Genomic DNA, 72,089 nt, shown 5'->3' with positions numbered 1-72,089 from the left:
ACTCAATTCTCCTAGGGAGGTGTTTACTTGCTCCCAATAGTTTTGTGGAGGAAAGTGCATCCCTTGAGGCATCTCAGGGATCTCTTGATGAGAGGGGTCTCTTGTGTACTCCATCCTTTTCTTGGTGATGGGCTTGTCCTCATCAATGGGGGTATCTCCCTCTATGTCAACTCCAACTGAATAACAAAGGTGACAAATGAGGTGAGGAAAGGCTAATCTTGCCAAAGTGGAGGTCTTGTCCGCCACCTTGTAGAGTTCTTGGGCTATAACCTCATGAACCTCTATTTCTTCTCCAATCATGATGCTATGGATCATGATGGCCCGGTCTATGGTAACTTCGGACCGGTTGCTAGTGGGAATGATTGAGCGTTGTATGAACTCTAACCATCCTCTAGCCACGGGTTTGAGGTCATGCCTTCTCAATTGAACCGGCTTTCCTCTTGAATCTTGCTTCCATTGTGCGCCCTCTTCACATATGGTTGTGAGGACTTGGTCCAACCTTTGATCAAAGTTGACCCTTCTAGTGTAAGGATGCTCATCTCCTTGCATCATAGGCAAGTTGAACGCCACCCTCACACTCTCCGGACTAAAATCCAAGTATTTCCCCCGAACCATAGTGAGATAATTCTTTGGATTCGGGTTCACACTTTGGTCATGGTTCTTGGTGATCCATGCATTGGCATAGAACTCTTGAACCATCAAGATTCCGACTTGTTGAATGGGGTTGGTGAGTACTTCCCAACCTCTTCTTCGGATCTCATGGCGGATCTCCGGATATTCACCCTTTTTGAGTGAAAAGGGGACCTCGGGGATCACCTTCTTCAAGGCCACAACTTCATAGAAGTGGACTTGATGCACCCTTGAGAGGAATCTATCCATCTCCCATGACTCGGAGGTGGAAGCTTTTGCCTTCCCTTTCCTCTTTTAGAGGTTTCTCCGGCCTTGGATGCCATAATGGTTATGAAAAAGCAATGCTTTTACCACACCAAACTTAAAATGTTTGCTCGTCCTCGAGCAAAAGAAGAAAGAAGAGAGTAGAAGAAGAAGAAATGAGGAAGAGGGAGATGGTAGTGTGTTCGGCCAAGAAGGGTAAGAAAGGGTGTTTAGGTTGTGTGAAAATGAAGAGTTGAAGAAGGGTATTTATAGGAGAGAGGGGGGGTAATGGTTCGGCCATGGAGGGTGGGTTTGGGAGGGAAAGTGGTTTGAATTTGAAGGGTGAGGTTGGTAGGGATTTATGAAGGATGGATGTGAGTGGTGAAGAGAAAGATGGGATTTGATGGGTGAAGGGTTTTTGGGGAAGAGGTATTGAGGTGATTGGTGAATGGGGGAAGAAGAGAGAGAGTGATGGTGGGGTCCTGTGGGGTCCACAGATCCTGTGGTGTCAAGAAAAAGTCATCCCTGCACCAAATGTTGCTCAAAATCACGTTTTGAGCTATTTCTGGCGTTAAATGCCGGGCTGGTGCCCATTCCTGGCGTTTAACGCCAGGTTGTTGCCCTTTACTGGCGTTTAACGCCAGTCTGGTGCCCCTTTCTGGCGTTAAACGCCCAGAATGGTGCCAGACTGGGCGTTAAATGCCCAACAGCTAGCATTACTGGCGTTTGAACGCCAGCTTCTTCTCCTCCAGGGTGTGCTGTTTTTCTTCCTGTTTTTCATTCTGTTTTTGCTTTTTTCATTGTTTTTGTGACTTCTTATGATCATCAACCTACAAAAAAGATAAAATAACAAAAGAAAATAGTTAACCATAAAACATTGGGTTGCCTCCCAACAAGCGCTTCTTTAATGTCATTAGCTTGACAGAGGACTCTCATGGAGCCTCAGAAATACTCAGAACCGTGTTGGAACCTCCCAACACCAAACTTAGAGTTTGAATGTGGGGGTTCAACACCAAACTTAGAGTTTGGTTGTGGCCTCCCAACACCAAACTTAGAGTTTGACTGTGGGGGCTCTGCTTGGCTCTATTTTGAGAGAAGCTCTTCATGCTTCCTCTCCATGATGATAGAGGGATGTCCTTGGGCCTTAAATACCAAAGATTCTTCATTCACTTGAATGATCAACTCTCCTCTATCAACATCAATCACAGCCTTTGCTGTGGCTAGGAAGGGTCTGCCAAGGATGATGGATTCATCCATGCACTTCCCAGTCTCTAGGACTATGAAATCAGTAGGGATGTAATGGTCCTCAATCTTCACCAAAACATTCTCTACAAGTCCATGAGCTTGTTTTCTTGAATTGTCTGCCATCTCTAATGAGATTCTTGCAGCTTGCACCTCAAGGATCCCTAATTTCTCCATTACAGAGAGGGGCATGAGGTTTACACTTGACCCTAAGTCACACAAGGCCTTCTTGAAGGTCATGGTGCCTATGGTACAAGGTATAGAAAACTTCCCAGGATCCTGCCTCTTTTGAGGCAGTTTCTGCCTAGACAAGTCATCCAGTTCTTTGGTGAGCAAGGGAGGTTCGTCCTCCCAAGTCTCATTTCCAAATAACTTGTCAGTCAGTTTCTTGATTGCTCCAAGGTATTTAGCAACTTGCTCTTCAGTGACATACTCATCCTCTTCAGAGGAAGAATACTCATCAGAGCTCATGAATGGCAGAAGCAAGTCCAATGGAATCTCTATGGTCTCATTTTGAGCCTCAGATTCCCATTGTTCCTCATTGAGGAACTCAGAGGAGATTGGTGTACGCCCATTGGGGTCTTCCTCAATGGCGTCCAACTCCTCTCTTTCCTCTCCATGTTCGGCCATGTCTATGGCTTTGCACTCTCCTTTAGGATTTTCTTCTGTATTACTTGGGAGAGTGCTAGGAGGGAGTTCAGTAATTTTCTTGCTCAGCTGTCCCACTTGTCCTTCCAAATTTCTGATGGAGGACCTTGTTTCATTCATGAAACTTTGAGTGGTTTTGATTAGATCAGAGACCATTGTTGCTAAGTCAGAAGTACTCTGCTTAGAACTCTCTGTCTGTTGCTGAGAAGATGATGGAAAAGGCTTGCCATTGCTAAACCTGTTTCTTCCACCATTATTGTTATTGAAACCTTGTTGAGGTCTCTCTTGATTCTTCCATGAGAGATTTGGGTGATTTCTCCATGAAGAATTATAGGTGTTTCCATAGGGTTCTCCTAGGTAATTCACCTCTTCCATGGAAGGGTTCTCAGGATCATAAGCTTCTTCCTTAGATGAAGCATCCTTAGTACTGTTTGGTGCATTTTGCATTCCAGACAGACTCTGAGAAATCAAATTGACTTGTTGAGTCAATATTTTGTTCTGAGCCAATATGGCATTCAGAGTATCAATCTCAAGAACTCCTTTCTTCTGACTAGTCCCATTGTTCACAGGATTCTTTTCAGAAGTGTACATGAATTGGTTATTTGCAACCATTTCAATCAATTCTTGAGCTTCTGCAGGCGTCTTCTTCAGATGAAGAGATCCTCCAGCAGAGCTATCCAAAGACATCTTGGATAGTTCAGAGAGACCATCATAGAAAATACCTATGATGCTCCATTCAGAAAGCATGTCTGAAGGACATCTTCTGATTAATTGTTTGTATCTTTCCCAAGCTTCATAGAGGGATTCTCCATCCTTCTGTCTAAAGGTTTGGACTTCCACTCTAAGCTTACTCCATCTTTGTGGTGGAAAGAACTTTGCCAAAAAGGCATTGACTAGCTTTTCCAAGAGTCCAGGCTTTCTTTAGGTTGAGAGTCCAACCATATTCTAGCTCTGTCTCTTACAGCAAAAGGGAATAGCATCAGTCTATAGACCTCAGGGTTAACCCCATTAGTCTTGACTGTGTCACAGATTTGCAAGAATTCAGCTAAAAACTGATGAGGATCTTCCATTGGAAGTCCATGGAACTTGCAATTCTGTTGCATTAGAGAAACTAATGAGGCTTAAGCTCAAAGTTGTTTGCTCCAATGGCAGGGATAGAGATGCTTCTCCCATAGAAATCAGGAGTAGGTGCAGTAAAGTCACCCAGCACCTTTCTTGCATTGTTGGCATTGTTGTTGTTTTCGGCTGCCATGTGTTCTTCTTCCTTGAAGAATTCGGTCAGGTCCTCTAAAGAGAGTTGTGCCTTGGCTTCTCTTAGCTTTCTCTTCAGGTTCTCTCGGGTTCAGGGTCAGCTTCAACAAGAATGCCTTTGTCTCTGCTCCTGCTCATATGAAAGAGAAGAGAAAAGAAAATGTGGAATCCTCTATGTCACAGTATAGAGATTCCTTGAAATGTCAGAGGAAAAGAGAAATAGAAGAAGAAGGAGAAGAAGAATTCGAACTTTAGTTAGATAAGGTTCGAATTGTGCATTTAGAAGGAGTAGTACTCCATAAATAAAAGGATGTGGGAAGGAGGGAAGGAAATTTTCGAAAATTCAATTAAAAGATTTTGAAAACATTTTGAAAATTTGATTGATAATTTTCGAAAATTCATAGTGAAAAGAAATCAAGTGATTTTTGAAAAAGATTTTGAAATTAGAAATTAAAAAGATTTGATTGAAAACTATTTTGAAAAGGATGTGGTTAAAAAGATTTAATTGAAAAGTTATGGTTTTAAAAAGATGTGATTGAGAAGATATGATTTGAAAACAATTTTAAAAGATATGATTTGAAAACAATTTGAAAAGATATGATTTTAAAAATTAATGACTTGCCTAACAAGAAAAGATATGATTCAAACATAAAACCTTCCTCAACAGAAAAGGCAAAAAATGTTCAATCAAATCATTAATTGTTAGTAAGTATCTTTGAAAAAGGAAAGAAATTGATTTTGAAAACATTTGATTGAAAAGATATGATTTGAAAAAGATTTGATTTTGAAAAACTTTGAAAACTTGAAAAAAATTGATTTTGAAAACAAAATCTTCCCCCTAGCACCATCCTGGCGTTAAACGCCCAGAATGGTATACATTCTGGCGTTTAACGCCCAAAATGCTACCTCTTTGGGCGTTAAACGCCCAACCAGGTGCCCTGGCTGGCGTTTAAACGCCAGTCTGCCTTCTTCACTGGGCATTTTTGAATGCTCAGCTTTTTCTGTATAATTCCTCTGCAGTATGTTTTGAATCTTCAATTCTTTGTATCATTGACTTGAAAAGACACAAATTAAAAATATTTTTGGATTTTTAATAATCAAAATGCAACAAGAATCAAATAACAATGCATGCAAGACACCAAACTTAGCAGTTTGTGTACTACTGACACTATATGAGACACAGAAACACTCAAGCCAAAAGAATTCAAAGATCAAAACAAAGAACTATATGCATGAATTCGAAAAATATAACAAAAACATGCATTTGACACCAAACTTAAGATGAGACACTAGACTAAAGCAAGAAACATCAAATATTTTTTGTTTTTTTTTTTTTTGATTTTGCAAAATTTTTTTTGGGTTTTTCGAAAATTAAGTGGGAAAAGGCATCAAAATCCTTGATGAGAATTCCAGGAATCAGTGCAATGCTAGTCTAAGACTCCGGTCCAGGAATTAGACATGGCTTCACAGCCAGCCAAGCTTTCAAGGAAAGCTTCGGTCCAAAACACTAGACATGACCAAAGGTCAGCCAAATCTTAGCAGATCACTGCTCCAAGAGCAAAATTGATGAGAATCAACAAGCTCTTGTGGTGATAAGTTGAAACCTCGATCCAATCAGATTAGACATGGCTTCTCAGCCAGCCAGATTTCAACAAATCATCATGAAACTCTAGAATTCATCTTCAAGAATTTCAAAAAAAATAAATACCTAATCTAAGCAACAAGATGAACCGTCAGTTGTCCAAACTAGAACAATCCCAGGCATTGTTACCAAAAGCTTGCTCAAAACTTGAACAATCCCCGGCAACGGCGCCAAAAACTTGGTGCGCGAAATTGTGAACAATACTTTTTCACAACTCTCATAATCCCCGGTAATGGCTCCAAAAACGTGGTAGCTCAATACCATGGCATTACACAACTTCGCACAACTAACCAGCAAGTGCACTGGGTCGTCCAAGTAATACCTTACGTGAGTAAGGGTCGATCCCACGGAGATTGTTAGCATTGAAGCAAGCTATGGTCATCTTGTAAATCTTAGTCAGGCAAACTCAAATGTATATGATGATGAACGAAAATAACATAGAAGATAAAGATAGTGATACTTATGTATATCATTGGTGTAAGAGCTTCAGACAAGTGTATGAAGATGCCTTCCCTTCCGTCTCTCTGCTTTCCTACTGCCTTCATCCAATCCTTCTTACTCCTTTCCATGGCAAGCTCGTGTAGGGTTTCACTGTTGTCAGCAGCTACCTCCCATCCGCGCAGTGAAAGCTAATGCACGCACTCTGTCACAGTGCTGCCAATCACCGGTTTGGTTCCCTCCCCTACCGGAATAGAATCACTCTTTTGCGTCTGTCACTAACGCCCAGTAGGTTACAGGTTTGAAGCACGTCACAGTCATTCAATCATTGAATCCTACTCAGAATACCACAGACAAGGTTAGACCTTCCGGATTCTCTTGAATGCTGCCATCAGTTCTTGCCTATACCACGAAGACTCTGATCTCACGGAATGGTTGGCTCGTTTGTCAGGCGAGCACTCGGTTGTCAGGCGATCAACCATGCATCGTGCAATCAGGAATCCAAGAGATATTCACTAAGCCTCATATGCTTGTAGAACAAGAATGGTTGTCAGTCACCTTGTTCATGGGTGAGAATGGTGATGGGCGTCAATCATCACCTTCATCATGTTGAAGAACAAGTGATATCTTGGATAAAGAACAAGCGGAATTGAATGGAAGAACAATAGTAATTGCATTAATACTCGAGGTACAGCAGAGCTCCACACCTTAATCTATGGTGTGTAGAAACTCCACCGTTGAAAATACATAAGCACAGGGTCTAGGCATGGCCGAATGGCCAGTCTCCCAAAGGTCTAAGATAGCATAAAACAGAGATAGCTACCAAAAGTCCTAGATGTTCGCCCCCTAATACAATCGTAAAAGGTCCTACTTATAGAGAACTAGTACATAGATGAGTAAATGACATAAAAATCCACTTCCGGGCCCACTTGGTGTGTGTTTGGGCTGAGCAATGAAGAAATTTTGTGTAGAGACTCTCCTTGGAGTTAAATGCCAGCTTTAGTGCCAGTTTGGGCGTTTAACTCCCAATTAGGTGCCAGTTCCGGCGTTTAACGCTGGAATTTCTTGAGGTGACTTTGAACGCCGGTTTGGGCCATCAAATCTTGGGCAAAGTATGGACTATTATATATTGCTGGAAAGCCCAGGATGTCTACTTTCCAACGCCGTTGAGAGCGCGCCAATTGGGCCTCTGTAGCTCCAGAAAATCCACTTTGAGTGTAGGGAGGTCAGAATCCAACAGCATCTGCAGTCCTTTTGAGTCTCTGGATCAGATTTTTGCTCAGGTCCCTCAATTTCAGCCAGAAAATACCTGAAATCACAGAAAAACACACAAACTCATAGTAAAATCCAGAAAAGTAAATTTTAACTAAAAACTAATAAAAATATACTAAAAACTAACTAGATCTTACTAAAAATATACTAAAAATAATGCCAAAAAGTGTACAAATTATCCGCTCATCAGTATTTTATTGATGATCTGCATATGTTAAGAACTTAAAGTAAAATGAAAAAGCTATTTGAAACTGGGATACCTACTCCGGTTTTAGTTAGCTAGAATGCCTTTGCTGTACAGTAGAGTTCATTTTCATTCTTACTTTATTTCTTTGAACATCTCTGTGTGGAAAGCTAAATATTATAACCGTCTCTATCATATTCACATATTTTAACTGTCTTTTTTTGGTTAATTTTTTGTGGTAGCTTCGATGTAAGGAATTTTTTTCATAGCATCGATTAGAAAATACTTGAGTTATCAAATTAGTGAAAACTTTGAGGAGTTAATTGATAGAACATATGTCAGATATGAATTTTCAGAGACATTTTGATATGACATGTTCTGTACTTATTGGGCGCTATATAGGGTTTAGGGTTTAATTATTAAGTTAATATGAAAGAGCATATTATTGATGTAATAGAATCAGTTGAGAAATTAATCAAATGAGAGTTCAAGAAAGCAATTCTAGACCTTCTGCAGTTTCATATTCACCAATAATAGACCTTTTACAGTTTGGTGCTGCCTTTGTCGTTGGAGTCGATATAGATTCAGAAGCAATTGCATCAGCATCTGAAAATGCTACTCTGAATAACATCAGACTAGACAAACTGCAACTGCATTTGATTGCAAGCCAAACTTCTTCATCCTGCAGGGATGACTGGCCATTTAGAGTTGTCGAAGGAGAAAATGCTTTCGAGGTAGACAGAGTCACTCACAAGGATAAATATGATGTGGTCATCGCAAACATACTTTTAAATCCTCTGTTAAATCTTGCTGATCAAATTATCTTTTCTGCAAAGCCTGGAGCAATTATAGGTCTCTCTAGAATCTTAAGTGAACAGGTAGTTTAAATGTTCAATTAATTCTCATTATCAATTTTCTTTATTCGGAATGCAGCTATCTCTTTGCTGCCAAATGCAGATTCTATTGGTGGAACTGCTTCAAATCATATTCTCCTCCTAAATTCATCTTTTTTGGTCCTTATGCAGGTCCAGAACTTATTACAAAAATATTCACTATTCTTAGAAGGCATAGAAGTGTCGAAAATGGATGACTGGGCCTGTGTGAGTGGCAGAAAATGAAAGAATATAGATATATGCTTATTCGTTGCTGTAGATGCTTGGTTTAGAGGTTTAACTTTTCTCATCCAATCATTCTTTGCTGTTTTAATACCACCCAGAATGTTTTACAAGAAGCAGCATGTTGATGATATACTAGGAATTATAGTTGATGATCAATACATTTTGTTTATGTTTTGAATTATATTGACTTGCTTGTTTATAGTACTTTTCTTTTAGTTTGATAATACGATGAATTTGTTTATTTTTTGAAATATTATAAATATTCGAATACAAATTAGATAAAAATTTGTATTAAATTAATATTTATTTTGTATGAAAATAATTTTATTTTGTAATTAGAAAAATAAAAAAAATTCTATTTTACCTCACTGATGGATTTACAGATGGATTTTCTTTCTATAATCAGAGTGTGAGATAATTTTTCAAAGTTCAAATTACAAACATAAAATCTGTTGAAAAATTTGTCTGTAATTACAGACAGAAAATCTGTCTGAAAATCCGTCTGTAATTACAGACGAAAAATCCATCGAAAAGTTCGCCGCCTTCGAGAAATAGATGGAGAATTTACAGAGGGAAAATCCGTCGGTAATTTTCCGACTGAAAAAATTCGTCGGTAAATAATTTCAGATGGGGTTTTTACAGAGGGACAAAATCCGTCAGTAATTTCGTCGGTAACCAAAAATCCGTCTGTAATAAAGACTAAATCTATCTATAAATCTGTCTGTATTAATCTATTTTCTAGTTGTATTTAAATCTTTATTTCTTTTTCTTTCTTCTTCCCCCCACCCCCCCAAGTAATATCAATACTATTTGTCATTGAATGATTAATCATGTTATTAACAATCAAATCCATTTATAATTACTCAACTAATCTTTTTATTCAATATTAATTAAATATTGTTTAATATTTTTTTAGATTACTCTTAATTCTAGGTTTTTCTAGTATACATCGATTTAGTTAAAAATAATAGATAAAAAAATGGTTGGTGTACATTTTATAAAATAATAGATAATTTTTTTCAAATGTTCTTAATTAAAATCATCTTTAATTCATGTTATTAGAACTATTTATTTATTTATTATTTTTGCGCTACCTTGTATATTATAAATTAAACTAAGTGGTCATAAATATCTTTAAAAGATACCTTAAATATGCTATAAGAGTGATACAAAAATTTCTTCCAACTAGGAAATTGACTATCTATCCACTATAAGGGAGGTGGGAAATAGCCACTGTTATTTTCGCATTTTACGACGGTTTTGTTTTTTTTAATCTATTTTATCTTTTGTTTTTGTTATCTTTGTAACCTAAAGAGATATAATTAATTGAATTGCTTTTATAAATTTATTAATACAAGTAAATATCAAATTTTTAAAAATGTTATTTAATTTGTATATAGTTGCACTATAAGAAAAAATAATATTTGTAACAAAAAAATTGTTACAAAAAATCAAAATTTTGAAACAAAAAGATTTTGTAACAAAAAAAGAGGGCCGTTGCAGTATGTTCCGTTACAAAAAGTTTTTGTAACAAAAAATGAAACTGTTACAATTCAAAGTGAGATTTTGTAACAAATTTTTTTGATACAAAAAATCAGAAGTCGTTACAAAAGTAGTAACAATATTTGACCTTTAAAATATTTTTCGTAACAATTTAAACTTTTGTGTCATAATGTTTTGTTACAAAATACTACTTATTTTTGTAACATTTTTTATTCTTAGTTACAAAAAAAGAAAATTCATTTTAAAACATTTAATTAAATAATTGATATATCAATTAATTTTCTAAACGCGCTGACTTAACATTTGTATAATATATAATCATATAGATAATTAGAATATCTTACATGTCATTAAGATTCTTTTACAATAAAATAAGTTCTACAAATTCAACTAAACACAACTTTTTCCTAACATAAAATTGTATCATATCAGATTTATAATTCTTGAATCTTCTAGCATAATTTAGTCAATATAAAGTCTAGTATATTGGCATCAATTTTGTAACCCTGCAAAAATGAGCAATGAAAACCAAAATTAAAAAACCACATATAACACTATCTTCATCAGAGTAAAAATTAAATTAGAACTTACAATTTAAAATTAACTAATTCTTTAAGAATCTATTCTCAAAATTTAAAACTAGCCAATCAAGAATGCAAATTATTAAAAATTGACAATTCAGTATATAAACTTGGCCTAATTAATCCTATGAAGAATTCATTAAATTTACATAAGTATCAATTGTCAAACAATCACTACAAAGCACAATTTTCACCAAAGTCCTCATAACAAATATACTTGACTTTTGGAAATAGTTTAGCACAGCAAGAATGGAAAAATAAAACCGAATTAACCAAAATTGATAATGAGTAAAAAATGCCAACTGATTACAATGAATATTAAGCTTATATAGAAGGAGACTATTGATAATAAAGCTAAAGGCTTCCTAGCCAACTTATAACAAACTGAATAACAACTTGACAGCTAAGCCACACTATCTTGAACTTTCTTGACAGCTAAGCCACACTAATCCAGAGAGTATTAAGCATCTTTCATTTAGACACTACTAAAGCATGATATATTAACAATCTGGTACCTTTAATGTTCTTCGCTTTTTGAGTTGACAATCTAGAACTGTAAGCATAAAGGATGTTACCAAAATCTGCAAACCATAAAACTAAAGAAAATTATATACAAGACAGCAGAATGACTGATACAAGTAAGATAACAAAAAGAAAATTTAGCAGTTATTCTTAAGAGGTTTATCAATTAAAAGATGGTCATATTTGCCTTAGAAATCTACATTAAGAAATTAAGAATAAGTATACGATATGCTTAACCATTCATTGCCGATTGTTATAATTAGCTTGTAATATATTCAAAAGTTACATTATCCAAAGATTCAACTTTGCAAATCTATGAGCAATTATGAAAATTTTTTACACGTCAATTATAAGCTTCATAGTTCATAGAAAGGAGAAATCAAAGGCTTCCTAATTTGACCAAGTAATGACATCAAAAGTGATTAAAAGCAAGTTTATAAGACTAACCAAACAAAATATCACAAAGAAAAAATCAAGCTACGGGACATCTTCAAGAGAACTGCACCATTTTAGAAACGAGTAGATAAAGGACATTATCAAAATCTGTTGACTCAAATATCTCAAAAAAATTTTGGTGAGTTGAATATTTGCCAAAGAGGTTGGTGATTCCTTTCCCATGATCATTTTTTTTTACAATTGACTCTCCAACCAAAATCTGCACAAAAATAACATTTTGGCACATTAATATTATATGACACAATTACTTGCAAACATATTGGTTACAAAAGATTGAATTAAAAATACTTCTTATGTATATTTTAAATTTGCAATACTTATAGTTTTAACACTAGCTTCTTGCAAATACGCAATATTATTTGGTGTGAAAAGACTAGATTCTACTACCATATGAAGAAGCCATAAAACCATTAGCAGGGTATTTTCAAAATCAGATAACAACTTTCATATAACTATAATTAACAAAGAGAAGGCTACTTACAATTATGTTTCTCTTGCAGTTTGTTGCTTGTTAAATTAAAATAATGTATACATATTTTTGCATGACCTAAAAATAGAATAATAAAAAAATTATACTATATTATCTAAATTATATTCCCTTCATTGAGTCAAGCACACAATTACAGAATCCTAATGAAGCTCCAATCTCTTAATCTTTAGTTCTTTAACATAAAAGCAAATAAGCACACACACAAATAAGCGTTCAGCCATAAACCAAAGAAATCCACAAACACCTCATAATCTATTCAATTAATCCATTATCCAAAACATAATCTATGCAGTACCAATCCGAAATGCTCTCATATTTGAAACAAACCTCCCACCTCGATTAACTGATCCCAGGAATTAAATGTGACAATCCCACTTAGTTTGAACTTATAGCAGCAGCGGCAATTCCAACGCAATCCAGAATGGCGGCAGCGGCACCAACTCTGACTATGCCTGCAGGAGCAACGATTTCAACAATTCCAACATAACAATACTAAAATAGATCAGAGATGCTCACTAATGAAATCAAAATAAGAATGTAGAGATAAACAAACTATAGCAGAATTAAGAGTAGAACATTACAGGTTTATGAATTATGGAATTAGAATCAGAAAAAGGGGTGACGTTGTTGGTGGCAGCTTTAATGGTGGAAAACCTAAAATAGAAAATGCAGCGGCAAGCCCAAATGGAACAGAGGTGAAGTTGGAGGAATATGATGGTGATGGCGGCTCCAGTAGTGGTTTCCAGCAATGGTGGCATTCCAAGATGAACTGACGATGACGATAGGGCCTTCGGCGGTGGCGGCGACGACGCTTGGTGGTAGCAGCAGTGGCAGAGGCCCCATCGTCACCCTTCGCTCGCGATTTCTCTCCCTCTCCATCGTCACCCTTGGCAGAGTTGACAACGCTGGTGCCGAGGTGGAAGCAACGGCTGGGCGGCGGTCAGGGTGGAAGCAACGGCGACGCTCACAGCCCTTCCCGCACGATCTCTCCCTCTCCTCGCGTTCGCGTTCAACCTCTCCCTCACGAGTGCTGCCTCTCTCCCCTCTGGATCTGGCGATAGCGACGGCACGGTGAGCCTCTCCTCCTTCCGCTTTTCTTTTTCCTCTTCTTCTTCCTCGCGGTGCTTGGCCTCCTTCTGTCTTCTCTGATTTTTTCTTCTTCATGTGTATAGCGTATTTGTGTGTGAGAGGAAGTAGTTCAGAAAGTGGAGGGGTTACTGCAGTGTGCGTGTGTGTTGGGTAAAAAAGATTAGGTAAAATTAGGGTTAAAAATTGAGAATTCAGAGTTTGGGTAGAATATTAATTTAAAATTAAATTTAAGTTAATATAATTAATTTTAAGAATGTTATTTATTTTTTTATTTTATAAGTTATTTTTAATTAAATATTTTAATTTAGAATTAGAGATAAATAAATAATTTTTTTAGTCTACAATATTAATTAAAATTTTTAATTATTAAATTTAAATTATATAAAATTTTTATTATTTTCAAATACTATAATTTTAAATCTCTATATGAAAATACTCAATTATTTAAAAAAATTTATAAATTTAATGGATTTTAAACTCAAATTATCATAAAATTTAATTTAATTTTTTTTTAAAAAATATAATATTTTTATAAGAATATAAAATAATATTTATAATTTTTAAAAATTAATAAATACATACACTATGTAAAAAAGTTTTAATTTTTGAAACAAAATAAAATTATTTTGAAAAAAAAATATACACAACTTTTTTTATTCCTAAAGTGTTTAACTTTTTGAAAAAAAATTATTATAAAATATACTTATATTTTGTGACAAATAATTAACTTGTTACGAACAATATTAAATTTTGGGACAAATTAAATTTTTGTTACAAAATAATTTGAGTTTTTGAAACAAAAAGTTGTTTTGTTACAAAACAATTAGAGTTATTGAAAAAAAAATATTTTGTTACAAAATATTTTGAATTTTTACAACTTGTTTTTTTTTTGTTACAAAATATTACAATATTTTGTAACAAAACAACATATCGTTACAAAAACTAACATAATTTGTAACAAAATAAAACAGGTTGTTACAAAATATTATCATGTTTTATAACAACTTGTTTTCTTTGTTACAAAATATTATTCTTTTGTAACAATCACTAATTATTATTAGAAAATACTATTTTTTGTATCAATTTTAAATTTGATACAAATTTTTTGTTACAAATGTTCCATTTTCTTGTAGTGTTGTAAGTCAAATAAATTTGTAGATAAATTATTATAATCACAGCATGCATTGCATGAATAATATAAATATTTTTATACCTTGGACGCAAATGCAACATTCACTGATATAGTTAAGAAAACAGATAGTGTACTGATGATAGACTCATAAACAGTCAATTGGAGAGTCTTAAATTCCAAAGAACTTGTTCTAGCCCTTGTGAGCATGGTGGGTGTTGATCAAGAAGAGCTGAAAGCAGATGTTGAATGAAAAAAGAGAACAACTTCAATAATTGATATAAGTTTGTGAGATGAGATGGTTGATATAGGAGCTGAGGAGGTTACATTGATATATGAGGTAAGAGATTGATTAGGAGCCACATCTAAGAAAAAGTTGGTATGGTGTACAGAACAAGAGAGGTTGTGATTAATAATCTAGAAATAAAAATAGTTTCGTTAAAAACTTTTCTAGAAATAAAAATTTTACAATCTTTTCTTAAACATTTATATCTTTTATATTCACAACCAAACCAATTAAGATGCAAGGTTGTAATTAATAATCTAATTTATGTTAGTTGTAGGGTGATGCAGCGAAAATTGGTGAATTAAAAATTATTAAAATGTGTACGTTGCAAGTATAGTTATTAACTCACCGGAAATCCACTTATCAATTTAGAAATATGTCACAGAAATTCAAATTTTAAATACTGGGAGTATGAATCCCAGGTCGTCTCCCAACGAGTTGCAGAAAGGTGTGCTATTTTATTAATCAGATGTTTTCAAAAAGGTTTGAGTTGAATAATAGGAAATTAAATTGATGAATTTGAATAATGTAAATAAAAGCCTTGACTGGGAGTTGATTAGTTGGAATCCCTATTATAGTTGGAATGCTCTCAAGATTAATTGATAATTAAAAGTTATTCTGTTTTGTTATCCTTTACTAGGCAAAGGAAAATCAAACAGGTTGGAATGCTATGTCTGTTCACAAATTGCAACCCACTTAATTAAAAGGGATTGGTGTTAGTGACTAGAAGGCAATCCAACAGTAAACCCAATTACAATCTTTCTTTCAAGCTTTCCAACTCAATTGGTTCCTTTCAATCAACTCCCCATCAAGTTAGGAAACTACTCGCTCATTGTGAATGCAAAATTCATAACATATGAGAAGAAACTAAAGAAAGACATTGTAAATAGAAATAAAAAATAATCCAATTAAAATAAGAATAATCCTTATATTGAATAAATCCTAATAATATTCCAATGGTAAAATTAACAAAGCAAAGGACATGGAAGAGTAAAGCCAAGTAAAGAAAACGAACTAGAATGACGAAGTCTTGATGAGGTAATGACTCTTCTCAATATCCCAATGCAAAAGTAGTAGAAAAATAATATCCTAAGAGTACCAATTGTGTAGAGAGAAAACCTAGAGGAGGAGTAAAACTAGATCTAAAAACTCAAAACTGTGTAGAATGAATGTTGTTCTTCGTTTCTGCATGTTCTCTGGCTCTAGTCTGCTGTTCTGGGCCGAGAACTGGGTCAAAACAGGGCCCAAAATCGCCCACAGCGAAATCTGCAGATTATGCAGATCGCGCATGTCACGCGATCGCGTCGTCCACGCGGACGCGTTATTCGCGTTTTTCTATGCCACGCGTTCGCGTCGTCCACGCCTCCGCGTCACTTGTGCTTTTCCTTTCTGCGCGGTCGCGTGAGCCATGCGGCCGCGTCACCGCGATTTCTCCTCTTCCGCGCGAACGCGTGAGCCATGCGGCCGCGTCACTTCTCGCTGGTTGTCTCCTCAATTTCTTGTGTTCCTTCCATTTTTGCTAGCTTCCCTTCCAATCTCCAACTCATCCATGCCCTATAAAGCCTGAAACACTTAACACACAGATCATGGCATCGAATGGGATAAAGGAGAACTAAAATGCATAATAAAAAGTCTCTAGGAAGCAGTTTTCAACCATGTAATAATTCCAGGAAGGAAATATAAATGCATGCTAAATTAATGAATAAGTGGGTAAGGATCATGATAAAACCATATAATTATACACAATATAAACCATAAAATAGTGGTTTATCATAGGGATCAGAGGAAGACGAGGAATACAAAAAATCTAAAAACTATAAGTAAACATATCAAGGTAGTGGATGAAAAAATATTTCAAAGGGAGATTTCTTAGCTGTGGTGATAGAAGATTTCGCGATCGGATTGATAAGATACATAGTGTTCCGTTTATTTATAAGCATGAAACACTTAGATATACATAGATACAAAAAAATTAAAATCATATTTGACAGACGAGACATGGCTATAACATGACTATAATGATTGTGTTTTGAAATATTGAATTAATGTATTTTATGTTCTTCTTAATACAAAGAACATAAAGACACTACTAAGAGATATAACTTATTTTTCTATCAGTGAGGTGTAAAACCCGGTCAAACCGTAATTAATTAATAATAAATTAAATAGGATCGAATATGGTTAGAAAATTTAACAATCGGAAACTAATATTTTAAATATGATATTTGGACTCAGTGAGTTTTTCTGAGTCGGAAAACCTCATTTTCTGTGTAAAAACGTGCATTGGAAATTTGACCGGCAGTATCAGTTGTGATCTGTCCGATGCTGTGGCTGAGAAAATTAATTAGAAGTGAATAATTTTAAGAAATAAGAATTTATAATTTGGGAAGATAGAAATATTTAAAATGCGATTTAAAACTCTAATCTTAAAGGTTTTGGCCCAAAATTGGGCCAACGAACAAAAATAAGTGAACCGGGCCTAAGTGGGTCGAAGACCCAACATATATAAACATTAGTTATGAGCATTTCAACTTATTTACCCTAAAGGAAGAGGGTAGGGGCGCAGCTGTGGAGAAGAGAGAAGAGAGAAGAAAACCTAATCCAAGTTCCAACTTTAAATCACCATAACTTCAAATTATGCAGATAATAATTCTAGTTAATTGGGATAAATTGTGGCTATGAACTTTGATGGTTCTGAAATGGATGAGGAAATGATCGTTGATGTGTAATTGGATGTAGATGATGAGTGAGTACAAGTCGTCATGTTTGAGAGATGAGTACTATGATATTTGGCCATGGTGACCTTGAATTTGGATTGAGATTTATAATGATTGGTTTTGAAGAAAGAATTTGAAAACCATTAAATTAAAATGCTGATGTTGTACTAAGATTGGTTTGAAAGAACCCGTGACGGGTGGTAAACTCCATTTTTTAGGGGAGGTGCTGTCGAAATTTTTCCAAGATTTTGATGGAGTGTTGGTTATGATTTTGAAAATGATTTTTTATTTGAGTCACTTTAACAAAAGAGATGTGTTTCAAATGCTTTTATAAATTATTAAAGGAAATCAGATTCTTATTATTTTGTTAACTTGTCATTTCAAACTCATTTCATTTTTAAAAACAAAGAGAGTTTTGATTAATTAGTCAAAGACTTTAAATACCAGAAAGTTATATAGAAATTCGAGGGTTTGGTAATAAGAAAGTAAGTCTGGAGGTTTAAGCTTGGAGTTGAGCTGTGATTAGTGGTAATTTGCATGGCAGAGAGAGAGGATAGTGATGGAGTATGATTAAGGTATAGTGATGATTTTTGGTTGATTATAGTGGTGGTGATATTATGGATGACATGATTTGAGATTTAATAAGATGTGAGTTGATGAGACGATAAAAGTAAGGAAAGAGGCTGTTGGTCGACGTTGGTCGAAGGATCGAAATCCTCGAAGATAAAGGAATCAGAGCGCAACACGGAAGCGCACAGAGTAAAAAGACCTTGGAACTACTATGCGTTAGATATAAAGGCAGACTACGCTCACGTACTCGTCGTGGCGGATGGAATTTTTGAGAGCGAAAATTTCTATTAGGGGGATAGAATGTAAAACCCAATCCAACCGTAATTAATTAAATAGGAGCGAATATGATTAGAAAATTTAACAATCGGAATTTGATAATTTAAATATGATATTTGGACTCAGTGAGTTTTTCTGAGTCGGAAAACCTAGTTTTCTACGTAAAAACGCGCATTGGAAATTTGATCGGGAATATCGGCTGCGATCTATCCGGTGCTGTGGTTGAGAAAACTAATTAGAAGTGAATAATTTTAAGAAATAAGAATTTATAATTTGGGAAGATAGAACTATTTAAAATGTGATTTAAAACTCTAATCTTAAAGGTTTTGGCACAAAATTTGGCCAACAGACAAAAATAAGTGAACCGGGTCCAAGTGGGCCCAAGACCTAACATATATAAACATTAGTTATGAGTATTTCATCTCATTTACCATAAAGGAAGAGGGTAGGGGGCAGCTTTGGAGAAGAGAGAAGAGAGGAGAAAACCTAATCCAAGTTCCAACTTCAAATCACCATAACTTTTGATTCAGAACTCTGATTGACGAGTTGTTTACAGCCACACGTCGATCTTCTAATTCTCTACGATTCTATCTAAGTTTTGTTGTGAGTATCCTACTGTCCTCTGTCCAGTTATCATTTTTCTCTTTAAATTCGAATTTGGTTTGGGTTTTGAGAAAATCTTGTGATTTTGGTTGTTTAGGAGTGCTCTAGTATGAGCCATGGGTGATATTTATCACAAACATCAATGGGTTTAAGATAAAAAACCCTCCAACCCTTGTGATTTATCATTTTCATAAACTCTAGGTTGATGTATATATGTGAAATTGGTTATGTTAGTGTATTTGGTGATTTTGGTGCACAATGGGGAGGTTGGTGTTGCTTGTGGAGCTTAGTGAGGCTTGGAGTTAAGGGTTGGTGGAGACTTCCAAAGAAGAGACTAAATTATTTTGGCTACAAAAGGTACGGTTTAAGTTTTATTTAAGTACCATGTGGTGTGATGAGAATTCCTAGGCTAGATGCCCCTAGGATTAAGTTTGAATTGTGTAAATGGTTATTGCTAATATGTATAGTTGATATGTAATGTAAATTAATGATTGGGTTGAGAATTGTGTGAATTGTATGTTTGGTGTGTTGAGAATTTGATAAATTGGATAATGAGTATTGGTTTGTGGAATATACTTTTAAATTTGAATTTGGGCTGGAGGCCGTGAATTTCGGGCCGGAGGCCAGAAAGACGTAAGAAAGGTAAGTTGATGTGTGTATTGTGTGATTATATAAGAGATTGGATGGATTTTTGATATTGAATGTATGAATAATTGGTTTGGTTATTGAACAATAAAGTTCGAGGAAATTAAGGTGTGAAATTTGATAGTTTTGGGTGAAATTGTATAGAGGAGGTAGGTTTGGTTTAGTTGAGTGCAATTATGTGGTTGGGTTGTGGTCATTTGGATGAGTGGAAATGAATTTGGCTTGTGAACATTAGAAAAATTGGTGATTTCTATGTTTGGGTAAAAATTGATTTTTAACCAACTTTGACGGTCCGTAACTCGGTCTGCGATGTTCGGAATCTTTGAAAAATGGATTTTTATGAAAGTTTATTCAAAGATCTTTCCAACGGTTCAGAAATGGTTGAAAAAGAAATTTTGTAGAAGAAGTTATGTGTGTTGGAAGTTTGAGGTTTAAAAGTGTAATTCTACAGCTTTTTAACTTAGTAAAAATTTTGGAAAATCGTGCGCATGGCCGACGCGTGCGCATGGCCGACGCGTATGCGTTGCTGCACTGATGCGAATGCCCCATAGAAAATTCCGAGAGTTAGGCGGGTACTGTGCTGGTTTTGTGCGAGGAGCACAAAGCGCACCCACGCGTACGTGTGGCTGACGCATACGCCTCGCTCTGCTTTTTTTACTACCACACATGTGCGTAGGCGACGCGTACGCGTCACGTTGTTTCATGGCTTCGACGCGTGCGCATGGGCGACACACACACGTGACCCTGTTTTCAGCAAAAGTTGGTTTTTGAGTTTTAAAGCCGAACTTCAAACTTCTAAGCCTCCATTTTCATCCTCTAGGTCCTAAATCTTTATAGAATTCCTAGTAATGAAAAGATGCTAGGACATGTGGTAACCTGTGGATGAAGTAAAGTAAGAATCAGTGATGAATGATGAGTAATGATGATTGTATGAGTTGCTGAGGATGCTGGTGAAAGTGTTGTATATGTTATGAGCCGAATGGCTGTGACAAACATTGAAATATGGCTGAGTATGTAAATGTATATGATTAATGATTAAATGATTATGATTGATTGAGGAAGCTTGAACATGTGGTAAGTATGCCGGAGATGCATATATGATTAATGAATGTGGTAAATGAATAATGATGGAGAGTGTTGAGTGTAACGTGTGATCACGGGGAGAAGGTAGTGGCGTTGTCCACTTGCTCCGGGTATGAGATGGGAAGGAGGATTATGATAAATGAGTTTAATTATGGAGTTTTGAATAAATGTGTATCTGTGATACCTGGGTAGTAGCAAGGGTCGTGGTTCGTCCCGCTTGCTCCGGGTCATTGTCTGAGAGTTGATAATAATGAAGGGTGATTATGAATAAATGTGTATTTGTGATACCTGGGTAGTAGTAAGGGTGGTGGTTCGTTCCGCTTGCTCTAGGTTAATGTTTGAGATCTGGTAACAATGATGATTGATTTTAAACTGAATGAATGTACGTTTTGAGATCCTGGGCAGTAGCAAGGGTTGTGGTTTGTCCCACTTACTCCAGATCAGAGATTGTTACGCTTGGGTAGTAGCGGCAGTAGTGGTGAATCCACTCGCTCCAGGTTGAGCTTTTAAACACCCGCCTGGGTAGTAGCTACAGTAGTGGTTATTCCACTGGCTCTGGGTTGAGCAGGTAGTAACAAGGGGGTTGTAGCTCAAACCTACTTGCTCCGCGATGGGTGTTTCTGTCCATGGTTAGCTACCAGGATGTGTCGGGTTGGCTATATAACCAACAAATGATATCATCAGTCATAGGGCAGGCATACATCATTTGCATATATTTGAATTGTTTGGGTTTGCCTATTTGTTTTGGATTGCTATATCATATATGTTATGTTACCTGATTATGTGCTACTTGTTCTACTTGTACTTTAATTGTGTATTACTCGTCTGTATTGCTTGTGTTTGTACAACTGAAAGGTCCCTCATGCTGGTGTCGGTGGACGCTGAGGGCTGCGCTTGATGAGATGAGTTGATGATGTAATTGAATAACGACGATGACTATTGAATGAGATAATTTGAGCTCCCTGGGTAGACGCAGTGAAGTGATTTCACTAGCTCCATGTGAGGATATGATGTATTGATATAGCATTGCTGAGACAGAACAACTGGTGATGGTTTTGTTTATGATTCTGATTTTGATTCGTTGGAGAGTTAGAAAGTTGGGAAGCATGAGGAAGTTGAATTAGATTTAGCATTCCCTTATGACAGTTGCCTGTTTATGGATTAGCGAGAACATAGGGTGAATATTTGGTGAAAGGAAGTTTAGGATGCTTAGTGAGTTTTTATTGCAGTGCATTATATTTATTTCGCACTTTTACCGTACTGGCACTACAAGAAAAATACTCATTCAGCCACACTTTTTTTAAGCTACATTTGAAAAGCGTAGCCTATTCATAGAATAGGCTACGCTTTTCTCAGTGTTGCCTGTTTTTTAGAGAAAAGGAAACACAATTCTGGCATCATTTAAAAAGTGTAGCCTTAGATATTATAGAAATCACTTATAAAGCGTAGCCGTATGTTAATATCTATGGGTACACTTTTATATCAAAGAGAGCGCTTTTTAAGAGTAGCCTATTTATTAAGTTTTGGATGCGCTTCAAAAGTGTTGCCTAATATATCTAAGTGAAATGTCCAATAACACTTAGTAAATTTTTTGAATTTTTCCCAAATGATACATGCGTACAAACACTTAGCCAAATCAGAAAACATAACCCTTAGCCACTGAAAACATAACACTCGATCATCACTACCCTTAGCTTTTCAATTCTTCGCGCCACTCATCACCCCCAAATCAGAGAAAGGGATCGCCATCACTAGTCAACACTCACCACTCACCACTCACCATCTCCACCAGTCACTCATATTCGTCACTCATCACTCACCACGCCATCACTAGTCTTCATCGTCGCTTCTGTTCGCTGCGCTCTCACATTAGGTAAAATTTTCCCCCCTTTTCGTATCCATTCAGCCTCACTCACGCACTCTCATCCTCCCTCAACTCACACACACGAAAGAGAAAAAATCAGAAAAGGGGAGCACAGGAAGAAGAAGAGAAGAAGAGAGGAGAGGGGAAGGAAGGAAAGAAACGACGACGCCGCATATGGCTCCACCGCTGTCGAGCGCCAGTGAAAGAGAGCTCGAGGGAGAGAGAAAACGCGATGGAGGAGAGAAGAAAGGGGTGCTTGGTCGCCGCTGAAACTCCACCGCCATTGCTAGGGCTTCTTCCACCGCTATCATCTCCTCAAGATTCAGATTTCCTTCTTCTCTTGCATCAATTTCTCGTTCCACGCTATCATCTCCTCTCTCCCCGCTTTTCAGATCCTCATTAAATTTCTCATCATCTCGTTCTTCTCGCCATCATATCGTGGTCAAAGCCACCGATGACTCTTCCAACCTATCCGGTGATGATCCTTTTCGATCTTTCCCGTGGTTCCAATCCGACTCTGGTAATCTTTCCTTCTTTTTCCTGAAATTTCATTCAAGTAGCTGGATTTTTCTTTCACTAATTGTTGTAATTGAAGTTCATTTCAATTGCGGAATTTGATTCTGCAGCGCTAGTTGTGATTGTGCAAGTTGTGAAACATATTTTTGTATATATAATATTCAAATGTGTGTGCTTTTTTAGAATATTTGAGCTGAAATCTTGAAAATTAAAATTAGTTTTTGTTGAAATGAAATGGTGGAGCTTTTGCTTCTTCTTTTCGATGTTTATGTGCTCTAAGTTATGGTTATTTTGTTTCTTCAAGGCCTAGTGATTTTGCTGCTTTAGTTGAGTTAGGTATTCTTCAAGTATAATTTATAAACTTTCAGAGGATTTTTAGGTTATTGAAGGGTGCAGTGCTTTTTGGATTCATGGCATTTGGTACTTTTTAAGTTTTAATTGATCGATAACTGAGATTGCCTTCATCAGAGTAAGAAACAGAAGGCAGCAAAGAGAGGGAGAGAGAGAGCAGAACCAAGACGGAAAGAAGGAGAGACAGGACAAGTTCCTCCACTTCTTCTTCTACTTATATGAGTGCTTGCTTCATCTGGGTCATCACAGACACACACAAATAGAAGAAAGAAAAGAATGAAACGGAGTTGAGGGAGAAGGGAGGAGTGACCGAAACTTCAATTTTGTGTGGCTAGGATTTTTAATTCAAGGAAGAAGCACAAACAGAATTTTGAACTTCAAAAGAGGTAAGGGTTTGAGTGTTTAGAAGGATATGTTTGTGACTGATTGATGGTGCTGTTGGTGAATTGTAGGTTTGATAATGTTATTTGGGGTTTTAAGTTGCTATGTGCAGAATTTACTTGAAGGCTAAAGGCCATGTTTTATGATTGAATTAGTTGGTAGTATAAGTTGTTGTGCTTGAGATGGGTTCTGTTATAACTAAACCCAGTTGGATGATGATGAATGATGATTTATTATGTGAATGAATGATAGAAAGTACATGTGAAAATTCTGTTTTTAACATGATGCAGAAAAATGAATGTTCACTTGTGTATAAGCACTTGAAAACTTGGAAAATATTGACTCTGGATTTTTGGGACTGCGCTAATCACTCTAGCAACTTTGGTTAGTCACAAGAAAGTTGGAATTATGGTTTTAGGGGAGTTTTTGGCTTAAATATAAGATTTGGTATGTGAGGTTGTTGGAATTACTTGATGCAGAATTTCTGCATATTTGGCAGTGACTTAAAATAAATTCTGGTAATAGTCCAGACCACCTTTTTGGATAAAATTATTTTTCTGTAAAACTCAGGTGTGTCTTGAATGTGCCATAAAAATTTCAAGGGATTTGGCCAAGTGGTTTAAAAGATATGAATTTTTGAAAACAGTAGCTGCTGCAGAATTTTTCTGGTTTTCTGGTTCTGCAACATTGATTTCAAACCACTGGAACTTTTGTTTTACGTAACATTTTAAGTTGCCACCAAAGGGGTTTTGAAGATCTGCATCTTCACTTTAATTGAGTACAAATTTCATGTTCATATCTATTTTGTAGACTTAATTAAGTCACTTGGAAGCTGGGTTGCTTGCTGGAAATTCTAAACTGATTTATGAAAACAGGGCATTACTTCCAATGGAGAATTAATTAATCAAATGAAGTGATATGAACTTAAAACTTGTTTGTTTTGAAACTTAGGAAAGTTGAGTGTAATCTACCCAAAATTTAGAAGCAGCGGATTAGAATTGAAATTATTATGGATTTTATAAAAACGCTGCTGCTTGCTGTTTTTCTGAATCTTTACAAGTGCAGTAGCAGAATTTTAAAACCTTGTATAAAATTCAATTCTGGTCCAAATGTAGTAAAATATAATTCAAAGTAAAGGTTAGGATCTCTAGAGTTACTTTGATAAGAGAGATAGTCCGTGCGTAGGCTTTCACAACATAAAAACCACATAACAAGACAGCAAGGTGCTGTTCCTACAAACCTAGAATAACAGTCTCGGTTTTTCCTCAATAGCTGGAGATAGACTGCCCAGAAAAATATGATTTCTAGACCTTTAGAAACTTGAGTTTAATACGAACATGTGGACATGAAATTTGTGTGAGTCCGAGTCCGTTTGTGATATTAATCTTTAGATAGAAAACCGGTCGCCAAAAGGGTATTAGGCTAAACAAGCTAAGAAATGAATAAGAATGTACGATAGATGGTATTCATTTGGATTGTTACAGGTGTAATTTATTTGCTAAGTACTATATTGCTAATTTGTTTCAATGATTTCTCAGAAATTCAATGGGTTCATGAGGATAGAATTACATTGTTCACCGCTGATGGACTGGTGCAGATTGGAGGCTCCATCACCCCTCGCCATGTTAGCTCTTCAGATGTATGATTTTATTATGCAATTTCATTAACCATGCTTGTTGGTGTTGGGGTTTTAACTTTTTAGGATTTATCTTGGATTTATCTTGGCTTTAAAGAGAGAAGACCTAATACAAAATTTACGAAATCGCTTAGGAGTTATTTGATTTGGTTATGACTTATGAAAACACTTTGTTGTTGAATAGCTTAATATAAACTGGTTTTCTTTTGTGGTATAGGTAGTACCGAAGACTATTGAAAAAGATAGGATGCTGCTCAAGTAATGGCTCAGGTTGAGGACTTGTGTTTTCTTCACTTTGCATCGATCTGTAGAATTTTTCTTCTACAAAATTCCTCAGCTGATTAAGAATATATAGTTATTTTGTTTACTGACATGATGGTGTTTGTGTTGTTGTAGTTAGTATGGAAGGACTTGGACTCGGAGGAGGGACAGATGTCCGAAACTGGGGCAGGTAGAATGATAAAACCGATTGTGCTCTTTTGTGTCTAATGAATTTCCATATGAACTGCTTCTTTCCTTGTTTTGCAGCCTGGTTTATCAGGCTATTTCAATAGCAAATAATGCATGCTGGGCTATTGGAGAACTTGCAGTTAAGGTATGTTAATGTTATGTGCTACATTCTGATTAAATTTTGTAGAATTGTATTGTGGCTGGAATCTAATTGGCTTAGTCAGAGTTATGTGCATAATGTAGTTTTAAACTGTTAGTTTCAAAAGCCAATTAGGACAAATGGTTCTGCTCTTTGTGATTGCTATTTGACTGTTATCTTTTAATTTTCCACTTATATATTTTTGTCTTATGAAATTTTTTTGTCTAAAACAACACTTGTTGGCACAATTGACAATAAATGTATGAATTTAACTAAATTTAACTAAATTCCAATGGATATATATGTGTGTATATATATTAATGTGAAGTTGAGCGTACATATTAGGAGGTTAATAAAAAGAGTAGTAGGTTTGGTAAGTGGTGCACGAAATTGCAATAACACTTTTGCAATCCCGCACAACTAACCAGCAAGTGCACTGGGTCGTCCAAGTAATACCTTGCGTGAGCAAGGGTCGATCCCACGGAGATTGTCGGCTTGAAGCAAGCTATGGTTATTTTGTAAATCTTAGTCAGGATATCAGAAATTATCAGGATTGATTGTAAAAAGCAAAAGAACATGTAATGGTTACTTGTACTGCAGTAATGGAGAATGGGTTGAGGTTTGGAGATGCTCCATCTTCTGAATCTCTGCTTTCCTACTGTCTTCTTCATCAAACACGCCTGTCTCCTTCCATGGCAAGCTCGTGTAGGGTCTCACTGTTGTCAGCAGCTACCTCCCATCCGCGCAGTGAAAGCTAATGCAAAGCACTCTGTCACAGTGCCACCAATCACCGGTTTGGTTCCCTCCCCTACCGGAATAGAATCACTCTTTTGCGTCTGTCACTAACGCCCAGTAGGTTACAGGTTTGAAGCACATCACAGTCATTCAATCATTGAATCCTACTCAGAATACCACAGACAAGGTTTAGACCTTCCGGATTCTCTTGAATGCTGCCATCAGGTCCTGCCTATACCACGAAGATTCCGATTAAAGAACCCAAGAGATAACTACTCAATCTAAGATAGAACAGAGGTGGTTGTCAGGCATATGTTCATAGTTGAGAATGATGATGATTGTCACGGATCATCACATTCATCCGGATTAAGAACAAGTGTTATCTTAGAACGGAAGCAAGCATGATTGAATAAGAAACAGTAGTAATTGCATTAATCCATCAAGACACAGCAGAGCTCCTCACCCCCAACCATGGGGTTTAGAGGCTCATACTGTGGAAGAAACGTGTACAAAATGTTATGAGGTCATAAGGTTCTGATTACAATGTCAAAAGGTCCTATAAGTAGTAAACTAGTATCCTAAGGTTTACAGAAATGAGTAAATGACAGAAAAATCCACTTCCGGGCCCACTTGGTGTGTGCTTGGGCTGAGCATTGAAGCTTTTATGTGTAGAGACATTTTCTGGAGTTAAACGCCAGTTCTCATGCCAGTTTGGGCGTTTAACTCCAACTTTTAATCCAGTTCCGGCGTTTAACGCTGGAATTTCTGAGGCCGGATTGCTACGCGGATTTGGGCCATCAAATCTTGGACAAAGTATGGACTATTATATATTGCTGGAAAGCCCAAGATGTCTACTTTCTAATGCCGTTGAGAGCGCGCCAATTGGGCTTCTGTAGCTCCAGAAAATCCACTTCGAGTGCAGGGAGGTCAGAATCCAACAGCATCTGCAGTCCTTTTCAGTCTCTGGATCAGATTTTTGCTCAGGACCCTCAATTTCAGTCAGAAAATACCTGAAATCACAGAAAAACACACAAACTCATAGTAAAGTCCAGAAAAGTGAATTTTAGTTAAAAACTAATAAAAATATACTAAAAACTAACTAAAAGATACTAAAAACATACTAAAAACAATGCCAAAAAGCATACAAATTATCCGCTCATCACAACACCAAACTTAAATTGTTGCTTGTCCCCAAGCAACTGAGAATCAAAATAGGATAAAAAGAAGAGAATATACTATAGACTGCAAAATATCAAAGAAACATAGCTCCAATTAGATGAGCGGAACTAGTTGCTTTTTGCCTCCGAACAGTTTTGGCATCTCACTCTATCCTTTGAAGTTCAGAATGATTGGCATCTATAAGAACTCAGAACTCAGATAGTGTTATTGATTCTCCTAGTTAAGTATATTGATTCTTGAACATAGCTAATGTATGAGTCTTGGCTGTGGCCCAAAGCACTCTGTCTTCCAGTATTACCACCGGATACATACATGCCACAGACACATAATTGGGTGAACCTTCTTAGATTGTGACTCAGCTTTGCTAAAGTCCCCAATTAGAGGTGTCCAGGGTTCTTAAGCACACTCTTGTTGCCTTGGATCACAACTTTATTTCCTTCTTTTTTTTTTTTCTTTTCTTTTTCTTTTTTTCTTCTTTCTCTTTTTTTTTCGAAATATATATATTTTTTTTTTCACTGCTTTTCTTGCTTCAAGAATCAATTTGATGATTTTTCAGATCCTCAATAACAGTTCTCTTTCTCCTCATTCTTTTAAGAGCCAACAATTTTAACATTCTTAAAACAACAAATTCACAAGACATATGCACTGTTCAAGCATTCATTCAGAAAACAAAAAGTATTGCCACCACATCAAACTAATTCAACTAGTTTCAGAGATAAATTTCGGAATCCTGTACTTCTTGTTCTTTTGTGATTAAAGCATTTTTCTTTTAAGAGAGGTGATGGATTCATAGGACATTCATAGCTTTAAGGCATAAACTTTATTAATTTTATTAATTAAGAACAAGACTCCAATATAGATGTAAGATGAGACTAAAAATAAAGGAAAAAGGATAATAATAAAAACGAAAAAAAAAACAGAGGCTCCTAATGATAGAGGTTTTCACAGAGTTAGGACTCAACAACCTTGATTTTGAGAAGTGGATGCTCCCCCAGCTTGAGAGGAGAGCTTTTGGCGCTTCAGTTCCTTGATATCACGCCCCTGCTTCTCTTGTTCCTTCAGCAATTTGCAGATCATGCAGTTCTGATTCTGCTGTTCTTCCTTCAGTTGCTCCATAGTCTCTTGCAGCTTGTTGATGGATGCTTCTAGGCTGGCCCAGTAGCCAATTTCAGGGAATTCAGGGAGGAACTCACGCGTCCTCCTCTTGATAGAGTTGTCTTGCACTTGTCCTTCCATTGACTTCTTGGTGATTGGATGTTCAATGGGTATGAACTCATCTACTCCCATTTTTACCCCAGCCTCTTTGCAGAGCAAGGAGATTAAGCTTGGGTAGGCCAATTTGGCTTCAGTGGAATTCTTATTTGCAATTGTGTAGATCTCACAAGCAATCACATGATGCACCTCCACTGCTTTTCCAAGCATAATACAGTGAATCATCACTGCTCTCTTGATGGTGACCTCAGAACGGTTGCTAGTGGGCAATATGGAACGCCCAATAAAGTCTAGCCAACCTCTTGCAATTGGCTTGAGGTCTCCCCTCTTGAGTTGGTTTGGGACACCCTTAGAATTGGTTATCCACTTAGTTCCAGGGAGGCATATGTCCTCTAGAACTTGATCCAACCCCTTATCTACTCTCACCATCCTCCTATTGAAGGAATCAGGATCATCTTGTAGTTGAGGTAACTTGAAGATTTCTCTTATTTTGTCCAGATGGAAGTACATAACTTTCCCTCTGACCATGGTTCTGTGGGTAGGAAAAGCGGTTCCAGTCATTCTTTGCTTATCTGTGAGCCACAGATTTGAGTAGAATTCCTGAACCATGTTCCTTCCAACCTTTGTCTCAGGATTGGTCAGAACTTCCCAACCTCTGTTTCGAATTTGCTCTTGGATCTCCGGATATTCATCTTCTTTCAGATCAAATTTAACTTCCGGGATCACTGACCTCAGTCCCATTATTTTGTGATAATGGTCCTCATGTTCTTTGGTTAAGAACTTCTCTTCATTCCAAAGATTCTTTGGATTGGTCTCTTTCCTTCCTCTTGAGTTGGTTTGTTTTCCCTTGGGAGCCATGATATTGATGAATCTTGGCTTAATGATCACGGAAAAGCACACCAAACTTAGAGGTTTTGCTTGTCCTCAAGCAAAAAGAAAAGAAATAAGAGAAGAGAGAGAGAGAGGGAGAGAAAATTCGAATGGTGTGAGGAAGGAGGGGTGAGGAACGTTCATTTATAGAGTGGGGGGAGGAGAATTTCGAAAACAAAAGAGAGATTTGAAAGGAAATTTGAAAAGATATGAAAGATTTTTGAGAAAAGGCTGAGTTTTTGAAGAAGATTTGGGATTATTTTGAAATAGATTTGAAAAATTGTTTTGATTTTTGAAGATTTGAAAGTGAATAATGAATGATTGAAGTGTGATTTTGTAGAAAAGTATGGGTGAGAAAAGGAAAGTTTGAAAAAATCTGAGTTGAAAACAAAAATGTGGTCCCCCCACCAAGCTGGCGTTAAACGCCCAGAATGGCACCCATTCTGGCGTTTAACGCCCATTTGTTGCCCCTTTTGGGCGTTTAACGCCCAGCCAGGTACCCTGGCTGGCGTTAAACGCCAGAAAACCTTCCTCACTGGGCGTTTTTCTGAACGCCCAGTGATGCTGCACACCTGGCGTTAAACGCCCAGAATGGTGCCCATTCTGGCGTTTAACGCCCAGAATGGTACCATTGCTGGCGTTAAACGCCCAGAATGGTGCCCATTCTGGCGTTTAACGCCCAAAATGCCCCTTACTGGCGTTTTTTCGCCAGTAAGCTCATTTTCTCTGCTTTTTGAGCTGAATCCTTCTGTAACTCTGTGAATTCCTTCATTTTTGATACTTGCCTCTGTAAGAACTAATCATACAACTTCCTAATGACTGGGTTGCCTCCCAGCAAGCGCTTCTTTACTGTCTTTAGCTGGACTTTCACTGAGAATCACTCAAGTCTCAGTTCTGAGCATTCCTGCTCAAAATTTCCTTCAAGATAGTGTTTGATCCTCTGTCCATTAACAATGAACTTACTGTCAGAATCAATATCCTGAAGCTCAACATACCCATATGGTGACACTTTTGTAATCACATATGGACCCCTCCAACGGGATTTGAGTTTTCCTGGAAACAGTCTGAGCCTAGAGTTGAAGAGGAGAACTTTTTGTCCTGGCTCAAAGACTCTGGTTGACAATCTCTTGTCATGCCACTTCTTTGCCTTTTCCTTATAGATCTTAGCATTTTCAAAGGCATTGAGTCTGAACTCTTCTAGCTCATTTAGCTGGAGCAATCTTTTTCACCAGCTAACTGTGCATCCATGTTTAGGAATCTGGTTGCCCAGTAGGCTTTATGTTCCAGTTCCACAGGCAAATGACAGGCCTTTCCATACACCAATTGGTATGGGGAGGTCCCTATAGGAGTCTTGAATGCTGTTCTGTATGCCCACAGAGCATCATCCAAGCTCTTTGCCCAATCCTTTCTTCGGGACATCACAGTCCGTTCCAGGATTCTTTTTAGCTCTCTGTTAGAGACTTCAGCTTGCCCATTTGTCTGTGGATGATACGGAGTTGCCACTTTATGGCTGATTCCATATCTAACCATAGCAGAGTATAGCTGTTTATTGCAGAAATGAGTACCCCCATCACTGATTAGTACTCTAGGGACGCCAAACCTGCTGAAAATGTTTTTCTGGAGGAATTTCAGCACGGTTTTGGTATCATTAGTGGGTGTAGCAATTGCTTCTACCCACTTAGATACATAGTCCACTGCCACCAGAATGTAAGTGTTTGAGTATGATGGTGGGAATGGCCCCATGAAGTCAATTCCCCATACATCAAACAGCTCTATCTCTAATATCCCTTGTTGAGGCATGGCGTATCCATGAGGCAGGTTACCAGCTCTTTGGCAACTGTCACAGTTACGCACAAACTCTCGGGAATCTTTATAGAGAGTAGGCCAGTAGAAGCCGCACTGGAGAACTTTAGTGGCTGTTCGCTCACTTCCAAAGTGTCCTCCATACTGTGATCCATGGCAGTGCCATAGGATCCTTCGTGCTTCCTCTCTGGGTATACACCTGCGGATCACTCCGTCAGCACATCTCTTAAAGAGATATGGTTCATCCCAAAGGTAGTACTTGGCATCTGAAATTAGTTTCTTTCTTTGCACATAACTGTACTCCTTGGGTATGAACCTCACAGCTTTATAATTTGCAATGTCTGCAAACCATGGAGCTTCCTGAATGGCAAAGAGTTGCTCATCTGGGAAGGTCTCAGAGATCTCAGTAGAAGGGAGGGACGCCCCAGCTACTGGCTCTATTCTGGACAGATGATCTGCCACTTGGTTCTCTGTCCCTTTTCTGTCTCTTATTTCTATATCAAACTCTTGCAGAAGCAACACCCATCTGATAAGCCTGGGTTTTGAATCCTGCTTTGTGAGTAAGTATTTAAGAGCAGCATGGTCAGTGTACACAATCACTTTGGATCCCACTAGGTAGGATCTAAACTTGTCAATGGCATAAACCACTGCAAGTAATTCTTTTTCTGTGGTTGTGTAATTCTTCTGTGCATCATTTAGAACACGGCTCGCATAATAAATGACATGCAGAAGTTTGTTATGCCTCTGTCCCAACACTGCACCAATGGCATGATCACTGGCATCACACATTAATTCAAATGGTAATGCCCAATCTGGTGCAGAGATGACTGGTGTTGTGACCAGCTTAGCTTTCAGGGTCTCAAATGCCTGCAGACACTGTGTGTCAAACACAAATGGTGTGTCAGCAGCTAACAGGTTACTCAGAGGTTTAGCAATTTTCGAAAAATCCTTGATAAACCTTCTGTAGAATCCTGCATGCCCCAGAAAGCTTCTGATTGCCTTAACATTGGCAGGTGGTGGTAATTTTTCAATTACCTCTACCTTTGCCTTATCCACCTCTATTCCCCTGCTTGAAATTTTGTGCCCAAGGACAATTCCTTCAGTCACCATAAAGTGACATTTCTCCCAGTTTAAAACCAGGTTAGTCTCTTGGCATCTTTTCAGGACAAGTGATAGGTGGTTAAGACAGGAGCTAAATGAGTCTCCATATACTGAAAAGTCATCCATGAAGACTTCCAGAAATTTCTCTACCATATCTGAGAAGATAGAGAGCATGCACCTCTGAAAGGTTGCAGGTGCATTGCACAGACCAAAAGGCATCCTCCTGTAGGCAAACACGCCTGAAGGGCAGGTGAATGCTGTTTTCTCTTGGTCCTGGGGATCCACTGCAATTTGGTTATAGCCTGAATAGCCATCCAAAAAGCAGTAATAGTCATGACCAGCTAGTCTTTCTAGCATTTGGTCTATGAATGGTAAAGGAAAATGATCCTTTCTGGTGGCTGTATTGAGCCTTCTGTAGTCAATACACATACGCCACCCTGTGACTGTCCTTGTAGGGACCAGTTCATTTTTTTCATTATGAACCACTGTCATTCCTCCCTTTTTGGGAACAACTTGGACAGGGCTCACCCAGGGGCTATCAGAAATAGGATAAATAATCCCAGCCTCTAGTAATTTAGTGACCTCTTTCTGCACCACCTCCTTCATGGCAGGATTTAGCCTCCTCTGTGGTTGGACCACTGGTTTGGCATTATCCTCCAACAGGATCTTGTGCATGCATCTAGCTGGGCTAATGCCCTTAAGATCACTTATGGACCACCCAAGAGCTGTCTTGTGTGTCCTTAGCACTTTAATCAGTGCTTCCTCTTCCTGTGAATTTAAGGCAGAGCTTATAATCACTGGAAAAGTGTCACTCTCTCCCAGAAATGCATATTTCAGGGATGATGGTAGTGGTTTGAGTTCAGGCTTAGGAGGCTTATTCTCCTCCTGAGGAATTTTCGAAAATTCCTTTGCCTCCTCTGACTCTTCCTGATCAGTTTGAGCATCTTTGAAGATGTTCTCAAGCTCTGATTCTAGGCTTTCAGCCTTATTGATCTCTTCTACCAGAGAGTCAATAATGTCAGCGTCCATGCAGTCCTCTGGTGTGTCTGGATGCTGCATAGCTTTTACAGCATTCAACTTGAACTCATCCTCATTGACTCTCAAGGTTACTTCCCCCTTTTGTACATCAATGAGAGTTCGTCCAGTTGCTAGGAAAGGTCTTCCTAGAATGAGAGTTGCATTTTTATGCTCCTCCATTTCCAGCACCACAAAGTCAGTTGGGAAGGCAAATGGCCCAACTTTGACAATCATGTCCTCTATTATGCCTGATGGGTGTTTAATGGAGCCATCAGCAAGTTGGAGGCATATCCTGGTTGGTTTGACTTCTCCAATCAACCCAAGCTTTCTGATAGTGGATGCAGGTATTAAGTTAATACTTGCTCCAAGGTCACATAAGGCTACCTTGGTGTAAGTGCCTTCCAATGTGCATGGTATCAGAAAGCTTCCAGGATCTTGAAGCTTTTCTGGTAAGCTTTTTAGAATGACTGCACTGCATTCTTCAGTGAGAAATACTTTTCAGTTTCTCTCCAATCCTTCTTATGACTTAAGATCTCTTTCATGAACTTAGCATAAGAGGGTATTTGCTCAAGTGCCTCTGCAAAAGGAATCTTTATTTCAAGAGTCCTTAAATAGTCTGCAAAGCGGGCAAATTGCTTATCCTGTTCCGCTTTGCGGAGTTTCTGAGGATAAGGCATCTTGGCTTGATATTCTTCAACCTTAGATGCTGCAGGTTTATTCCTTACAGAAGTGGTTGAAGAAGCCTTGTTAGGGGGATAATTACCAGAACCCTCAGGTGCCTGATTCTCCTTGGGTGTTTGAACGCCAGGAGTGGATAAAGTTTGGGCGTTAAACGCCAACTTCTCCCCCTTTTCTGGCGTTTGAACGCCAGAACTGGGCAGGGAATGGGCGTTTAACGCCAGCTTTCCTCCCTGTTCTGGCGTTTGAACGCCAGTATTGGGCAAGGAATGGGCGTTTAACGCCAACTTTCCTCCCCTTTCTGGCGTTTGAACGCCAATAATCTTCCTCTCTGGGCTCTTACTGTCCTCAGAGGGATTTTGAACAGTAGCTTGGTCATCCTCTGTCAACTGTTCCTTAATTGATTTCTTGCTCTTTTGAGCAGTGGCATTCAGTGTTTTCCCACTCCTAAGTTGAACTGCTTGACATTCTTCTGTTATTTGTTTAGATATTTGCTGTTTTGCTTGTTTCAACTGCAGTTCTATGCTCTTGTTAGCAACCTTAGTATCATGGAGCATTTCTTTAAATTCTGCTAACTGTTCTGTCATCAGGAGCAATTGTTGATTAAGCTCATTCATCTGTTCTTGAGGATTAGGGTCAGTGACTAGTGCCATGACCTCCTCCTTTGGAACGAACTCATTGCTAGAATATAAGTATTGGTTTCTAGCAACAGTGTCTATAATCTCTTGAGCTTCTTCAATTGTCTTCCTCATGTGTATAGATCCACCAGCTGAGTGGTCTAAAGACATCTGAGCTTTTTCTGTAAGCCCATAGTAGAAAATGTCTAACTGTACCCACTCTGAAAACATTTCAGAGGGACATTTTCTTAGCATACCTCTATACCTCTCCCAGGCATCATAAAGGGATTCATTATCCTCTTGTTTAAAGCCTTGGATGTCCAGCCTTAGCTGTGTCATCCTTTTTGGAGGGTAAAAATGATTCAGGAATTTTTCTGATAACTGTTTCCATGTCTTTATGCTTGCTGTAGGTTGGTTATTTAACCACCTTTTTGCTTGATCTTTTACAGCAAATGGAAACAGTAACAGTCTGTAGACATCCTGATCTATCTCTTTATCATGTATTGTGTCAGCAATTTGTAAGAACTGTGCCAGAAACTCAGTAGGTTCTTCCTCTGGAAGACCGGAATACTGGCAATTTTGCTGCACTATGATAATGAGTTGAGGGTTTAGCTCAAAGCTGCTTGCTTTGATGGGAGGTATACAGATGCTACTCCCATATGCAGCTGTAATGGGGTTAGCATAAGACCCCAGAGTCCTTCTGGACTGATTAATTCCACTTAAGTCCATAATAGACAAAAGGGAAATGAGAGTAATTGCAAAGAGATGAATTTTGTTTATTTTTTTTATTATTTTTTTTTTAGAAATAACCGAAAAATTAAAATAAAATAAAATAATACAAAAGGAAAATAAAATAAAATTCGAAAATTAAGAATAAAATAAGATCAAAGCAAATTGGGAACTGAATCAATTAGTAAAGAAAAAGATTTTGAAAACAGCAATTAAGAAGATATGATTGAAAAATTTTTTTATGAAAAAGATTTGATTCTTAAAAAGAGGAAAGAGAAAAACACAAAAAGACACCAAACTTAAAATTTTAGAAAATCAAACACTAATTTTTTCGAAAATTTTAAAGGAAAAACACAAAGAGGACACCAAACTTAGAACTTTTATGAATTAAAAAGGAACTAAGAACAAGAAAAAAATTCGAAAATTAAAAGAAGAAAAACAAAAAGCATGCAATTGACACCAAACTTAGAATATGAACTAGACTCAACTAAAATACTCTAAACCAACAAAAAGAAAACAGTCCTAATCTAAGCAACAAAATAAACCGTCAGTTGTCCAAACTCGAACAGTCCCCGGCAACGGCGCCAAAAACTTGGTGCACGAAATTGCAATAACACTTTTGCAATCCCGCACAACTAACCAGCAAGTGCACTGGGTCGTCCAAGTAATACCTTGCGTGAGCAAGGGTCGATCCCACGGAGATTGTCGGCTTGAAGCAAGCTATGGTTATTTTGTAAATCTTAGTCAGGATATCAGAAATTATCAGGATTGATTGTAAAAAGCAAAAGAACATGTAATGGTTACTTGTACTGCAGTAATGGAGAATGGGTTGAGGTTTGGAGATGCTCCATCTTCTGAATCTCTGCTTTCCTACTGTCTTCTTCATCAAACACGCCTGTCTCCTTCCATGGCAAGCTCGTGTAGGGTCTCACTGTTGTCAGCAGCTACCTCCCATCCGCGCAGTGAAAGCTAATGCAAAGCACTCTGTCACAGTGCCGCCAATCACCGGTTTGGTTCCCTCCCCTACCGGAATAGAATCACTCTTTTGCGTCTGTCACTAACGCCCAGTAGGTTACAGGTTTGAAGCACATCACAGTCATTCAATCATTGAATCCTACTCAGAATACCACAGACAAGGTTTAGACCTTCCGGATTCTCTTGAATGCTGCCATCAGGTCCTGCCTATACCACGAAGATTCCGATTAAAGAACCCAAGAGATAACTACTCAATCTAAGATAGAACAGAGGTGGTTGTCAGGCATATGTTCATAGTTGAGAATGATGATGATTGTCACGGATCATCACATTCATCCGGATTAAGAACAAGTGTTATCTTAGAACGGAAGCAAGCATGATTGAATAAGAAACAGTAGTAATTGCATTAATCCATCAAGACACAGCAGAGCTCCTCACCCCCAACCATGGGGTTTAGAGGCTCATACTGTGGAAGAAACGTGTACAAAATGTTATGAGGTCATAAGGTTCTGATTACAATGTCAAAAGGTCCTATAAGTAGTAAACTAGTATCCTAAGGTTTACAGAAATGAGTAAATGACAGAAAAATCCACTTCCGGGCCCACTTGGTGTGTGCTTGGGCTGAGCATTGAAGCTTTTATGTGTAGAGACATTTTCTGGAGTTAAACGCCAGTTCTCATGCCAGTTTGGGCGTTTAACTCCAACTTTTAATCCAGTTCCGGCGTTTAACGCTGGAATTTCTGAGGCCGGATTGCTACGCGGGTTTGGGCCATCAAATCTTGGACAAAGTATGGACTATTATATATTGCTGGAAAGCCCAGGATGTCTACTTTCCAATGCCGTTGAGAGCGCGCCAATTGGGCTTCTGTAGCTCCAGAAAATCCACTTCGAGTGCAGGGAGGTCAGAATCCAACAGCATCTGCAGTCCTTTTCAGTCTCTGGATCAGATTTTTGCTCAGGACCCTCAATTTCAGTCAGAAAATACCTGAAATCACAGAAAAACACACAAACTCATAGTAAAGTCCAGAAAAGTGAATTTTAGTTAAAAACTAATAAAAATATACTAAAAACTAACTAAAAGATACTAAAAACATACTAAAAACAATGCCAAAAAGCATACAAATTATCCGCTCATCAGTAAGCTTTCACTGCTATATCTTTATGCCTTTTAGGATGGCTATGAATGCTATAAACAATGCTTGTAAGAGATATTGTCATTTGGGATTTGATGAGTTATAGGTTATTCTTTTATTGATGGGGTGATTCTTTTGTTGTTGCCTGTCAAAGTTGCTGCCTTTAGACTTTATAAGTTAAAAAAGGATTCACTTGGTTGCTGGAATTGATTGCAGATTTGAGTTATTTTCTGTGGTCACCACATTTTAAAGCAACAGCTCAAAGAAAAAGCGACAACTTTAAAAGATGAACTTGGAGACATGAAGACCAAACAGTAGCAACAAGAGGAAGAGATTCATGGATTGTGGAATATGGTTTAGTTATTAGAAAATACTTATGTAAGATATAATATTTTAGTTTTTCGTAGAGTATTAGTAGTAAATTCTAAGTGGTCTCTTGCTTATTTTGATATGACTATGTTTAATTTGGTGTGAGATGTATGAATATTCAAAATTAATTTCATTTTAATATTTTTGGTTCTTTATAAATATATTTTGTTTACAGATAATTTTTATTATTTAAATAAATTTAGTATAATTTTATATTTATTTTTATTTTATTTTATTTAATTCATTTAACTAAAAATACAAAATTATATATGTAATTATATTATTAAGTATTATATTGTACAAAAGATTATTGGAATATATATATATATATATATATATATATCAAAAATTAAAAAAAAATAATGAGGGACCTAAGGCTACACTTATATAGAGTAGCTATAAGTATACTATTTGTTACGTTTATAAAGTGATGCAGTAGCCTTGAAAAGTGTAGCCTATTCTTTTGAATTCTGGTAATTATTAGTGCTGAAAAGCGTAGCCTTTGGTCCTGGACAGCATCACTTGAAAAGCGTAGCCTATTCCCAAACGCCAAAAGCGTAGTCCTTGGTGCAGAAAAGCGTAGCCTTTGAGAATAGGCAACACTAGTATAGGCATCCCCTACAAAAGTGTCTCCGAAGCCTAAAAAACGTAGCCTTTTCCTAAGGCATCACTTTTTTACGTTTTTGGCTACACTTTTCAAATGTACTTGAATGGGTGTTTTTCTTGTAGTGTGGGAACCCATGGGTTGTGGGTTCTCATTCCATATATATCTCTTATTTTTCACATACAAGTCCAGGTGCTCAGAAGTGAGCTATGGTTCATCTGAGAGATGGCGAAGATCTTTATATTCTTTACTTTATTTTGTGCTTAGAATCTTTCCACCTTTATTTTGAAAAGCTTTATTATGTATTGAACTCTTCTGAGCTTACCTATAGAGGCTCTCATGTTTCTTTTGGGAGAGATTAGGAGTTACTGTTGTCAACTACTTTCATACTGTATCCTAGCCGGCCTAAACTTCGCGGGTCGCGATTAGTGGCTATCTACTTATGTTATATATATCTATATGTTGTCCTTCTCTTAATCTTCTTTATGCCTTTATCCTTATATCGCTTTCGGTTTCATGCCTTATCTTTTAGTTGTCAAAACGCGAGTGATACGTCTTCACGATTTTATTTTTTACTCTTTTCAAGCTTCTCGAACTAATATTCCTTTCAGTTATACGTATAATTATGTATTAAAAATTCACATGAGAGTCGTACCACTGTAATATCATTGATTTATGACTTGAGTATAAGGATTTGAATATTAGGGTGTTACATGAGGCATTAAAGAGACACACTTTTCTATTATCATTTTGTAAGGCTTTGGTAGAGAACCCAGTTCGATATATGATTTATATTGTTTAAGGACCTGAAAAACCTGTTAAGTCTATAAAAGAAAAATACTGATGTGTCTCAAGAAAACATCAAAACATAGTACTTATATCCATTATGAGAAGTAATTGGGACAGATCCCCAAACATCTGAGACTAGAATTTAAGTGGGGCGTGTATAATTGTGAGATGATAATTGATGTGATTTGGTCATAAAACAAAATTAAAAAATAGAAGGAGAATGTGAATCTTATTAATAGCAAAGTTGCAATGTGATACAAATAATGATTTCACAATATCCATAAAGGGATGACGAAATTGTTTATGATATAAATCTAAAGAAAGAAATTGAACAATCAAAGCAATAAGCGTAATGCTAGATGGTATAGCAATTCCTTCAAATTTATACATTTCATTCTTAGCTTTACCTCAAAAAAACACCTCCTTGGAGCCTAACTAAGATTTCACCAAGAAAATGTCAACCCAAAAAGAAACATATACATGGTTATCCCTTGATAACCTTAAAACACTAATATACATGAAGCACATTGTAAAACTTATAATGTCGATAGGCAGTGACGAATTTAAAAAATTTTGACTGTGGAAACAATATGTATAATATAATAATAATTTTTATAATAAAAATTAGTTATTAAATTATTTATTAATCATTATATATTTATGTATAAATATATGTATTGTTTAATTTATTTTTAATGTATATTTTATATTTTAGTATATATTTTATACAAATGATATTTTATGTATATATAATATGATTATTGTTATAATTATATTTTGTTATTGTGAAATATGATTAGTCTTCAAACTATTTAATTTATAAATTAAAATAGTAAAATAATAATTTAAATAATAACATATAATTTAGAATTTTATTATTTAGGTTTCATATTTTAAAAAAATTGAATAACTTTTTTCTTAACAATACAATTAAAATATCTCTTTATATACATATATATATATATATATATATATATATATATATATATATATATATCAGTAAACAACTATTTAAAAATTTACTTCTCATACAATTAAAAGCAAATTTTTATTGATATTCATAGTTGAAAAAATTCTTTCAATTAATATAGTTATTACGAAAAAATTAAAGCTAACATAAAAAATAAATAAATAATACTCTTTCGAGTCGATTTCTAAGAAAAAAAACACAAATTTCATTTTAATTGAGGAATGATCATTCTAATAGATATCTAATATAAAATTCTTAAATCGACTATTAAAAACCAAAAATTGAGTAAAAACTATTGTAGGGTCACAATTTAATAATTTAGTGGGGATAAATAAATATTATTATCATATACTACTTGTTCATACCCTGGTCCAATAACTAAAACCAGGCCCAATAACGTTAAAGGCCCAATCCATGAAGGGGGCCCTTAATCTGTACCTGACCTCTTTAAAGAGGTCGGACACGCCAACAAAGGACCGGTTTACTTATCCAAGCATGTAAATTGCCTCCACGAATCTCTTCCCAAATCTCTATTTCCCCCCAAGAATAAAGAGAATGATCATACACCAATAAAGGTGGAACTACTCCAAAAGGTGGTTATTAACTCTACTATAAGTATACTGACACCCCTCAGATATAATTCATGTTCTAATCTACTAAAAACCTGCCTAAAGCCCTTGGTAACTTAAGCATCAAAGTCTCTTATAGGTACCATCCCCCACCACCTCACGAAGAACTTGGACAGGGGACACCTCGGCATCAACAAGTCGGCCGCTGCCATATAAAGGGATCTGAACCTCACGTTTAGGCCCAAATCAATGTTTCAGGTAACCCTTGGAACATTGGTACGAAGACGGGCATATAGCATCTGAATCTGAACCTGAGCCCCAACCAGAGGGCCATGCCATTATACTTCTTCCACTACCACAAACTCATGTTCCTCACGAAGAAGGGACATAGAGAAACTTTCAACCCAAGAAGATCCAATCAGAGGTCCACCCACCTGCAGAGGAAGACCCTACGTAAACAATAGAGCTGCCAGGGTTGTTTCATGGTCAACGCGAACGACTAGAACAATTTGAGCATGAAGCCGAACGTAAACGGGAAGCAGAATGGGAGCTGCGACTACGAAAAGAGTTAGAAGAAAAGCTCTTACGACTAGAGGCCGATCTCCAAAGACGAAATAACAGAACAAACCAGGAAGAAAGCCACCTTGGGGAGAAAACCCGTTCATGGAAGAGATCATGCGGGCTAAAGTTTCTAGGAACTTCAAAACCCCCGACATGTATCTCTATGATGGAACCACCGACCTGAGACACCACCTTAGTAACTTTAAAAGTTGGATGTACTTAGCTAAAGCCTCCGACTCCACCCGTTGCAAAGCCTTCCTGACCACTTTAACCAAAGCGACAATGAAATGGTTCGACAATTTACCCCCCAGGTCGGTAACCTGTTTCGACGACTTTGCAAGAAAGTTTCTTACCACATTTTCCATTCAGAAAGATAAGGTAAAGCACGTCCCTAGCTTGCTTAGAGTCAAACAAGAGGTCGGAGAAATACTCCGAGACTACATGGAAAGATTCAACAAGGCATGCTTGGAGATTCAAAACTTACCTACTGAGGCAGTAATAATGGGATTGGTTAATAGTCTTATAAAAGGGCCATTTTCTTAGTCCATATCCAAGCGACACTTGGCTTCCTTGTACGAAGTGCAAGAGCGGGCAGAAAAGTACATTAACATGGAGGAAAACTCTCAATTACGGGAGCCACTTCCAATGCCTATCCTCCCCTACCCATCTCGGGAAAATGAAACAGAAGATAAAAAGAAGGATGATTACAATCCGGAAAAGCCTCACACATATCATAACTACACTCTCCTCCGAGTTTCCTTAGTAGATGTATACAGAGAAATATGTCATACTAAAAAACTTTCACCTCCCCGACCAATAAAACACAAAAAGGGTGGAAGTTAAATAGAATACTACGAGTACCACAAACTCTATGGACATTCTACCAATGACTATTATTGATGCGTGAGCATCTTTTCCTTATTTTCTTACTATTTTAAATATAAATTTATTAATTTTTATTGAGATTCTAGTGTTTGAAGCCTATTTGGATGCTACTTTGAGTCGTTCTATTGTTTTAATTATTTCAGGTGAAGTTTGAATCAGTTTGACAGATTCTGTGCAGAAGAAAAGACAAGGATTTTGATTCTGTTGAGTTGGCGCTAAACGCCAAAGCTAGAGTATAGCGCCCAAGCACTTTGGATTGCGTGCAACCATTCTTTCAAGCTGGTGCTAAACTCGGACCTGGGCGTTTAGTGCCAAATGCCTCGTAATGTCTGTGAGCCCTTGGCCTGATAGGGTGTTAAACGCCGAACTTGGAGTTTAGCGCCAGGAAGTAAGAAACGAAGAGGAGCTTACTGCCACCTGGGGCGCTAAACGTCGAAACTGGCGTTTAGCACCAGTAACACGGATTAACCTCACCAAAGGAGCATCTTTAGTTAGATTTGGATTTTAATTATTATATTTTATTTTCTTTTAAGTATTTCTATTCCCAAACACAATCTTTTGGGCTTTAGTAATCATTAGTTTATTTTATTTTCGAATGAAATTAGGTAAGATATAAAAGGGAAAAGATTTGGGGATCCCTTCTTTTCTACCTCATTCCGCACTTTACACATTTTGGAACTTTAGTTTTTCTCTCTGAGTCATGAGCAACTAAACATCCTCGGTTAAAATTAGGAGCTCCGTTTATTCTATGGATTGATACTATTACCTCTTGATTTTGATTAAAGTATTGATTTCAATTTCAAGGATTTACTCTCGTTCTTCATCTTAGGGATTAGGGTATATTGGAAGATAACCCTCTTTCTACTTGAGTTCTTGTTAAATCTTGGAAAAGTAACTTACTTGAATGAAAGCTTGAAAATAATTCCTCCTAAAACGCTTATTGCTTGGACTTAATGGGATACGTAACATATATAATCCTCTTATATCTAGGTAATTAGGATTTTGGTGGCTAAGAAACAAGAATTAAACTTAAACCTCTAATTGAAATTAAGTGACCAAAGAATTGGTGGTTGACTAGGTTAGAGGAGACTAAATTACTAAGGAATTATGGTTTAGTCAATCACAGTTTGCCATGAATTGAATCTTGCATGATTAAAATAGTCGATAAGAAATAGGAATCCAGAAAATAAACAACTCTAAAAAGTAAAATCTTAACTGTTCTCCCACATACTTTTCACATCAAATCTACTGTTTGCTTTCTTAATCATTGAATTATTTTTTAATGCATTTTGAACCCCAAAACATCATTTTTTGCTTGTCTGACTAAGTAAATCATTTGACAAGTGTTGCTTGGTCCATCAATCCTTGTGGCTCGACCCTCACTCACCTGAGGTATTACTTGGTACGACTCGGTGCACTTGCCGGTTAGTTTGTGGACTTTGAATTCTGCACCACTTATGACTTAAAGAATGTCATAGAAAAGTTGACCAGAGAAGGTTAATTAGATAGGTACTTGGTGGATAGGTCGGTGAACAGGAAAAGAGAAAGAGAGACGAAGAAAAAGGGAGGCAAGAATGTCCACCTCAAACTCTTAAGTGACATATACACAAGATTAATGGAGGATTCACTAGAGGAGGAATATCCAAATCGTCACAGAAAAGGCATTTAAAAGAGCTGTATCAGGTCGGGGAAGATCTCAAACTTCCCGACTTGCCCACCATCTCGTTCACCAAAGAGAATGCCCAAGGAGTAACGCCCGACCATGAAGATCCTGCGGTAATAACCATGATTCTCGCCAATGTCAACCTCCATAGAACCCTGATAGACCAGGGAAGCTCGGCCGATATACTGTTCAAGCTCGCTTTAGACAAAATCGGATTGGAGGAAAAGGATCTAAAGCATACCCAGATAACCTCTTTGGACTGGGGGACACGCCAATCCGACCCCTCGGGTATATCTCCTTCTATACTACCTTTGGAAAAGGCACGAGGTTGAAAATGTTAAAATTGACTACATCGTGGTTGACGTTGCATCGACGTACAACGCCCTAATAGGACGAACGACCCTAAACAGGCTCCAAGCGGTTGTTTCTACTCCTCACTTATGCATGAAGTTCCCTACCACAGAAGGAATTGCCACCATAAAAAAGAGATCAGAAGCTAGCACGTAAATGTTATAATGAAAGTCTCAATCTAAGAGGAAGCCCTGAGGGAAAAGAGGTCAACACCATCAAGCTTGGTGGAGTTCGAACATGAGAAGAACTACACCCCCAACTTGAAGGCGAATTGGAAGAACTGCAAATCGGGTACAACCCCAAGAAAACAGCAAACATATGAGCGAATCTAGAGGAAGAACTCAAGGAACAGCTCATTGATCTCCTACAAAGGAATTCTGACCTCTTTGCCTGGAAAGCCTCCGACATGCCAGGCATAGATCCTGACTTGATGTCTCATAAACACGCAATATACCCAGGCTCTCGACCTACCCAACAAAGGCGTCAGAGGCTGGGACCAGAAAGGACACAGGTTGTGGAAGAGCAAGTACAAGTCTTGTTGGAGGCAGGATTCATCAAAGAGGTGAAGTACCCAGTGTGGCTAGCTAACGTTATTTTGGTGAAAAAATAAAATAGAAAATGGAGGATGTGTGTAGATTATACCGACCTCAATAAGGCTTGCCCCAAGGATTCATACCCTCTCCCTAGCATTGATGCTCTAGTCGACTCAACTTCAAGTTATCAGTATTTGTCCTTCATAGACGCTTACTCGGGATACAACCAAATTCCAATGTACAAACCAGACCAGGAAAAGACCTCGTTCATAACCCCAAAAGCTAACTATTGTTATATAGTGATGTCTTTCGGGTTAAAACGCAGGTACCACGTACCAACGGCTGATGAATTAGGTGTTCACTTCCCACCTAGGAGAACTCATGAAAGTATATGTAAATGACATGCTAGTCAAGATCAAAGAGAACTCAACACTGCTATCCGACCACTCCGGGGTGTTCTCTATAATAAGGAAGCACAGGATGAGGTTAAACCCCTCAAAATGTACCTTCATAGTAGAAGGAGGAAAATTCTTTAACTTCATGCTAACTCAAAGAGGCACAGAAACGAACCCGGATAAATGTCAAGCCATACTCAACATGAAGAGCCCGACTTGTGTCAAGGAAGTCCAACAATTAAATGGAAGGCTGACAGCTTTATCCAGGTTCTTGGCAGTATCCGCCTTGAAATCACTACCCTTATATGCCATCCTCATAAAGGGAAAGCATTTCGAGTGGACTCCAAAATGCGAACAGGCCTTTCAAGACTTCAAAGCCTTCCCGAGCCAGCCCCCGGTACTTATCCGACCTGTTAAAGAGGAAGAATTCGTATTGTACCTAGCCGTAGTAAGTGGAGCAATAACTTCAGCATTGATTCAAGAGGATGCAAAAGAGGTCGAAAGCCCACAAGACTGGGCTATACACAAATACATCAGAAAAATTATAGAGGATCCAAAGACTTTCCAGTAGCAGCATCTCAGGGAGAAGGAAAGCGAGTCTGAAGGGGTACTGCATCTACCGTCCCATCATCCCGGTTCAAAATCTGGACGTCAGGATCAAACTCAGGCTGACCGACTTCAACTGCCGGAGTTGAGGAAGGCGGGATAACAGAGGCTTTGGCAGAAGAAACTGGAGGAGGGATGACATCATCATCATCATCAGGGTCATCAGGGACAATCTTACCATCTTTTACAATGTTGTCCAAACTAAAAAGGGTAAGGTCAAGCTCGGGCGCAAGAACTCGAACCTGATCCTTCAAATTCTCATAAGCAGCATTCACACTACCTACAAGATGACCTTGGAGCTCGGCATAGTCAGCTCGGACAGACTCCAAACTCTCCCTAAGATCCACCATCTCCCCATAAGTTGTGACATAGCTGTCCTTATGCTTCAGCGCCATATCTTCAGCTAATTTCAAAGAAACCGCCAGGGCAGTAGCCCGAGTCTTCTCACCCTCCAACTCTTTTTCCAATTTAGCCACTTTCACCTCGAGCTCCTCCTTTAAACCCTTGATCTGGTCAAACTCCAATTCGGCCTCCTCCATAAAAGTAATGTTGCATGAATGGGAAGATCCTGAGTAGTACGGTATAGATTAGCCCCCATATGCGCCAACTTAATGCCACTCCGAGTGATAAAATCTAAATGATGAAGAATGGATACATCATCAGTAGGCATGACACCATAAGGAGCAATTTGTTGATCAACAAATCCAACAGCATCAAAGTCGGGGGCATCCAAATTGAAAGGCTTGACAGTCCTCTGTCTTTTTGGGGGAGGGCCAACAATAGGAGAGGAAGTAGCAGCAAAGGTCTAGGAAGGATCAACTAAATGGACTTGAGGTGTGGGAATCACCCTCCTCGGTCCAGTAGAGCTCGAGATCGGTTTCTTAGGAGGAACCTGAGAAGATCCCTCCCTTGCAGCCTTAGCCAAAATATTCTGGGTAGTAGTAGCCTTCCTCGCCTTCTTAAAGGCTTTCATGGAATCATTGGTCTTTGCCATCTCTGAAAATCAAACCAAAGAAAAGAAAAACAACTTACAAATAGGAAGGAGAAAAAGCAAAAAACAAAGTAAAACAGAGCAAGAGGAAGTCGGTCACTACCCAACTCAGCTCGGACAAGAGAAGGGTCTCCCAGAAATCTCTTTGTATCGAGACGAGGAGGCTCCCCCCAAATGTCTTCCAACACATTCACAAAAGCCTGCTCGACCTCATCAAGAATCTCCCACGAGTATCGAGACACCACAACATTCTTTTGCCAACACAAGGGAAAGGCAGGTTCATTGTTCGACTCTAAGAAAAAGGGTCGAACTCCCTCAATAGCTCGAACCTTAAAAAAGTAATTCTTAAAGTCCCTAAAAGACTCATCATACATGGCAAAAACTTTATGACCTTGAGCAGACTGAAAGAAATCCAAGAAGCTTTCTTTTTTGAAGAGATCCCAGGCTTAATCAAAACAAAAAGATAAAGGAAGAGAGATTGAGAAGGTTTAACACCCAACTCTTGGCAAAGCAATTGAAAAATATTGATAAAACCCCATGAATTAGGATGATTTTGGGATGGAGCTACATTACATGACCACAACAAGTCAGTCTCGAAAAAGGTAAAAGGTAGGGTAATGTTCATCTGGCTAAAAAAGTAATCGTAAGCATAAAAGAAGGGACGTTCCCCCTGAGTTAGGAAAGGAAAGCAAACCCTCTCGTCAGAATCCAATGCCACCAACTCGTAGTTCTTCTCTTGATCCCTACTACTACAGATTTGGTGATGTTTTCTAAGCTCCGCGCAGAACTTAGAATTAATAACGGAAACACACATCAGGACGAGGGAGTCCAGCCAGTCGGACATACCCTCGGGGACCTTGGAAGACGTCTCGACAATATTTTTGCGAGAAGGCATGGTCAACTAGTCCTACAGTAAGAAAAAGAAAAATGGGGTTACTACCAAACAACTCGGACAATAATAACAAAACATCAAGTCTCAGATACAACAGTAAAAGGGAAACCCCAGGACTCACACAAAAGTCCAAGGGCACCCTTTGGAGGCACACAGGGCAGAAGCAATAGCAAAATAAAACCCCAGGACACGACCCAAGGTCCAGGGGCATCCTTCGGAGGCAGCAACAGAACAAAGACTTAATCTATCTCAACAAGAAATTTTTAACTTTATTTCAGATTACTGACACTACGAGAAAGAAAGTCACAAAAACAGAACTATTAAGCAAAGGGAACCGCCTACATCAAACATATCAGAATCATCAAAGGCACAATCCTTTTTCAGAAGCAAGCAATTACGACCAGAAACAGTGATAATATGCAAAATCCTAAAAGCATCAAATCATTAGGAAATACATAAAGGAGCACATGTAAATTGAAGGAACTCCAGAAAAATATGCATCACAGCAACAATCAAGCACGACGATACGAAAAGGTTCAAGCTTTCCAAACGCAAACTCCAAAACAAAATCAAAACTTTGCAATACAAGCACAAAGAAGAACGACGAAAGAAGTGAAAGAAAGAGACAGAAGGGAAACCAACCTGCAAAGGGAAAGAGACAATGAGCGCTGAGAAGATGAAACAACAAACAGGGCCGAAAAACCCCCCTTTAAAGAATGAAGCACCAGCAATCACCAAATAAACGCCGAAGAGGTTGAAGCTGCGCCGGACGATCACCTCCAAGAAAAGCACGAAGATGTGAAAATTCGGAGCTAAGAGAATGAAGAAATCGCAGTGAAAACAGAAGACTAAGGGAATTATTGAGAAAATTCAAAATGAAACAAAGAGGGAAACGGTAAAGGGCACATGGTTTAATGAGTCTTTAAAACACTTGCACGTTTCCAAAGTAAGAAGCACAAAGAATGAAACGTGCGCTGACATTAAAGAGGAGAGAGAAAAAATGCTCCGCATTCAAACAGCTCTGCAAAAAGAGATCAACAATGCTCGAACTCGACTTTACCTAAAGGGGACAAAGTCTAAAAGGACACGACCTCAAAGAAAAGATTGAGCTCGAGTAGGGGCACTGTTCATGCCTTGGGTCGAGCTGTACGACCCGGGATGACTGAAGACAAGTGGACCAACCTGTTCAGACCAGGATTACCCGACTTCTTTATAAAAGAGGTCGGCCAAACCGCTATAGAGGCCCAAGAAGGCCCAAACAGAGGAACACGACCCAAATCTAAAGACAGCCCAAAGCCTAGAAGGATAAGGGCGGTTCCTTAAAGATAAGAGGACTTCACTCAAAGATAAGATAAGATAACTATCTTATCTCAAGGGAAGATCATTCCATACCATTATAAATACACTGGAGTACCAAGGTATAACTCATACTCTGATTCTACTAAAAACCTGCTTAATACCCTTGCTAACTTAAGCATCGGAGTCCCTTGCAGGTACCACCATCCTCCGGTGACGAAGGATCAGCACCACCACCAAGTCCAACAAGTCGGACACGGCGGCTCCAGCCACCATCATCAAGTCGGACTCAATAGCGTCGACCGGTACAGAAGATCTCATCCGATATCGACCTACAGTTTCAGGTAACCCTCGGAACAGGTAGCAACCTATCTACTTTATCAGCAAAGCCTTATAGGGGGCAGAGATGAACTATCAAAAGATAGAAAAGTTTGTTTATGGTCTCACATTTCGAAGGCTCTGACTTTATTTCTAGGCTCATACAATAAAGGTCCGTACTAATCAACCAATGAAACACATTCTACAAAAGACGGACCTTACAGGATGGATGCTACAATGGGCTGTGGAACTGTCTGAGTTCGACTTAAAGTATGAAGTTCGGATAGCAATCAAATCGCAGTGTCATCCAACAAAATCGACAGCGGAGCAGGTGTCATCCTGGAAAAATGACTAAGGAATTCAGATAGAACTCTCACTAAGATTCGAGTTCCCTGCTTCTAATAACTCTAAGGTGGAAACTTTTGTTAGAGGAGTGGCACTAATCATTATATAGATATCCTATTACGATTAGTCCTTTTGAGTTGTCTGTACTAATCCTCAATGAGACCATGAAAATTGTGAGTTAAGTAGTTTGTTAAGAAAACAAAAAACTCGATGTGAGACTTATAACAATAAGGGAACGCTTAGTACAAGAACGAGAAAACAAAAAATTTGGCTGTCCTCGGTTCACCATCTTTTTTTGGCTGTGAACAAAATCAGAGGGTATGGACTCATGTCTTACAAAGTTGGATGGTGATGTGGGGGTGGCCGATTCTCTTTCGTGCTTTGAAACTTAGTGTGGTAGGAGTGTGACAACTCGCAAGGAACAATAGAAAGAGTTGGTCTTGGTGTATACCGAAGGCAAGAAATAATAACATCTTCAATAGGAGGTGTTTAGAGTGGAGTAAGTGATAAATGATATACATTGAGGTGTGGGTTAAATTGTGAAAGGTATCTAATTGTATCTAATGATGAGCAATGCTCTAGTTTGTTTGATGTCTCTTGGCGAGAAACATTCCTACTATTATAAAAAATAAAAAAAAAAACAAACAATATTTGTGAATGCGAAAAATATATGAATGTACAAGCTGAATTATTGTTAGAGCTTGATAGACATTTTGAGTGCGCAAGTTAACTGGAATTTGACACGTATTCAAGAGTACAAAACCGAATATTTAGGAATGTGTTTTAGAAGGACATGACGAAAGAAAATATAATTATTTCTCAAAATATAAAAATGTAATTCATAATGAAAGAAATTATACATAACAAATATGCTCGTAAACCCATTCAACTACCCCACTATACCCGTTCCTGTGTACAAGATTAACGGATTTCAGTTATTTTGATTGTTTCACAATAACACAAGATCGAGATTGATCCCGCATCCATTTCCTCTAACCTTTGTGATCGGAACAGGATGAGGAATGCGGTGGTGGTAGCGGCAGCCGTGGGGACCGCGGTGGCAGTGGTGGCGGCAGGGGCATTAATTAAAAGATGGAAGCTTATGAAAGAGCAAAGATTGAAGCATGCAAGGAACATAATTCGGAGGTTCGCAAGGGAATGTGGCACCCCAGTGTCAAAGCTATGGCAAGTTGCTGATGATTTGGTCTCTCACATGAAAGCTTCTCTTGCTTCTCCTTCTTCAGATGAATCCTCATCATTGTCCACACTTAACATGATCATTTCTAATGTTACGTCCCTTCCTAATGGGTAATATTCATCAACTCATACATCTTACTTTATCCAAATTAAGAATATAATGAATGCTTTGGAAGCTGTTGGCAGAGATGAAGAAGGATTCTTTTATGGGGTGAATTTGCATGGGACAAACTTGTTGTTCTTGTGTGCGCGCCTTGGTGGAAAGAACAAACCTATATCTGATCTTCAAAGGGAAGAGGTTTCCATCCCTCCACATGTCTTGGCTGGTTCTTCCATGGTACTTTTACTATCAACTAATTATTATGACTTGAATCTTACAACTATTCTAAGCTTAATATCAATACACTTATAACGAAAAGGAAAGCTTAATCAAGTGGTGCGCTTCGATTTCTTATTCCTATGAATTGAATAAATAGCATTATCTAATCAACCATGTAAAATTATTGGGGTTTCGTACGACAAAGAGAATAATTACTACTGCTAGAGGTGGATAATATTCTGAAAACTCAAATAATAAGGAATTGCAATGACTCTTCCAGCCCCGTCATATTGGCCACATTTCATGACCCTGCAAAGATGAAATCAACTACCTAGCAAATAAAACATGTGAAAATTCACGGATAATTGTATTTATGTGAACTTAATAATTGAAAGTTACTATATAATAATTTAGTCAACATGTTAAATTAAATTATTTAGTCATTTTTAACTATTAATTTTACATGAAAACAACTACGTATAATTTTATACCATTAAAATATTACTATATATCACCATATAAATATCCCCCAACTGCAAATTTTAGCATATCATCACCTCTATACAAAGTTCCTTGGCAACATGTCCATTTTTTTTACAGCTACATCATTTCCATGCATTTTTCTCGAATATTTCCATAGTTTCCATCCATTATCATTGATAAGCATCCGTCTTTCTTTTTTTCTCTTTCCTTTTCATGTTTTAGTTTCTTAATTTGATGGATATGATTTAAACGTACACATGATTATTATACTTTAATTACTATAATGTGGAAGTTGGTTGTTTGTGATAGGAAATAACTGACTTTGTGGTTACGGAGATAGCAAACTTTGTGTCATCTCACCCTGTGATTGATGAGGATGATAACTCAAAAAGGAAAATGAATTTGGGCTTCACTTTATCTTTTCCAGTTGATGATGCTCTTCCTTTCACCGGCACTACATTTCAAAGAAAAAACTCCAATGACCCGGTTCAGTTTCATCACCCATCTCTCTTCTCTTTTCTTTTCTTCTCTTCATAATGCATACATATATATTTAAGGTTTAAATATAATGTGATGCGTTAATAATAAAACTTACTTTTAGTGTAATGATAACTATTTAAAAGTGTACATAAAAAGTTAGTTAATGTTTCTTAAGAGAATCCATGCTAATTACCAACACTTGAGCATTATTCAAATTGTAAAACCAGGTTCGCAAAGGATTGATGAAAGATCTTAATAAAGCGCTAAAGAATCTTGGGACCAAAATGCATGTTTTTGCACTGGTTAGTGGCTTTGCTCTCTCTCTCAGTCAATTTTGTTTGTAAATGTACATTCTCTGTTCATCTATACACGTATATAAACAGAGAATTGGGTTACTTTATTTTTTTATTTTTGGTTTCTTCTTATATTTTAGTCTTTTATTTTTAAGAAAAATCCTAAAATTTTAACCCAAAATCATTAATTATAATATTTAAAAAAATTTGTATTCACTAATATCAATGACTATTTCACAAACTAATTAAAAATGACAAAGAAACGAAGTTAGTTTGTATTAACTAATATTAACTTGTATATATATTTTATGTCCAAAAGAATTATTGGATTAAAGAAATTAATTAGCAGTGAATAGGTTGATGAAACAATTGGAGGTTTGGCCGGAGGTCGATATTACAACAGGGACAGCGTGGCTGCAATTACTCTAGCTATGAGAACAAATGCTGCTTATACAGAACCATCTGAGGATCCTAATTCTCCTGAGCTGGTTAGTCACACTATATCATAATTTATTCATAAGCTATATATATAACATCATATGTATTATTCACTAGGTGATTACTCTCGTACAGAATAAAATTGTACAGAAATACAAAAAGAGGAATAAAGTGAAAGAAGCATTAATTTATATTATGAGAGCCTGTATCTCTGTATATCTGAATTTTCACCTATTAGTGATTCACTTATTCACTACACATATTATTGCCTGTTTTTTTTTTTTGCCGGTTGTTATTAAAAAATTGTCACACACATACACGTGCATTATACATCAATTATGAATAATTAAGCAATTTAATTAATAAAATTGGACTGTAGTATTGCAGGTAATTAGCATGGAGTGGGGAAACTTCAGATCCCCTCATCTTCCATTGACATCATTCGACACTAGATTAGATTCAGAAAGCTCAAATCCTGGTAGCGGGGTATAGTAATTAGTAGAGCTACTGAAATTTCATTTAATTAATTACTTTTTGTAATATATTTTGTATGAGGACCGACTCTTTAATCTCTGTTTATTTTTTTGGACCATATATAGGTCTTTGAGAAGCTGATTTCAGGAATGTATCTGGGAGAAATTGTGAGACTGGTCTTGTTGAAGCTGGCTCACGAAACAGCTCTATTCGGTAGTAAGGTGCCTCCAAAATTGATGATTCCCTATGGACTAAGGTATACTAAAATAATAATACAGTATGTGATCCAACCAAACTAAGTTTGGATTAATTGGTTGTACTTACACCAAGTCGCCTGTGCATGTAAAAAAATTGACTATGTTATGTTTACACCATAATTAACTACTAAAATCAGCTACTACTTATATAAAATATATGTCATAATATAAATATACATTAAAAATTAATTAAACTACATATATATTTATACACATATATTGGTGACCGATTTAGTAGACGAATATCAGTTTGGTAAAAAATATATATTTAAGAGATAATAAAAAATTAATTTAAATCAATTTAAAATTATTTTATTTTCTTTATTTTTTATATTTTCAATGACCATTAAAATAACTGAATAATATTAAATATGATAAATATATAATTTTAAAAATTATATATAAAAAATTATGGATATTAAAGTAAATAATAATTTTAGGTTGATGTTTTCCTAATAACATTATTGAAGAGTGAAAATATTACTTCTTTTTCACGTTATTATTCACGTATAAATATTCATGCACATTAATGAGGTTTGGCAACCTAAAATATCTACATAACAAAGTATAAAATTAAACTAATTCTATTAATTTGGTTAAAAATGAATTAGTTTAATTATTATCATAAAAATCTATCACAAATAATTGTCTCATCTATCACAATTGATTCATGCAGTTCTCCTGATATGGCTGCTATGCATCAAGACACATCAGAAGATCGTGAAGTAGTGGGTGAGAAGCTCAATGAAATTTTTGGGGTAAGAACCTTTATCATCTAGCATTGAAATTTTATATTTAGAAGTTTAACTTTTACGCATTTGATCGCGGAATTTGCAGATAAATAACAGCAGCCTTGTAGCACGTGAACTGGTTGCTGAGGTATGTGATATAGTGACAGAACGAGGTGCCCGCCTAGCCGGAGCAGGAATCGTTGGAATAATCAAGAAGCTTGACAGGATAGAGAAACGAAAGAGTGTTGTGACTGTGGAAGGAGGTCTTTATGAACACTACCGAATCTTCAGGAACTACCTTCATAGCAGTGTGTGGCAAATGTTGGGCAAGGATTTCTCAGATAATGTAATTGTGGAACACTCACATGGCGGCACTGGAACTGGAGCTTTATTTCTTGCTGCAGCTCAAACTCATAAATCTCCTTCGCCAGATTCTTGATGAGTCTGCTATATATGTTAGTTACCAAGTCCAAAAGAATATTCTTTTTAAATTCAGTTATTTTTATTTATTTATGCTAGTGAATGCTAAATTATTTCGTTTAGTCTATATCATTTCCTTTTTCATTGATCAATATAAATTATGCTTAGTATGTTATACTTAAAAAAGGTTTAGAAAGATCTGACATAAAATTAACATTTGTATTGACTTGCCGTTAACAAAGTTAGTATAGAATTTAAAGACAGGTTAACATGATAACATCTCTTCACAAGACTAAGTACCAGAGTGAACTATAATTTTACCTTGAGTATGTTTTTTCAATATATGAAGCTATTAAAATAATATTGGAAAGTTGACATTATTAACAAAAATAATTTCACATGATATTAATAACAAATAAATCTTTAAAAAAAATAAAAAATATAACAAAAAAATAAATATTAAATATATATATTCTAAACATAATTTTAGATATTAGATTTTGATATAAATTTTGTAAGAATAAGATCTTCTCATCTTTAAATTTTGGTAATTTTATATCAAGTAAATTTTTTCAAAAAAAAATTATTGTAAATGATTACATTGTTTTGAAAAATAAAAAATTTAGAGATCAAATTTTGTTCTAAATTTTTTTGTGCATTTTCTAAATATTTATTCAAATATTACTACAATTTAGATCAAATAGATAAGTAGTTTGCTAAATATAAAAGTTTTTTTATCAATTATAAAAATATAATATTTATTAATTATTTTTATCGCATTTTCAAACCATTCAAAAGTTGTTTTGTCAATAATATCTGTAAGGTCCCACATCGGTTGGGGAGGAGAACGAAGCATGCCTTATAAGGGTGTGGATACCTCTCCCTAACATGACGCGTTTTGACGAGTGAGTGTGGGGGGCTTTGGCCTTCATCCTTATCGTCAAATGCAAAACTGTGAGGCCTTATGTGCCAAAGCAGACAACATCGTGCTAGCGGGTGGGCGCTGGGCTCCCTTAGGGGGGTGGATTGTAAGGTCCCATATTGGTTGGGAAGGGGAATGAAGCATGCCTTATAAGGGTGTGGATACCTCTCCCTAAAGGACATATACATAAATAGAGTTTCAAAAGATAGTTAATTACATAATCAAGCTCTAGACTCCACCTACGAAGTAAAGGCAAGCTAGAATATTTATATACACACACAATCCAAAATAAACTAACAGACCTCTAAGAGGGACAAAATATGCTTTTATACAAAATCGGAGAAAGTAAACACATATATATAACACTAAATACATAATATAAAAAATGTCCAAAATGTAGATCTTCACTCCTAAAGAGTCTTTAGCATGCTGAGCAAGGTATCTCACGTCCTGCATATGAAAAACAACAAATACGTATGAAATGAGAACTGGGATTTCTCAGCATGGTAAAGATGCCCACGTAGATAATATATAAAGTTCTGAAAAAGCCAAAAACATTCCTAGAACTCCGACACTCATATTCAAGCTTAAAATTAATTCTGAACCAGAAATCTCGGTAATCTAACTAAGAGATTCTAGCTCTAATCTAACTTTTTCACCTTCTATCTTCTTCAAACCTCTAAATCACTAGGTAGAACAACCCTCATCACACCTCCACAATATAAGAGGTCTCTCAAGGTCAAACACATACAAAGCATATACAAGTAATACACAATTAAAGAAACAGAAACAACATTTAAGTCTTGTAGCATATAGACATATATAAACAATTAGACAAACCAAAGTATGCATACTCAAACAAATCATACAAATACACATGATACATGTCTGTCTTATGGCCGATGATGTAGCACCCTATTGTCCTAAGACTTATCTCTAACCATAAAGTGAAGGATAATAAAATGTCACGACAGTTCTAAAACTCATATAATAATATATATGGAAGGAAATAATAATACTAGGAGTCCGATGAATGAATAAAAGTTCAAAGTTGCATAAAGTGAAAATTACAAAGCACGAAGCGTTCACGCAAGATAACTAAACGCGTAGGCAAGATAAGAACATAACATATAAATATACAACCTTGCATTAAAGCCTCACGATACAAGGGAGTAGCTAATAAATAAACAAAATAAAATATAACCACCAATTATACCCCCGGATTTTATAAACGCTGACAATAATGCCCCTCACTTTTATTATCGACAAAAATATCGTTGGATAATTTAAAAACGTGCACCAAATGCCCGTCCGACAAGTGATGCTTTCTCCGTTAATGGAAGTGTCTGATGTGGCAAACGGAAAAGCTTGTGTGGCAAACGGAAAGCTTACCTGGATCCGTTCCCAAATTTTCTAATTCAATAACCCTAATTCCTAATTAATAACCTAATTTCAACTAATGTATTAAGAAGTTAAAAGATTTTAACACTGTGAAAGAGGGTCAAAAAGAGTAAAAGAGTTAACACGGGAGTCATAGTAGCCTCTCCATCTTCTCCTCTTCAAGTCACCGTCCAAGACGATCGTCAGTCTATCGTCGCCGCAACGCTGGTTTGGAGGGACAATGTTGCATGTTGGTGGTTGTTCATCTGACAAGGTACGCGTAATATCTTTGCCTCTTTGCCATTAGGAACTTTGTCTTCGTTCATGTTGCTGTGGCCATATGGTCTTTGATGGGAAAAAAAATAAAAACTAAGGATGTGACAATTTGGATTTTCGGGCATTCAAATTTTGTCACTTGATGCATGCGTTGTTTGCTGTATTGCATTGGTTTAGGGTTTAGTCAGGGTATTTTTTTCTGTTTTGGATGAACAATTTTAGTAGTTGATTGGTGCTGAACTAGTATTAAAATGTGTATTTTTTCTGTTTGAAATTTTAGATGTCAGCACTCATAACATTTGTGATGCACCACATGGGTAGGTTAGAAAGCAATCAAAAGGGTGGAATGCAATATTCTGGGAGTTCTGTTAGCAACATTGACAGGGTATGTGTGGATACTTGTAATTTATTTCTGGTAGAAGGGTTGTTTTTCGATTTAGGTTACATAGGATTTAAGGACGTTCATTGGTTGGAGCCTGGTTTTGACTTATCAAATGGTTTAAGGCCGCTTAAGAGGGATGCTGATGTTGTTAGTATGTGTGATGCTGCTATGAAAAATGGTAACATGGTTCACTAGTATTTTGAGCATCCTGTTCTAGAAAATTCTGAGTATGTAGATGAAGTCGAGGTATCTGATGATGAGGTAGAAGTTATAGAGGTAGACGATGAGGATGTGTATCGTGATGAAGAAAGACATGGAGAAGATGAGGTGATGGAAGATCAGTACAATGGTAATGGAGAAGTGGGTCAAGACAAGGTTAATGTTGATTCTGAGGTGTATGATGAAAACAACAATAGTGTTAAGACCACTAATGTACTACCAACTGAGGCACCCCAAGTTGAGGGAGATCAAACTGCTGCACATGAAACCAATGAGGAGCAAAATTGGGAGAGCCAAGCGGCAGTAGTTGGTGACTCAACCACCGAGGATGTCGGTAGATATGGTAGAAAGAGAATTAGAAAGAAACATGCAAGGCCACCACCATCAAGAACCACCAAAGTAGTAGGGGAACTACCAATTGAAGAAGCTAGAGGAGAAGCAGAATCTGCATAGAATGTGTCAAATGAAGATGTGAATCCACATGTTGAACCTGCAGTAGAAGGTAATTTCATTTAGAAAATTATGCAATTTAGGTTTCATAAAAATACTAAACTTTGATGTTGTTAACAACGAATTATTTTATTATATGTTATTGTAGAAGAGAATCATAATGAGGAGGGAGACGGTAATTTAAGACAATCAGGAAGAAGGAAGAGACACTCAAGGCCACAACCATCAGGTCAGAGAATTATTCCTCCCAGGGACAATGAGGCCCCAACAGTGATTGTGCCTGTACATGAGGGTAATGCTGATGGAGTTGATAAGGGTGGGGAAAATGAGTTCCAGTACGAGTCTGAGGATCTTCACAGTTTACCTGAATCAGATGATAAAAACGGGGTTCCAGTATTTCCACAACACAATCCTCAAGCACGCTTTGGCCAAGTTAAACTCGAGCTGGGCATGGAGTTTGCAACGATGCAAGAGTTCAAGGATGCTGTTAAGAAGTTTAACATCCAAATGGGGAGGGAAGTGTTCTTTTTAAAGGTGGAGCCTTTAAGATGCAGAGTAATTTGTTACAATCAAGACTGTCCGTGGGAGGTGTACTGTTCAAGGAGAAATTTCCCACCAAGTTTTCAAATCAAGACGCTAGTTGATGAGCACGCATGTCCAAGGAGTAACAAATCTAGATCAGTAACCTGTAAATGGGTGGCTGGAAAATTAGTTAACAAGCTTAGAATTTCTCCTAATTTGATAGAAAGGGAGGCAGAAGAGTGGTTCAAGGTAGAATATGACATAAGTGTAGGTGAGCGAATGATGTATAGGGCAATGGAGATGGCAAAGGACATCATTGAGGGGACGGAGAAGGAACAGTATGGGAAGCTACGCAATTATTTATCAGAGCTGCTTAAGGCTAATCCTGGTTCTACATGTACTATGAGCACACATCCACAGCCAGAGGGTTTGCCTAAGTTCAGAAGTTTATATATATGCTTAGAGGCATGTAAGAGAGGATTTAAATATGGTTGTAGGCCTTTTATTTTCCTTGATGGAACCTTTCTTAAGGGGTATTTTAGGGGTCAACTACTCATAGCTGTAGGACAACACGCAAATAATCATCTATTTCCTATAGCATATGCTGTGGTTGATGCTGAAACAAAGGAAAAATGGAAATGGTTCTTGCATTTACTTCATGAAGATATCGGGAATTACAAGAAATTTGGGTGAAACTTCATGAGTGACAAAAAAAGGTAATTTATAAATCTTGTCCAACTTACTTATTTGTATTTATGCACCTATGTTGTACTGTTGAATGTTGTACTATTGAATGTTGAGTTTTCGCCATGTGGTTTAGGGACTGGTTCCAGCACTCCAAGAAGTCATGCCAAGAGTTTCACATAGATTTTGTGTGATGCACATGTGACAGAACTTGAACAAGAGATGGAAGGACAAAGAGTTAAAAGGAGCTCTGTGGCAGTGTGCTCGGGCAATGACAGACTTGGAATTCAAGAATGCAATGGCATATGTCAAGCGGATCAATGTAGGAGCTTGGGAGTACCTGTCAAGTTATGAACAATAATCATGGTCAAAATCAGAATTTTCTGAATGGCCTAAAGTGGATAATGTTACCAACAACAATGCTGAATCATTTAATGCAATAATAGTGGGCATGAGGGGAAAAAGTATCCTAACAATGCTAGAAGAGATGAGGTTCTACATCATGAGGGTTATGGCACAGCACAAAGATGCTTTATCATCATACACAGGAAAGCTAGCACCTATTCAAATGAGTAGGCTGGAAAAGGAGAAAAAAGAGGGTAATTACTGGGAGGCCCAGTGGGTTGGGGACGATGAGCATAACATATTTAAGGTGAGGAGACATGGACACAGGGTTACTGTTAACACTCTAGAAAGAACATGTACCTGCAGAAAGTGGCAATTGACTGGATTGCCCTATTGTCATGGAGTGGCTGCTATCCAAAGGAAGAATCACCGGCCTGAAGACTATGTGCATCACTGGTTGTGTATGGAGCACTACAACAGGGCATATCAGTTTCACGTTAACTCTGTACCAAGTGAAGAGTATTGGGTTGACTATGAAGGTTATCCTTGTCTACCTCCTCCATACAAAAGATCAATTGGAAGACCTACAAAAAAGAGGGCACGTCATGAATCTGAGCGTCAGGGTAATAGCCAGTATAAAATGCCGCGAAAGTATGGTCAAACTACTTGTAATTGGTGCAAAAAGGTAAACACCTCACTTGATATTAACCCATTGGTTTTGCAATCTAAATCAGTGTATACATGACTTGTTACATTTGTATTCTAAATGTGTACTAACATGTTGTATATGCTGCAGCAAGGACACAATGCAAGGACATGTGAAGAGAAGAAAAAAAGTCTTAGGAGACAAACTAGTCAAGCAGCCGAAACTGCATCAATGCAGCAAATGAACAAGAAGATGCTGCTAATCTATCAGATAGAGAGCAAGAAATGTACTATGAAGAGACTCTTGAGACAACAGATGAACAATAAGTTACACAAGGGCACCCCCAATCTCAAACTGATAATGAGGTTAGCTTCATAGTTACACATTTGTACTTATTTTTCTGCAACATACACAGACTTCTGGAATTTGTGTTTTGATTTTGTAGCAAGCCCAAGGGTTGGAATCAAATTCTGTAGCAGCATTTGATTCAACCACTGCTATCAACAAGTCAGCTCCACCAAAGGTTGTTGGTGTTGTAGCTGCTGTTCCAAGATTCGTGAGGAGGGGTACATCTAGTGCTAGGGCAAAGATCCCCATTATGAGACCACCATGCACTATTGCACCAGCACATGATCCAATTAGGCCACCACAGGTCAGACCCAGTGTAGCTGCTGCTTCCACTGCAAGGGCTACCTCAGTGAGGCCCAATGTACCTTTTAGACCACCACAGGTTAGGCCCAATGTGGCTGGAAGGCCCAATATTCCTGTGAAGCCCAATACTTCAGCCCAAGTGCATGTGCCAAATTCTAGCTCCAGTGCTCCCTCATTGGTTTCTCACCAAACAATGAATGCAGCAAGCAAGAGTACCACAAAGAGATTCATGGAATTCATGCCCACACCTGCACCTTCAAAGCCTTCACAAAAACCAAAGAAGAGCCATGATGAATGTGTTGTTATATGGTCTTTTGACATTGTAGAACTGATTTAGGAAACCTTTGTTTTGAGTGTTAATGAGCTTTTTGGCTGACTTGTTTAAGTTGTTTTCAGAGTTATTGAACTAAGTTGTGTTTGACTCTGTTTAGTACTTTTTGTTTTCAGAGTTATTGAACTCTGTTGACTTGTTTAATTTGTTTTCAGAGTTATTGTCACTTGATCACAGGTTATGCTTGAATTACAGGAAATGTTTATTTACTTTTTGGGGATTGCTATAAATGTTATGTAACCTGTTATGGTCAATGTGATCAGATATAGTACATTTAAATGTTAATTACCAAGTTTTTACTACAAGTATTCTATTTGGTTTTACTGCACTTTGCAAAATACAACACATATCATGTTCTCATCAAAGTTATAGTCCAATAATTTGGTACACTCTTAATACACATCAGGTTCCATGAAAACACAATACAAGAGTTGTGATTCCCTATTTCAACCAAATTTGGCACATTCATAGTTATCAAAATACACACTAATTATTCACATTTACTCTTCATCCACTATTTAATATTAGTCTAACTCAGTTCTTAAACAGAGCAAAGAAATTGATGAAGACACCAATTGCAACCCCAATGCACATCATGATTAGAAGAATTTCAATCCTCCTCAATTTCTCCTTCAATTCTTTTCTAAGAACATGTAGCACCATGGGGTCAATGTCCTCATACTGCACTGATTCGGACAGCTTCCTAGTGCTCTTCTATTTGAGTTTTTCACCTGAAGATAGCCTGGGTTTGTTGTTCCAAGAACATTCCTCCTCTTCAACCATGTCTTGCTCTTCCAATTCATCAATCCATTGAAAATATTTGCAATCCTGATTTTTATTCTGTCAAGAACAAAAATTGAAAATTCATGAAGAACAGATCAATCATAACGTGTGAAACACATATTAAAACAGGAATAATAACAAAGACCCATTAGAGGGCAAAACCCAGTCATGCTTACCTTCCATAGTGGGCACCGAAAGAACCACCTTCCTGGGTTAGCATTCGTCTTCGATCTCAGAGCAACAACAGCAAGAGAACAGCGACACATACCGTCATACTGCTTCATACCAGAGTCTTCGCACCTATCGTTGCCGCCTTCTACCATTGACGCAGACCTTCGCTTCATACCTGCTGCATCCATGGTTGAACAGCTCTTCAGATGCATCACGTTCTCATTTTTCAATTGGGGATTAGGGTTAATGAATTGAAAAATTTGGGAATGAATCCAGGTAAGCTCTCTATTTGCCACACAAGCTTTTCCGTTTGCCACATCACACACTTCCGTCAACGGAGAAAGCATCACTTGCCAGACGGGCATTTGGTGCACGTTTTTAAATTATCCAACGATATTTTTGTCGATAATAAAAGTGAGGGGCATTATTGTCAGCGTTTACAAAATCTGGGGTATAATTGGTGGTTAACCCTACAATATACAAAAGAAACTAGTCACAACCTGCAGAGTTTAGGCCGATTAGTCAAGAAATACATCAAAGTTTTATAGAAGGCTTACTCCTATCTCTCGAAATTTAAAATAAAAGCCTCTAAAGCAACAAAGTTATATATATACAAAAGATGAGAGAACAACTACAACAAAAATAAAAGAGAATAAAACAAAAGAGAAGTCATCTTCCATTCTATCATTATGTCTGCAAATTCACTGAGGTGGATTGTAACTTACTTCTAAAAAATAATAAAATATGGTATGAGAACCGAAAATTCTTAATATGGTAATAATACCTAATAAATAAAATATAAGATTACGAGACGATAAAGATAATTCTAAAATTTTACACCGATATAATTATTCAAGTTTAATAAAAAATATAAATTAAACTATAAATAAAATAATCTAACTTAAAAAAAATTTAACTAATACTAATCACTATTGTTTCACTGTCTTTACCAATCTATCCTCCATCAATCATATCGCTACCGTTTACTAAATCTGTTCAATCCTAACAAAAAGCACGATTAATACAAATAATTAAAGTACAAACAATATACGTATATGGCAAGTTGATATAAAACATCCATGCATACATAACATAAACATTTATGGGTTATTAAAATAAGTGACACGTGGATAGCTTTTCCATCCATGCTACTCAAGAATTCTATTATAATAATAGAAGATAATAGATGAAGTACACAATCGATTTGAACTTCATATTATATAGTAAAAGATGAAATAAACAAACTAATTATTTGTAATTTTATTAATATTTAAATAGACAGAAATATAAATTTAGAGTACTAGGATTGCTTGCCTTTAAAACTTTGGGTATATAGGCAGATCTTTTTAATATGAACAGTTATGTCTATTTTTTTAAAATATGGGTGTATTTTGCTAAATTTTAGAAATATGGGATTTGTTATTAGAAAAAACAAATTGTTAGTGCCATTTTAAAAAAATAATAGAAAAGGAAATTGTGAAAAAACAAATTACTAGTAGCAATGAAAATTAAAAAACAAATTATCGTAAATTTAAAATACTAAAATCGTAATAGACAATTTCATAAGAAAAAATAAATCAGCTCGCTGATTTCTTTTTTTCAAATTGTGACAAATGATCACTGTGTACAAATGTAAAAACACATATCGCTAATAAAATTATTCACTACTATAGATAATTTTTTTGTTGGTGACATACTATAAATAATTTACGACAACTTATATTCCTATGAGAGAAATTGGTTATCACGTTCAACAATGGATATTATGAAAAAGAAAAATTAGAAGAAAAAAATGTCATAATTTCGGTTCTTTCCCGGTGAACCCCCCTCCCCCAACCAACTCTTTGAAAGAGCCTAGTAATAGAAACAACACAAATATCTAACACAAGAACAATATGAAAGCACTCACAACATAATATGGCAGCAACTATGAACAAATAAATATAATAAGTAAAGCAATAACAAGAACACACCAAGATTTTAACATAGAAAACCTACTCAATTTGAGAGGTAAAAATCATTGGTCATCTAAACTAATGAAATAGTTCCACTATAATCAAATGAAGTACAAGAGGGTCTCAAACAAAGCACAAAAACGTGCATATAACAAGCCAAAACATTAAAACACCAAAGCTTACAAATGAGAAGGAAGAAGATGAAATATACCCAAAAAAAACAGAGCTGTTGTCGAAGCCAATTTCTCCTTCTGTAGATCTTCAATTAAAATCTCCACCGTTCAGAATGAAGAAAAAGATAAAAAAAAATACACAGTTCAAATTTTACGTCGATCCAACGGTGAAAGAATGAGAATTTGATGTTCCAAGATTGCTATTCTGTATAAAAACATGAAATATATTTTCTCTCTTGCGAAGCCAATTTCTCCCACTGCAAATTTCCAATCAACATCTCCACCGACCAGAATAAAGAACAAGATGAGAGAAACACGCAGTTTAAATGTCATGCCAATCCAACAATGAATGAATGAGAAACTGTCATTTGAAATTTACTGCTTTAGATAAAAACGGAAATTCTGTTTTTCCTTTCCTCTCTCACTTGGTGGCTACTCTCTCACACTCTCAAAAGACTCCAAAAATCTGATTAGGGTTTTGGCACAATGGGTGCAAAGAGACACCCTCAAAAAGTTGGGTTTGGGCCTTACAAAGGAGAGAAAAAACCCCACAAATCTCTCCCTTCTCGACTAGGTGGAGGCCCTCGCCATTCCGGCGATCAAACAACATGTTTCAAGTTATATCTTGACAATATTTTTGTCATCATATCAGCACCATTGTCATCAGTGTGAACTTTCTCAAGTTCCAACAAGTTGTAATCTAACACATCCCGTATCCAGTGATACCTAACATCAATATATTTAGATATTGCATAAAAAGTAGAATTTTTGGCAAGATGAATAGCACTTTGACTATCACACAATAACACATAACGGTATTGCTTAAAACCAAGTGCTACAAGAAACTTCTTCACCCACAACAACTCTTTACATGCTTCAGTTGCTGCAATAAACTCTGCCTCTGTGGTAGAAAATGCAACACACTTCTGTAACCTTGACTGCCATGAAATAGCTCCCCCTGCAAACTTGACCAAATAACCTGAAATAACTTTCGAGAATCAATATCTCCTATCATGTTCGCATCAGTAAAGCCAACTAGTAAAGGTTTCTCACTACCAAAACTCAAACTTAAGTTAGTTGTACCTTTGAGATATCTCATACTCCACTTAACAGCATTCAAATGTTCTTTATCTAGATTAGAGAGAAAACGACTCACAGTACCAACCGCATGAGCAATGTCTGGTCTAGTACACACCATAGCATACATCAAGCTTCCAACAGCTGAGGCATAAGGAATTTCATCCATTGCTTATTTTTCTCATCAGTGGTTGGACACTACTTGCTGCTTAACTTAAAATGAGGAGCAAAAGAACTAGCAACACATTTGGCATCATTCATGCCAAACCTTTGAAGCACCTTCTTTATGTACTTCTCCTGTGATAAATAAAGTTTCTTGGAATCTCTATAACGAGTAATAGTCATGCCCAAAATCTGTTTGGTAGGACCCAAGTCCTTCATAGCAAAGAACTTGCTCAACTGTTTTTTCAACTAATTAATCCTCAAAGCATTCTTTCCCACAATCAAAATATCATCCACATAAAGCAAAAGAATGATAAAATCACCATCAGAAAATTTTTGCACAAATACACAATGATTTGAAGTTGTCTTACGATAACCATGCTCCCCCATAACAGATTCAAACTTCTTGTACCACTTTCTTGGAGCTTACTTCAACCCATAAAGACTCTTCTTAAGCATGCACACAAAATCTTCCTTTCCTTTAATAACAAATCCCTTCGATTGCTCCATGTAGATCTCCTTGTCTAGATCACCATGAAAAAAAAAACTGTCTTCACATCCATTTTCTCAATCTCCATATCAAGAGATGCTGTTAATCCAAGCACAGTACAAATAGATGATATTCTCACAATAGGAGAAAAGATCTCCTCATAATCAACACCTTTTCTCTGGCTAAAGCCTTTAACAACCAATCTAGCTTTATACCGAGGCTTAGAATTGTGTTATTCATTCTTGATTCTGAATACCCATTTGTTCTTCAAAACTTGCATACCCTTCGGTAGCTTCACCAACTCATAGGTATCATTCTCAAGTAAGGACTTCATTTCTTCTTGCATAGCTTCAAGCCATTAAGCTTTGCTTTCATCTTTAACAACCTTTCCAAAGCATTCAGGTTCTCCCCCATCAGTCAACAAAATAAACTCATGTGGAAAATACTTTGACGAAGGCTTCCTCTCTCTTGTAGACCTTCTGAGTGCATTTGCAGGAATTTCCAAAGCTGGTTGTTCATCTGGATCATCATCACCAACTTCATCAAGTATTAGATCAACTGTTCCATCTTCACCTGCACTTGTATCATGCTCATTATTTTGAGCTTCAACTCTACCATCTTCTACCATAAGTATAGAGGGAGTTATATCCATGTCAGAAAAACCATCATTAGGCTGAACCATTGGCTTCTCTGCATTATCAATATCCTTTAATGTTTGGTCTTCAACAAAGATAACATCTCTACTCTGAATCACCTTCTTGCTAACAGGATCATAAAACTTGTAACCAAACTCATCTATGCCATAGCCAATAAAAATAAATTGCCTAGTCTTTACATCAATCTTTGATCTCTCATCTTTGGGAATATGAACAAAAACTTTACATCCAAAGACTCTTAAATGATCATAAGAAACATCTTTATCTGACCATGCATTCTCTGGCACTTCAAATTGCAAGGGAATTAACACATGGTGTCCAGTTTAAGACATGAACAATAGTGCTTAAAGCTTCACCCTAAAAGGATTTTGTCAATCCAGACTGTGACAATAAGCACCTAACTCTTTCAACCAATGTTCTGTTCATCCTTTCAGCCAAGCCATTCAACTGAGAAATCTTAGGAGGAGTCTTCTTATGTCTTATACCATGCTCTTTACAATAAGCATCAAATGGACCCGAGTACTCACCACCATTGTCAATACGAATGCATTTCAACTTCTTTCCAGTTTCTTTTTCAACAGAAGCTTGAAATTGCTTGAACACATTCAAAACTTTATCTTTAGTCTTCAAAGTGTAAACCCATAATTTTCTAGAATGATCATCAATAAATGTTATAAAATAGATAGACCCTCCAAATGTTCTTGTCTTCATCAACCTACACACATCAGAATGCACCAAGTCAAGTATCTCTGGCTTTCTTGAAGGTGGATGACTCTTGAAAGAAACCCTGTTTTGTTTCCCAGCAAAGCAATGGTTGTATTTTTGCCAAGCAACCTTACAACCAGATAAAAGATTCCTCTTGGATAACATATTCATGCCTTTCTCACTCATATGACATAATCTCTTATGTCATAAATCAGTTTCATCAACAAACTCAGCAGTATTAACAACATCTTTCATAATCATTGCTTGAGTTAAATAAAGAGTAGAGTGTCATGTACCTCTAGCAACAACCATGGAACCCTTAGAGAGCTTTCAACTATCACGAGAAAATGAGTTATCCAATTCTTCATCACATAACTTACTAACAGAAAGTAAGTTCAACCGAATATCTGGAACATGCTTCACACGCTTCAAAGTCAAGTTGGTACCGTTGGAGGTTTTTAAGCAAATTTTTCCAATACCGGCACATTTTGCAACACCTTGATGAGCCATTTTCACATCACCAAAATCACCAGGAGTATATGACATAAACATATCCCTCCTAGATGTAACATGAATAGAAGCACCACTATCAATCACCCAACTAGTGCTATTATCAACAAGGTTAACAGACTCAAACTCCTCAACGAGAAAAAAATCATCATGAGTTACATTAACCTTGTCTTCATTGCTACCATCATCTTTATTTTTGCTCTTGTCTTTACTTGCCTTGGCTTTTGATGAGCGGATAATTTATACGCTTTTTGGCATTGTTTTTAGGTAGTTTTTAGTATGATCTAGTTACTTTTAGGGATGTTTTCATTGGTTTTTATGCTAAATTCACATTTCTGGACTTTACTATGAGTTTGTGTATTTTTCTGTGATTTCAGGTATTTTCTGGCTGAAATTGAGGGACCTGAGCAAAACTCTAATATGCAGGCTGACAAAGGACTGCTGATGTTGTTGGAATCTGACCTCCCTGCACTCGAATATAGATTTTCTGGAGCTACAGAATTCCAAATGGCGCGCTCTCAACGGCGTTGGAAAGTAGACATTCAGAGCTTTCCAGCAATATATAATAGTCCATACTTTGTTCGAGATTTGATGACGTAAACTGGCGCTCAACGCCAGTTCCATGCTACATTCTGGAGTCAAACGCCAGAAACACGTCATGAACCAGAGTTGAACGCCTAAAACACGTTACAACTTGGCGTTCAACTCCAAGAGAAGCCTCAGCTCGTGGATAGATCAGGCTCAGCCCAAGCACACACCAAGTGGACTCCGAAAGTGGATTTATGCATCAATTACTTACCTCTGTAAACCCTAGTAGCTAGTTTAGCATAAATAGAACTTTTTACTAGTTTATTAGATATCTTGGATTGTATTATTCAATCTTTGATCAGTTTATGCGATCTTAGACATTGGGGGCTGGCCATTCGGCCATGCCTGGACCTTCATCACTTATGTATTTTCAACGGTGGGGTTTCTACACACCATAGATTAAGGGTGTGGAGCTCTGCTGTACCTCGAGTTTCAAAGCAATTACTACTATTTTCTATTCAATTTGACTTATTCCTATTCTAAGATATTCGTTGCACTTCAAATTGATGAATGTGATGATCTGTGACACTCATCATCATTCTCACCTATGAACGCACGTGACTGACAACCACTTCCATTCTACCTTAGACCGGGCGCATATCTCTTGGATTCCTTAATCAGAATCTTCGTGGTATAAGCTAGAATTGATGGCGGCATTCATGGGAGTCCGAAAAGTCTAACCTTGTCTGTGGTATTTCGAGTAGGATTCCGGGATTGAATGACTGTGATGAGCTTCAAACTCGCGATTGCTGGGCGTGATGACAAACGCAAATGAATCAAGGGATTCTATTCCAACATGATCGAGAACCGAGAGATGATTAGCCGTGCTATAACAGAGCATTTGGACCATTTTCACTGAGAGGATGGGATGTAGCCATTGACAACGGTGATGCCCTACATACAGCTTGCCATGGAAAGGAATAAGAAGGATTGAAGGAAGACAGTAGGAAAGCAGAGATCCAACAGGGACAAGCACCTCCACGCACTTATCTGAAATTCCCACCATTGAATTACATGAGTAACTTTATCTTTATTTTCTGTTTAAATTTATTATTATTATTCGAAAATCCAATAATCTCTTAATATAGTTGAATCCGCCTGACTGGGATTTACAAGATGACCATAGCTTGCTTCATACCAACAATCTCTGTGGGATCGACCCTTACTCACGTAAGGTATTACTTGGACGACCCAGTATACTTGCTAGTTAGTTGTGCGGAGTTGTGGCAAAGTGTAATTTATGTTTGAGAGCACCAAGTCTTTGGAGCCATTGTTGATGATCACAATTTCGTCCACCAGCTTTCTTCTTCTTTAGCTGCCAACAAAATTTCTTCACATGTCCTTTTTGACCACAATGATGACACTCAATATTTTTATACTTTCCTCGAGACTTGCTTCTGCTTTGATCTCTACTTTTAGGACCTCGAATTTTGTTTCTCCCCCTAGACTCAGAAACAGGAACATTTGAATGTGTAATCGATGTACCTTGTGACTTTCTTCTCATTTCTTCATTCAAAATACTACTCTTTGCAGGATCCATAGAGATTACACCATCAGGAGCAGAATTGGACAATGACATTCTAAGAATTTTCCACGAGTCTGGTAAGGAGCCAAGAAGTAACAATCCTTAAACCTCTTCATCAAACTTGATACCCATGGAAGATAACTGATTCATAATTTCTTGGAAGTTATTCAAGTGATCTATCATTGATGTCCCATCTGTATATTTCAAAGCCAACAACTGCTTGATAAAAAACATCTTGTTATTCCCAGTTTTTCGAGCATACAACTGTTCAAGCTTAATCCAAATGGTCTGAGCATGTATCTCTCCAATAATATGGTTCAACACATTATCATCAACCCACTGCCTAATATATCCACAAACTTGTCTATGCAACAAAGTCCAATCATCATCAGATTTATCATTAGGCTTCTCTGTACCAAAAATTGGTTGATGAAAATTCTTAACATAAAGCAAATCTTCTATCTTTGACTTCTACAAATCATAATTAGGACAATTAAGAGTGATCATCCTATTAATATTAGTATTAGCTTCCATTATTCACAGAATCACAAGCCCAGAAAAAATACCAACAAGCTCTGATGCCAGTATGAAAGAGCCTAGCAGCGGAAACAACATAAATATCCAACACAAGAACAATATGAAAGCACTCACAACACAATATGGCAGCAACTATGAACAAGCAAATATAGCAAGTAAAGCAATAATAAGAACACACCAAGATTTTAACGTGGAAAACCCCCTCAATGTAAGAGGTAAAAATCACGGGTCGTCCAGATCAATGAAATAGCTCCACTATAATCAAATGAGGTACAAGAGAGTCTCAAACAAAGCACAAAAACGTGCATATAACCAGTCAAAACATCAAAGCACCAAAGCTTACAAATGAGAAGCAAGAAAATGAAATATACTCAAAAAAATAGAGCTACTATCGAAGCCAATTTCTCTCTTTGCAGATCTCCAATCAAAATCTCCACCGATCAGAATGAAGAAAAAGATAAGAAGAATCTGCAGTTCAAATTTCACGTCGATCCAACGGTGAAAGAATGACAAACTGCTGTTCCAAGATTGCTGCTCTGTGTAAAAATGGAAAACCTATTTTCTCTCTTGCGAAGCCAATTTCTCCCACTGCAAATCTCTAATCAACATCTTCACCTACGAGAATGAAGAACAAGATGAGAGGAACACGCAGTTCAAATTTCAAGCCAATTCAACGGTGAATGAATAAGAAACTACCATTTGAAATTTACTACTTT

The 72,089-nt window shown here is 37.1% G+C and overlaps 3 protein-coding genes, 1 long non-coding RNA gene and 1 other non-coding gene across 5 annotated transcripts in view; all 5 read left to right on the top strand.

Annotated features, from left to right (window-relative positions):
• Positions 1 to 8,668, top strand: part of LOC130976860 (uncharacterized) — an 11,891-nt gene extending 3,223 nt beyond the window's left edge. Inside the window, exons 3-4 of the mRNA XM_057901802.1 lie at positions 8,099 to 8,428; positions 8,576 to 8,668. Of these exons, the coding sequence (XP_057757785.1) occupies positions 8,099 to 8,428; positions 8,576 to 8,668 (423 nt within the window). The remainder of the gene's footprint in view (positions 1 to 8,098; positions 8,429 to 8,575) is intronic.
• On the top strand, positions 3,505 to 3,612 carry LOC130948838 (small nucleolar RNA R71). The gene has a single exon (XR_009073282.1). It is a non-coding gene; the product is annotated as a small nucleolar RNA R71 (small nucleolar RNA).
• A 14,834-nt stretch (positions 8,669 to 23,502) lies between the features above and the next one.
• On the top strand, positions 23,503 to 25,595 carry LOC130965734 (uncharacterized). The gene is made up of 3 exons (XR_009081236.1): positions 23,503 to 23,735; positions 25,269 to 25,369; positions 25,584 to 25,595. It is a non-coding gene; the product is annotated as an uncharacterized LOC130965734 (long non-coding RNA).
• A 25,561-nt stretch (positions 25,596 to 51,156) lies between these two features.
• LOC130939419 (probable hexokinase-like 2 protein) lies at positions 51,157 to 55,252 on the top strand. The gene is made up of 9 exons (XM_057867549.1): positions 51,157 to 51,449; positions 51,525 to 51,675; positions 52,450 to 52,626; positions 52,848 to 52,922; positions 53,270 to 53,401; positions 53,739 to 53,837; positions 53,951 to 54,081; positions 54,759 to 54,840; positions 54,920 to 55,252. The coding sequence occupies exons 1-9, from the start codon at positions 51,157 to 51,159 to the stop codon at positions 55,250 to 55,252; spliced, it is 1,473 nt and encodes a 490-aa protein (XP_057723532.1).
• Positions 55,253 to 57,776: 2,524 nt separating this feature from the next.
• LOC130976851 (uncharacterized) lies at positions 57,777 to 60,077 on the top strand. Its single transcript, XM_057901791.1, has 4 exons — positions 57,777 to 57,809; positions 58,092 to 58,371; positions 58,429 to 58,746; positions 59,011 to 60,077. The coding sequence occupies exons 1-4, from the start codon at positions 57,777 to 57,779 to the stop codon at positions 60,075 to 60,077; spliced, it is 1,698 nt and encodes a 565-aa protein (XP_057757774.1).
• Positions 60,078 to 72,089: the final 12,012 nt, after the last annotated feature.

This window comes from Arachis stenosperma, chromosome 1, assembly GCF_014773155.1.
Source record: "Arachis stenosperma cultivar V10309 chromosome 1, arast.V10309.gnm1.PFL2, whole genome shotgun sequence".
Taxonomy (NCBI): domain Eukaryota; kingdom Viridiplantae; phylum Streptophyta; class Magnoliopsida; order Fabales; family Fabaceae; genus Arachis; species Arachis stenosperma.
The sequence above is the reverse complement of the archived record's forward strand: the minus strand, read 5'-3'. Positions and strand labels throughout refer to the sequence as shown.

Bases quoted from the DNA above. Each gene is read 5' to 3' on its own strand.
- LOC130939419 (XM_057867549.1), top strand. From the start codon at position 51,157: ATGAGGAATGCGGTGGTGGTAGCGGCAGCCGTGGGGACCGCGGTGGCA. The intron at 53,838-53,950 runs GTATAGTAATTA...GACCATATATAG, and splicing joins GCTCAAATCCTGGTAGCGGG to GTCTTTGAGAAGCTGATTTC. The intron at 54,841-54,919 runs GTAAGAACCTTT...CGGAATTTGCAG, and splicing joins AGCTCAATGAAATTTTTGGG to ATAAATAACAGCAGCCTTGT.
- LOC130976851 (XM_057901791.1), top strand. From the start codon at position 57,777: ATGTTGCATGTTGGTGGTTGTTCATCTGACAAG. The intron at 58,372-58,428 runs GTAACATGGTTC...CTGAGTATGTAG, and splicing joins TGATGCTGCTATGAAAAATG to ATGAAGTCGAGGTATCTGAT. The intron at 58,747-59,010 runs GTAGATATGGTA...ATGTTATTGTAG, and splicing joins CTCAACCACCGAGGATGTCG to AAGAGAATCATAATGAGGAG.